The sequence below is a fragment of the Ambystoma mexicanum genome, chromosome 8 (assembly GCF_040938575.1).
Source record: "Ambystoma mexicanum isolate Mex_15411 chromosome 8, UKY_AmexF1_1, whole genome shotgun sequence".
NCBI classification, from domain to species: domain Eukaryota; kingdom Metazoa; phylum Chordata; class Amphibia; order Caudata; family Ambystomatidae; genus Ambystoma; species Ambystoma mexicanum.
In genome coordinates, this window is record NC_090929.1 from 693733880 (window position 1) to 693805968 (window position 72089).

Below are 72089 nucleotides of genomic sequence, written 5' to 3' on the forward strand. Positions count from 1 at the left end.
TGTGGATGTGTGTCCATGCATGAGAGGAGTCTGTGCTCACATATGGTGGGTACAGTACATTCACATCGCATCCTGTCATGTGTACACTCACCTCCATCAGAAGTGGTACCCACGCCGAGCTCCATGCTGCCTACTCCCTCTATTGACTCGACGGCAATCATGTTAGCGCACGTCTCCTCCCATTCCTTCATCCGGATTGGGGATCCATCTCCACCAGCACTGGCAATGCGGTGGTTCTCAGCCAGGATGCCCCTCACCCGCAGCCTGAGGTCGTCCCACCTCTTCCTGCATTCGCGCACAGTGCGCGTGCTGGTGCCCACTGCACTGACTTTGGCAGCGACCTCCTCCCAGATGGCTTTCTTCCTCAACAGGGTTGGCCGGCGCATGTCATTCGCGAAGACCACCTCAGCATTCTCCGCAAGGGTCTGTGTCAACATCACCAATTCCTCATTGGTGTATTTTTCTTTGCGCTGCCTGTCAGTTGATTTCTTGAGTGCCTTAGGCATGATGCAGGTGTCCACAATTGTTTGGCACGGCTCACGAATCAATACAGGTCCAGGGGGCAGAGGATGGCAATGGATTGTGTTTTTGAAGATGGCCGCCGGGCTCTTTCCCGTTCCGGCGCGATGACGCTATTTCCGGTTCCGCAATTTTACGGTCACCGCTAATAGCGGTGACCGCTAATGGCGGTCACCGCAATTTGCATGTAGCGTGAGGGCGGAGGTGCTATCTGCACTTTCGTCAAAGCCGGTAAGGGACTTTTTTGGGACTTTTGCGGCATGGCGGTAGGGTCATTACCGGCATGGCGCTATGCTCGTGTCCGCGTACTCGTAATGGTACGTAATTAGCGCCCTCTTACGAGGGCGGACACGTTAATAGCGCCATGCCGCTAATATGCGGTTTTTAGCGCACAACGTGTAATGAGGCCCCTAGTCTTGACCGCCGCGATCGCTACCTTGATTGGTCTGGCTCATCCAGAGGTTACCCTGTTCCAAGTAATTAGGTTGGCCTTCTGAACTTCTGCGCCACCAGGACAGAGTTCAGAAATCCGTCTTAACAGTACCCCAACCAGCAAATTTGTGTTTTGCCGGTCTGGAAAAATTGGCAGTGCCGGAATGACTGGAAAACTTACCAGCAATTTTTCCAGACCGGCAAACCTGTAAAGAACCCCATGTCATTAATTTCCCTTGGAAGAATGAGAAGCTGATTGGATCACCTGGGATTTATATGTCTGATCTTTAGGTTACACACAAATCTCTGCAATGGATGCATAAGTCTACTGAGCTATCCCACTGCTGAATAAAGCAGAACATTTTCAAAATTATTTCCTCTGTCTTTTTTTTTTACTGAGACTAAAAAACAAGGACAAGGCATGGTTGCCTTACTTTAGGTCGGAGTTCTGCTTACTGGGAAGGTACCTTAAAGCTTTGAAAATGTTTTTGATTTCACTTTAGTTAAGACAGGACTTATCTGAAGCAATGACTAATGTAAGGGAGGAAGGGTGTCCCAGGCCCCCCTTAATTCCTAACCACGCACACGATATGCTCATTCCGCGGTTGGCAGTGCACCTCTGGCCAAGGTGTGGGGCCACCCCTTGAATGACCCATAACTGTGCATGGCTTATGAGCCACGAAACTCCATTTTGTTAACTACCAACTCCATTTTCTAGTAGGCCGCGTGTAAATGCTAAATGCAGGCGGCACCTCTCCCCTTCATCCTCTGCGCCCAGCCAGCATGCCAACACCCCACCTCCTCCCCTCTGCCGTCTCCGCGGCTGTCCTGTTCTCATGGAAGCTTGGGCACGGAGAGTAACAAGCTAAACACTGTATTGCTCTTCTTCCTTTTACATCACTGTCCTGTGTGTGACCGGGCTAAAGCCTTGTCCTGGAAAAAACCATCCATCTCCACAAAGCCGCCTCCACACTAGCAGACCCCGTCTAAAGAAATAGAGACCACAAGCCTCCCCCTAACCCGTACATTTTTTTAATGTAACAGTTGCATGCCCCTCGCTAGTGTACCACTCCAGTTCACCCCCTATCACTAATCCCATGTGTTGCCATATATTCTTGTACTAACAAACTGTAAGAACACCCATAATACATCTAAGGAGATACTTGATAAATTTGATACTTAAATACTGCGTTAGATAAGACACCTCGACCCATGTACCCTTACTTTTATTGTTCAGGTCAAATGTCTAATAATCTATATATTGCATGTTGAGATCTATGAATTATGCTAAGATATGTGTGGCCAAAAGGGCAAATGTTAGATAGAGTTAATCACAGCGATGTGGACATCACCTGACCTCACACCCCTCCCAGAGGAGCCCAGCTGACCGGTGTGCTCCACGATGTTACATCTGAAGTCCACCAATCAAGGAGCATCATCTATATGTGCAACATGCTGACCAGTCCCCTTTGTCCAATCAACGTTACTGATCGTATCGCCTATAGCACACGTCATAGATTACATGTTTTTGTAATATAATGTTTATTCTTTCGTGGTGTGGGCAGAGCGCTCTCGGAGTAGCAGAGTCCTCTGCGTGCCCCATTTTAACTTTATATGAAGTCTTTTCTTTTACCTCACTTGCACTTGGTCCTGGTCTCATTCCCTACTGGGGTGTGTTCATTAGTGTCTTTCATTTGATTATTTTACTATAATTGTAGGGAATGCCAGCTTTCATTTGGTGACCCCGACGCAATAGCGTCCTTTCATTCCATTTGGTACGAGACGTCCCCCGGTCCCAGCGGCGAGATCCCGGACGTCCCCGTCAAGGCTGCCCACCTACGGCAACTGGTACCCTTAGAAGTGCGCACATTATGCACATTACGACAGAAGGTTCCACGGGTCCTGGGTTTGCAAATACCAAGCCGTACCACTCGCCGGAGCCGGGTGTAGCCATTGAGTTAGAGGGGGGAAACGGAAAGGGAGTCAGGTAAAGGGGTGTTGAGAATCTATGGTGGGAATAGAAACAGGGGACTTTTCTGTGAAGCAGGGAACTTTTCCTTATTGCTCTTTTCTTTTGCATATGGCCATTAGGATTTTATAAGAGGTTAAGAGGTGAACAGAGGTACGGGAAACTGGCTCAGCGAGGGGTAGAAGGCGGCGCTGCATAGTACTATCTCGACTAGTACGGGGATTAAATGGTGACAAAGTGAATAAAGTAGGAGTCTTGTGTAAAGAGGAGACTGAGTAGTTTCTAGACACGCTTTTATTTTTTCTTCTTCCTTTCTTGTTTCTTAGAGGGTGGTCCAGAAGGGGCCAGGGTAGGGGTGAGGTTGTGGGCGTAATAAGGGTAGAGGGGAATTAGGGGATAGCAGGTAGGCAGGGCCCATGTTTGATTTTCATGCATAACGTCTCGTTCAATGTTGCATGCTCCATGTTGTGTCTGTCTAATTGAGCGTTATATGTCATGTGGCCAATGTCCTGTTTAATTTTGGTTTGACAATGACAAAGTGTGGTAATTGAGAATTTAAGAAAAAGTATTTCGTAAACAACATTGCTGTAATTTTAGTGAGAAAAAAAAGGCTATTGTCCTTAAGAGATTGGTTGAAATTGGTGTTAGACTGTTCATACTCGCACGCACACTCCGTAGGCCACAAACAAGGTACAATGGGGGGAGAAACTCCACTTAGGCATATATGCAAGAGTTTACCAGGATAAAATGAAAAAATTAAAAAAGTACCACGAACAATGGCGCACAGAAATGAAAGGGGAAGATATGCCCCAGGTATGGCCTGAAGGTGGGTCATTTGATAAGTCAGTAGTAGACATGTAGAAACATACTTGATCATTAAATATAAAGGCAAACAGCTGCAGAGCAGAAGAGAAGTGTTAGATTTGTGGAGGCCATTTGAAGAAATACCTCCAGCCAAGAATAAGGGCCAAGGTATGTCTCCCCAGGAAGCAATTTAACAGCGAAGGAGGAGGGGAGAGTAAGGAAAAAATAACAGAGCCTACAAGACAATACCCAATGCTAACGAAACCTGCAGAGGGATATAGTGACCCCGTGTATGTATCAAAACAAAGTACACCCCGTGTCACCAGCAACAGCTCCAGCCCCACCACTGTATGATCCAAAAGGGTCATTCGGAGAGATGTGCACCCCTTCGCTAAATATAGAACAGCTAACACAGGACTTAGAAAAACGATTAACAATGACACACACTGAACTAGCACGGATCAGGGGGATATGTGAGCAAAGTACACCCTTACAGAGGGGCGAGCAGACGTCGTCTCCCCAGGAGCCCTGTACACCGGTAAACATAGTGGTTGATGACTGGAAGAAAGGGGAGATTCTATTGCGATTAAATGATGCCCCCGCCAAAATAATACAAGTAGATCAGGGAGAGAAACAGGTGAGTACGGGACAAGAGAGTGTCTCATCTGAGAGGGAGGAAGAATACTGGAGCAATCTGGATGAAGATGAGGAGGGGGATGGAGCAGGTGAGGAAACAGGTGAGGCGGCAGGCAGAGCGTCAATGCTCATAGGATCATCGCCTGGCGAGAAAGGGGAAGAGGAAGGGTGACACCAAGGAGACTAAGAAACAGAGTGGGGAAGGTGGCAGTAAAAGGGAAAAAAGGAGTAAAGGTGAGTATGGGAGAGGGAAGAGTAAGTTACAGATGCCATTGATACACAAGGGAGCGGGGAGACAGCATTACGTCCCTTGGGCACAAATGGATGAAGCAAATATGTTAAAAACATGACCTCCACTTTCAGGGGAGACAAGCAAGTGGATATACGCATTCGAGAAAAATACAGCTGGGGTCCCCCTAGCAATTAGTGATGTCAAAAGGTTGTTGGTTTCTGCAGTGGGCGATCAGACCAATAGGGTGTGGGCGAAGGCAGGCTTCCCCGGGGTAACGTTGGATTGTGACCACCATAATGGAGCATCATTCAACACTGTGAGTACCCGGGTATGGGACGCATTGAGGGGCACATTCCCAGACACTCCTGATTTGCAGTCAGTAATGCAGTGCACCATGGGGGAGGACGAAGATGCTTCAGCTTACATGTGCAGGACATGTGGAGAGCAGAGACAGGCACACGGCTTGGGATCAATTCACCTCCCTTTTTTACTTCATAATTAAGAGGGGCCTCCTAAAGGAAGTATAGAAGGCGCTCAATAAAATTGCAGGGATAGACGCCAAAGGCTGGCCAGAAATACACAGCATCATAGTGCACAATGTAGGAGTGTCAAAGAGAGGGAAAAGGAGATAGTACAGAAAACGTTGGCAGACGAGGTAAAATTAATTCAAACGAAATTGGTGAAGGTTGCAGCAGTAGCTGCTACCCTCCCCGCAGAGCGGCTGGGAGACGGGGAGGAGGGGCTAATAGCAATGCAGGCAAGAATGGCAGCAAACTGGGCAGCAAATGGACAGGAACAATGGGCTGGTGAGGAGCAGTATGGAGGGCCACAATGGCAAGGAAGAGCTGGAAGAGGAGGACAAGGTGGGTACAGAGGACAAATAGGGGGGTATGGAGGTCAGGGGCCCAGAGGAGGGGGGCAAGGAGTGTGCTGGAACTGTGGTAGATGGGGCCCCATGGCGCCTTACCAAAATGAACAACAGTATGGCCATCCCCACCCAGATAGCCCCTATGGCTTGCCTATGGGAGGATATAGATGAGAAGAACAAGCAGATCCCCAGTATGTATATGAACGCAGAGCACCCATACAAGGCACACAGCAGCACCAATCACCACAAAGTCACATGACCCCTGCATGCGGCAACCCATTCGCCACGACAGCAAATGGCGTCCCAGCACCATTCTGAGGGACAGCAGTAGTGGGAGACAATGTTTTCCACAATCATGAAACAATGAGACACCCAGCATAGGACAGCCCACAGAAAGCACTTGCGTGTCCAGTACTATCGAAGACCCTCTGTGCAGACGAGGAACCACTGGTGGGGGCAGAGATTGGAAACAAACAGTTAATCTTTATGGTGACTCAGGAGCGGAAAAATCGTGTCTAAAAGAAGGCCGGTTTCCGCTTTCGAATAGAAAAATGGAGAGGCAGGGATTTTCTGGGGTGGTGGTCGAGGTTCCATAGACTGAAAATGTGAACGTAACAGTAGGGGGAAAAACAGTTCGGGCGCCCCTGTTGTACTATGAAGATTCGACCATAAATTTGTTGGGGAGGGACCTCCTCAGCAAGCTCAACATGACCATCTCTTTTACTAAAAGAGGGATAGTGTGTTCAACACCAGGGATATGTGCCATGAGAGCCATGTTGCTAAACACACACAAGCCAATGAACTAACAGTTCACGGTATACCCATTGATGCAGACATGTTTGTGCAGGGGATGCAGGTGCTGGCGAGAGTAGTGCAAGAAATAACGTGTCAAGAGTGGAGAGTACCATCAGAATTTGTATTTCACCCTGTAGCCGCCCCAGAGTTTGTGCCTGGGTCAATAGTGTCTATAGATCTGGATGCAGTGCAAGTATCATCGCGACAAATCGTGGTAATTGGAATGGACATGCAGGGGTGTGAGTGGCGAACGGTGTTGTGCATAGACCCCAATGTAGCACTACGTGACTTATCAGATGAGAAGCTGTTCACTGACAATGACACTGATGGAGAAATAATAACGCAAGATAATGATTCAACACAGACAAGTGACGACACCCCTCATGGTCATTGTCAGTGCACCGCCAGCATTTTTCAACCAGGACATGAAACAAGTACCTTCCATACTGTGGACAACAGGGCCCCATGACGTAGGACTTCTGCAAGAGGTAATACCAGTTAAGATAAAGCTAAAACCAGGTGCAATACTACTTTTATTTATTTTTGCATTTTTAAAGTGCTCACACAGCCCGCGGGCATCGAGGCGCTGTTACAGGAATTGTTTGTTTTTTAGTCGCGTAATTGTTTTTTTTGTCTTAGTTGCGTATTTATAACGTGCATAAATAGCAAGAGGTTTCAAGCGCGGACCCGGGGATCGATGATACAGGATTTAAGGCCTCTTAATGATGTCATACAAAAAGAATTTCCGCTTGTCCCAAACCAGGCATCAACGCTGTGCAGCATCCCAAAGTCAGCGACATGTTTTACAGTGGTAGACTTGAAAAATGTGTTTTTCTCAGTACCACTGGACCCTGAGTCCCAATACCTAACAGCATTCACCCTGGGGGGAAAAAGGTATGAGCATTATAGATTGCCCCAGGGATACTGCGAAAGTCCAAGTATCTTTAACAGGATACTACATGAAGACCTTGGGAACATCGACACAAACGTACTATTATTCAGTATGTGGACGACCTGCTAATTTGTGGAGAGAAAGAGGAACAGTGTAGGACTGACTCGATAATATTACTTACATTGCTGCCCCACAAGGGATACAAAGTAGACAAACAAAAAATACAGGACTGTCTAACTGAAGTGTTGTACTTGGGTCAACTGATATCAAAAGATGGCAAGAGAATAATACCAGAAAGAGCAGCAGCAGTATGCGCAGTTAACAAACCAAGTACAGTGAAAGAAATGCAAGAATTCCTGGGCATGTGCAATTAATGCAGAGCCTGGATATTGTATTACGCAGCATACACGAAACCCCTATTGCATGCACTAAAAGAGACACAGAGAGAACACACAACACTAACATGGACCCCAGGAATGAGGACAGCCTTTGACACACTCAAGGACTTAATTTCAACAGCACCCGTTCTTGCAACCGCTGATTATGACCGTGAGTTCTACCTTTTCTCACACTGCGATGGAATGCTGATGGCAGCAGTACTGACACAAAAAACGTCACTAGGGCACAAGCATCTAGCATACTACAGTGGAACACTTGATGCAGTAAAGCAGGGGCACTTTGCATGCGAACAGGCCCTTGCAGCCGCCAAGTTCGCAATTGAGAAAAGCTCCACAATTGTAATGGGATGTTCAGTAACGTTGTTTGTTTAACATTTATTGTTTGCCATCCTTGAAAGATCAAAATCCACACTGACAACACAAAGAGCCACAGCATATGAGATTATCCTTTCTAGTCCAAACATACACATAGTGAGGTGCAAAACAGTAAACCCAGCAACGTTCCTCACAGAGGCATGTACCATAGAGGATATGCAAAGCCATGACTGTGCCACACACAAGGGGGAAGAAGATGACATGCCCAAAGCAAAAGAGAATTCCCTGGAGGAAGGAGAATTGTATTTTGTAGAGGGGTCAGCATCAATACACCGAGAAATAGGAGAAAAACACGTAGGAGCAGCAATAGTGAGACTGGAAGAAGGGGTATTTGAGATAACACTACAAAAGCGGTTGCCAGCACATTTTTCAGCACAAGCAGCAGAATTGGTGCCGTTAATTGAAGCATTACACACAGAAAAAGGGTGTGCAGTAACCATTTACACAGATTCAGCTTACATGACCACAACAGTAACTGGGGGAGGAGAGGGTTCAGGAGGGCAGATGGGTCCCCGGTACAACATGCCAAGCTTCTAAAAGAGCTGATGGAAGCATTAGCAGAACCCACAATGGTGACCTAGTTAAATGCCAGGCACACACAAACAACAATGACGTCATCTCATTGGGAAACGCGGCAGAGGACGCTGCAGCCAAAGAGGCATCATACTTAGAAAGAGAGGTGCAAGGGGAGTTTGTAGTAAAGGGAAGTGTGGAAGAAGAGAAAGAGGACAGCTACAACTCAATGCCAATTTCACAAATAATTGAGTTACAAAAGAGGGCCCCACCAGAGGAACAGGAACTATGGACTAAAAGAGGGTGCGCTCAGTCATCCACTGACCTCCTCTGGTGGCAAAATTGTACAGGAAAAATAGTAACGCCTGTGGAATTATTAGAGGTAGCATTTCAGCAACTACACTTCCCCACACACTTGGCAAAACAACACATAGCAGTAGACATACAGGAAAATTGGTTTGTGCCAGGGTTACAGGAACATGTGGCAAAATTGGTGGTAGAATGTACAACTTTTCTGATATACAACGTAGGAATGACTTTGAGAACATTGAGAGAAACACTGTCCGCCCCATTGGACCATTCCGTGAACTGCATATTGATTATACAGACATGGGAGAAAGGTGTAATGGAGCACGATATCTAATTGTGGTGGTCTGCCCCTTCTAGCGTTGGGTCGAAGCGGGACCCTGCACCCACCCGGATGCGAAATGCGTGTCAAAATTCTTCATGAGAGAAGTGTTTTCCCGGTGGGGGATTTGTGACATCATACGATCCAACAATGGAATGCATTTCGTCAATGACTTATTCAAAGCAGCGACTGCGCTGCTGGGGATAAAACACAAACTATGTTCGATTTATCACCAGCAAGCTAACGAGATTGTGGAAAAAATCAACGGCCTCCTTAACAGCAGATTGTCAAAATTATGCCACATGCTAAAGAAGAATTGGGTGTACTGCTTGCCGTTGGCCCAATTTGAATTGAGAAACCAGCCTAGCAAATATCACCACTTGTCACCCCACAAGATAGTGACAGGGAGGCGCATGCACACCCCAATATCACCCCTAAGAAGGTTTCAGATGCACATAGAACAGCCACAATATTGTTGAGGAGTTCCAAGACTACCTAAGGAAATTGATGAGAGCAGCAAGGATAATAGCAAAGCAAATAGCCCCAACCTTTACACGAGAAAGTGAAATTGACACAGTAACAACAGCAGGAGATAGCCGAAATGTACAATTAATGCCTGGGGAGACAGTACATGTGCGCAGCTTTGTGCAGCGATGGAATGCTCCAAGATTTCACAGGCCATACGAGGTAATTTACTGTACACCCACTGCGGTGAAGGTAAAAGGCCTGAAATACTGGATCCATCTATCAGACGTACGAAAAGCATATGACAGCATTGTAGTGGAAGGGAAGAGAAACATTTAGGAACAAACAATGCAGACGTAACTGAATAATGATGGCAAGAAATAATAAAGAGCCAGGCAAAAAAGAGAAATAAGATGAGAAGTGAACTACCATAAGTAGTAGGAAAATATGTACATAAGACAATGGAAAAAGCGTATATAAAAATGAATGGTGCTAGCAAAATGCGAAAATACATATGTGTGAGATTGCAGGAATTGACTTCCCCCTACGCTCTTACTCTTTCTTTCTCCCCCTCCCTCTCTCAGTGCCTTTCCTCTCACTAGTCTCTCCTTGTCCTTTTCACTTTCTATCTCATGATATGAACAAAACACAAATGAAATGTAGATAATTGCGTAAAAAGTACTGCTATGAAAATGATTGCAACAAAAAATTAAATGTACAGTGTGTGCTTAACCCAATTGTATCTCACTCTGTAGGTACAGACATGGCAGAAAGGAGGGCCCTCAATGCCAGCGATGCTACAGTAGATAGTGATAGGAGAAATATTAGTAGTACCAGGTTGTACTCCTTTGAGTGCGGCAGTTGTTTTTCTGCAATTTTGTTCTTTACACTATTGTTTGGTTTAGCTTTGTATTGGGCAAGTTCTTTCATATATATTGATATGAAAGAGGGGGGAGGAGTAAAGCTTATACAAGAAGGTTCCCACTTAGTATGGTACGGTTTTAAACTACTATGGGCCCATAATGTCCCTACAAACCTTACTCCTCTACACAAGAATAAAACTGTCAGAGCCCCACTGTTGAACTATTCCATAAGTGATTATTATGAGCATGAATTTAACATATTTGAGATAAATGACCCCAACCCCTATGCATTTCCATTTCCATATGGTGATCTCTATACAACCACACAAGCTATCTCAAGCAATGACTATGTAAATGATGAAGCACAAACCCCTGCCCCTGCATATGGTAAAAAGGGTGGACAGCAAAATGATGAGAGGGGAGCAGAGGCAATACCTGGAATATTCCCAATCCGATACCAGAAATTAGTAGAAATACAAAGTGGTCCAGGGGGGAGTAGGAGACGGAAAAGGGGGGCAGTACAGAAAATATATGACGAATATCACGGTTTGGTTTTAGATACAATAGAAGACCCACGGCACCCACACCAGTCCAACATATGGTATGCAGACATGAGCACAATGGCAAAGCAAGCTACCAACGAAAGCTGCTTTGTGTGCTCCTTGATACCCCATGCCTCAGGGATCCCTAAGGTGTTGTTGCCACAGAAAGCGCCTGTTGCAGATGCTCAGTGTCTAATTCATCTTGCACTATGTAGAATTAAAAGCACCTATCAAGCACAAACTGTTACCCTACAGATGCTGCAAAAAGAAAAACCTGCTTCAACAAGCCACAAGGAGTAATCTGCATTAAGGAACCTTTATTTGTGATCCAAGGGACAATGTTTTCTGACAACAAATGGCATGACGAGCAAGTAACGTGCAAGGCAGAGGCATTGCAAGGACTGTCAGATGAGAAGCTACAATGGATTAGAAGCACATGCGCTCCAGTCTGGTCTCAGCACATCACCAAACTAATGTGTGTAACAGCTCTCGAAAAACCAATCAAGGTGCAGCATGAAATATCTTATGAACTGTGCTTCCATGGAGAAGGGAAAGTGCCCTTAGGAACGAACAAGAAGTGTAGCAAAACTTTCATCATTCCAGACATGAAAAAAGGAACAGCAGCGTTAATGGACACTTAATTGGTATGTGGCAAACAGGCGGACTTGTACCTTCCGCAGTCATGGAGGGGCACCTCCGCTCTGGCAACGCTGCATTCAGCCCTGATGGTGATACCAGAAAGCCACATCCAAGGGGAAAGGGTGCCAGCAAAGATGTCCCAGGCACCCCCGTCAACAACCGAAGAACCCCCTGCATATGACATTTTATCCAAAGAGCAGCTACAAAGCACAGTATCCCGAAGGCGAAGATCATCAAACTATATTTCCGCAGAATCCTCTGAACCTGATAAGGAACAAGTTACTTACCTGTAACTGTTGTTCTCCAGCATGGGTCTGGCATGGATTCACATGCTCATGAATATTCCCCGTCGTCAGGCTGGGAATCCTCGGTAAAGAAAAAACCAGTATCAGTTTCGTTTCTGATCTGTCTTTCGTAGTAGCAACCAATCACTGATCTCTGCGTCATACTGACCACAGCCAATGACTGCCCTCTACCTAAGCCCCGCCTCTGGCAGCCATCTTCAGATTTGGTAGCACGTGAAGTGGCAGTATGACCAAGTGAAGAGCCGCAGAGGGGTAGGCGGGAGGGTTCGCATGTGAATCCATGCCAGACCCATGCTGGAGAATAACAGTTACAGGTAAGTAACTTGTTCCTTCTCCAGCATGGGGTCTGGCATGGATTCACATGCTCATGAATAAAGAATACATAGCAGTACACACATGCACAACCACGGGAGGTGGCAAAGGCTCAACATTAAGCATCACATCAAACCCAACATTAAGCAAATCTTACCTCCTCACCAGGCTCACCTTAGGCGAACAGGTTGCGCAGCACTGCTTGGCCGACCCTGGACTCCTCCCTGGAGTCCCGATCGACGCCGTAGAATTTCGTGAAGGTGTGCGTCGACCTCCACGTAGCAGCCCTGCAGATGTCCAGCAAGGGCACACCAGATAGGAATGCCGTGGTAGCTGCGATCGCTCTGGTGGAATGGGCTTTCGGACGGCCAGGCAGCGGTCGGTTTGCCAACCGATGACAGTACATGATACAGCCGGAGAGCCATCTGGAAATGGAAGCCTTCGAGAGAGCCTTCCCCTGATTGACAGGTCCAAAGTTCACAAAGAGTTGTGACGTCTTCCGAAAACACTTCGTGCGGTCCACGTAGAACTTCAGCGCTCTAGCCACATCCAGCGAGTGCAAAGTCCTTTCAGCCGGCGACGAAGGCGACGGGAAGGAAACAGGCAACACCAAGGGTTCGTTGAGGTGGAAGTCCGACGGCACCTTGGGCATGAAGGAGGGGTGCGTCCTGAGCACTACCCTCGAGTCGTGAAAAGTCAAGTACGGGGCCTGGCAGGAAAGGGCCTGGATTTCTCCCACCCGTCGTGCGGAGGTGATGGCCACAAGAAACGCTGTTTTCCACGACAAGAACTTCAACAGAGCCGAGTGCAGAGGCTCGAACGGAGGTCCCATGAGCTTGGTCAGCACCACGTTGAGCTCCCACGCCGGGGCCGGAGCCTTCACCTGCGGGAATGATCTGAACAGTCCCTTCATGAACTCTTTCACCAGACGATGAGACCACAAAGACGTCCGCCCCGTGGTTCTGGTGTATCGGGAGATCGCAGCAAGATGAATCTTGATGGACGCGTGCGCCAGTCCAGCCTTGGCCAGCGTCAGTAGGTACGGCAGTACTTGGGGAGCCGTAATCCATAGAGGGTTATTCTTCTGTGCGTGGCACCAGACAGAGAACCTCTTCCATTTGTGTCCATAGCATTTAAGAGTTGAGGACGCCCTGGCCTTTGCAAGAACCTCTCTGCAGTCGGCCGGTATGTCGTATCCTCCAAACTCTAACGCTGCAGGAGCCAGGCCTGCAAGTTCAGCGACTTTGGGTCGTGATGGAGGATGGCGCCTCCTTCCCTGGAGAGAAGATCCGCGTCCACTGGCAGCTTGATTGACGGGGACGCTGACAAGTCCAGAAGGTCCGGGAACCATATCTGCCTCGGCCACGCAGGTGCGACGAGGATCATCCTGCACCGTGACCTCTTGAGCTGGTTGATGAGCCGGATCAGCAATGGCAATAGAGGGAACGCGTATAGAAACAGGCCCTCCCAGGGGAACGAGAAAGCATCGCCCATGCTCCTCGGCTGGGGAAACCTGCTGGCGAACCTCCGGCACTTGGAGTTCGTCGCTGTCGCGAACAGATCGATCTGGGGTGTGCCCCACCGTCGGAAGAGGCGATCCACTAGATCCTGTCGTAGTTCCCACTCGTGGCACGAGCGCAGCTCCCTGCTGAGTGAGTCGGCGATGGTGTTTTTATCCCTGCCAGATGAAACGGCACCAGAAACATCCCTTGGGTGACGGCCCAATGCCACAGATCCTGCGCCTCCCTGGACAGGGCTGGGGACCTGGTTCCGCCCTGTTTCCTGATGTAGAACATGGTGGTGGTGTTGTCGGTGAAGATCCTCACCACCTTGCCCTTGAGGGACGGAAGGAAGGACCTGAGGGCCCAAAACACTGCACGGAGCTCCAGGACGTTGATATGGAGGGACTTCTCCGTCGGGAGCCAAAGGCCTCTCGCGTGCAGATTTTCGGTGTGCGCTCCCCACCCTTCCAGGGAGGCATCCGTGGTCACTGTCTCCTGGTGGCCGGGGGTCTGGAAGTCCATGCCCGCCGTCAGATGCACGCGGGAGCCCCACCACCGGATCGCTCGTCGGAAACTCTCGTCGAGTGTGATCCTCTCCTCGAAGCTGCCCGTCGTCTGGATCCAGCGCGCGTCCAGGAACTCCTGCAACGGGCGCATCCGGAGCCTTCACAGGGGGATGAGGTAAATGCAAGAAGACATCATTCCGAGGAGGGACTTGATGGACCTCACTCTTGCCGCGTCCGCAACCAGCATCCGCTGCACCTTGCCCAAAATGGCCCTCGTCCTTTCCTCCGACGGATAGGCCAGAAGCGACACTGTGTAGAGCTTCGCTCCCAGAAACAGTGCGTCTTGCGCGGGCACCAGGTGGGACTTGGTGTAGTTTATGGAGAATCCCAGGTCCGTGAGAAGTTGGACAGTCCTTGCTGTGGGCTCCACGGCAAGCTCCTTCGTCTTCGCTCGGATGAGCCAGTCGTCCAGGTAGGGGTAGACGTGGATCCCCTCTCGGCGCAGCTGCGCCGCCACCGGTGCGAGGCACTTGGTGAACACCCTGGGTGCCGACCTCAGTCCGAAGGGAAGGGCTCTAAACTGATAGTGACGCCCTTGGACCACGAACCTGAGAAACTTTCGGTGTCCCTTTAGGATGGGAATATGGAAGTAGGCATCCTCCAAATCCAACGACGACAGGAAATCGCCCTCCTCCAGCTGACCCAGGACGTGTTGGAGGGTGACCATCCGGAACTTCTGCGCCTTGATGAATTTGTTCAGTCGTCGTAGGTCCAGGATGGGACGCCATCCTCCCGTCTTCTTCTTCACGAGGAAGTATCTTGAGTAAACTCCGTAGCCCCGAAGCCTCTTTGGGACAAGCTCGATGGCGCCCTTCCTGAGCATCGCCTTTACCTCCAAGAGAAGTTGAGCAACGTGATGTTCTTTCCTGGCCACAGGGGGGGCGCGTGGGCACCTCTTTGGAAACTCGAGCGCGTGACCCTGGGCTAGGGCGTCCAGCACCCAATGGTCGGTGGAGATGGACTCCCACACGCTGACGAAGCTCGCCAGCCGGCCTCCCACCGGGGTGCTTCGGTGGGGGCCCGACCCCACGGCCGGTTCAGTCCTGCTTCGACGAGGCTTTGCCGCCTTGACCTCCTTGGCGACGACGGCGGGGTCCACCTGACTTGCCTCGTCCCCTGTACGCTTCCTGCGACGACGAACGGGCCGTTTGACGGTAGGTGGAAAATCCACCGCCGGAACCTTTGGAGGCACCCTGTTTGCCTCCGCCGCTCCGAAAGGGCGGCCGCCGTTGCTGGAGAACCCCAAGAGCCCGGGCCGTCTCCGTGTCTGCCTTGATGGCTTGAAGGGAAGCGTCCACTGTTTTCCCAAACAGGTTGTTTCCGTCGAACGGCATGTCCAAGACTCTGGTCTGCACGTCCTGACGGAAGTCAGTAGCCTTGAGCCATCCACGCCGCCTAAGGCACACGCCGTTGCCCAACTGGCGAAATCCAGTGTCAGCGATGTCCGTCGCAATCGTAATGGCGTGGTCCGACGCCACCTCTCCTTCCTGCAAGATCTCTAGGGCATCCGCCCTCTTGTCGTCCGGTAGGAAGTCCAGCAGGGGGGCCAGTTTGTACCACAACTCCCTGTCGTAGCGGGCTACGATAGCCAAGGCGTTGGCCGCCTTAATCGTCGTCGCCGCAGACGAGATGACCCTGCGTCCCATCGTATCCAATTTCTTTCCCTCGCCGTCCGGCGGGGAGGTCGACGTAGAGGCCGCGCCCCCCCCGCTTTCTTCCTGGCCGCCGCGGAGACGACCGAGTCCGGGGTCGGCTGTGCCCTAAGGCACAAGGGGGCCGCGTCCGGGACCCGGTACTTCTTCTCGTACCGATCCCTTCTAGCCGGCGTCGTGGATGGGTTCTTGAGGAGGGCGAGGCCCTCATCCCAAATATCATCCAGTAGAGGTACGGAGAGGACCGTCTTCCTCTTGGCCTCGCGTCGTTGATAAAGGAAACCTTCCTTCTTCTTCTCTTCCGGGCAGAGCTGGAAAAGCTCGGATGCCCTGGCGATCATGGAGTGAAACGATCCAATCTCGTCGGGCGGGGAAGCCCGGGTGGGAGGTGACGACGGCAGATCCTCGTCGTAAACCTCGTCGTCCGTACCCGTCGCGGCCGTGTCAGTCCCCGTATCATCCCCACGAGTCGTGGACGGGGAGGAGGGCTGAACAGGGCGCGATGGCTGAAAAGGAGGTGGAGGATGAATCCTTCTTCTCTTAGGGGGAGGTCTCCCAGAAGGGCCTTGCTCCGGGTCCCCCGTCGGGAGCGGTTCCTCCGCTGGTGGTAACGGCAGTCTCGTCCTTACGTCCCTCCCGACGGGCTGATCTTCTTCGATCAGCTCCTCCTCAGAGGTTGAGGCCGAATCCACGACGACCTCCTGCCCCCCCCTTTTTCTTCTCCGTCGGAGGTTTCACGGGGGTCCTGTCGATGGGCATAAAAGAGGACTCCCTCCGCGGTGGCAGGGAGACTCTGAGCCCCGAGGTCGCCACCACTGGTGTAGCCTCCACAGGCTGAGCCAGGGCCGCCGCGACTGTCTCGATAGAGGCCTTGGCCGGATGGATTAAGGCATTCACCACCTTAGGTGCGCTCACCGCCTTCTCCTTGGGGGGAGGGTCACTGCCTCGCTCTCCCTCCGATGGGGCCTTCGAGCTAGACCGGGGCCTCTCCAGGAGCTTCGCCGGGTGCTCGGCCTTCCTCTTACCCGAACCAGAGCGTTGGCTCGTGGTTGATGGTGCCGGGGAGGATGCGCCCTGCCTGGCGCCCGTAGAGCCCGACCGTTCGGCGCTCCCGGTGCCAGCGGACTCGCGGTGCTTGGCCTTGTGTTGGACCCCAGTCGCCGGGGCGACCTCAAAGGTCTTAGAAGACCGCTCGGATTTCTTCTTCTTCTTCTCGCCTGACGGGCTCTTCCCTTCCAGCCAGTTGGCGAGACGTTGATGGCGGTCCTTCATGGTCCGCTCCGACATATTGCCGCAAAACGCACAGTCCTTCTCCACGTGCGTCTTGTCCTCATGTAGGCAGTACAGACAAAAGGAGTGTTCGTCCTCCTTAAAGACATTCTGAAGCTGGCATCCAGGGCAGACCATGAACAGCTTTCCGGGCATCAAGCTTCCCTTCTCCTGGGCCATGTCCGAGATGGGCCTGAGAAACTTCTGGAGTCCTCCAAAAGCGTGGCTCGACGGAATCTTCACCCTTGAGGGGCGTAGACGAATCCGACACGGGTCCCCGTTGATCGGATGAAGAGACGGTGGAGCTTGAGGCTCTTTTGACCGAAAAATCGAAGTTTTTGAGAAAAAAAATGTGAAAAATAGCACTAACGCTCGAGAGCAATAGCACAAGGATCCCAACACTTGAACGTGCGGTAAAAATCTGAAGATGGCTGCCAGAGGCGGGGCTTAGGTAGAGGGCAGTCATTGGCTGTGGTCAGTATGACGCAGAGATCAGTGATTGGTTGCTACTACGAAAGACAGATCAGAAACGAAACTGATACTGGTTTTTTCTTTACCGAGGATTCCCAGCCTGACGACGGGGAATATTCATGAGCATGTGAATCCATGCCAGACCCCATGCTGGAGAAGTTGAAGTCGTTCACTTCAGCAGAAACATTTTTTGCGTCCCTCGTTCCAAGCATCCAAGCTCGAATAAATGCAAAATGGCTCCAGATAACGCGCTGGGCACTCATCCAGCTGGCCAACGACACAGAAGAAGGATTCAATGTCATGAAAGTGGAGCTGAGAGCCCTGAGGTTGATGATCATGTAGAACCGCTACATCCTCGACCTGCTAACTGCTATGGACAGCTGTGTTTGCCGAAAAATCAGGAGCGCATGTTGCACGTTCGTACCCTTTGCCAACGTGGATAACGGGACACTATTGCATGTGATAGCAGCAGTGCATAATCTCGGCGAAAGGATGAAGGAAGAAGGAGTGTAGTCCACACATGGTTCGACAACCTGTTCGTGTGGTTCCCATCATGGCTTGGAATAACCGTGAAGCTACTGATCCCAATCATCGTCTTTTTCTTGCTAGTTTTTTGTGTGTGCCAATTGGGACTCAGGTGCTGTGCAAAGTCTATTCCTAACAGTGCAATGATGATGGTGACAATGGTCAACACAGCAGCAGTAGTACAGATAACACACAAAGCCGAGGTCCAAACAGGAGAAGATTCAGAACCAAAATATAGAATGACTGCTGTATATAACACTGGGTACATTGTAGATCCGCTCTGGCACACCACAATCAAGGAACCCCGGGAGTTGGAAGGGTACGACGAAGTATGGGTAGATCCGGAAGGAGGCTGGGGGTGTATATATAGAGCCTTAGGGTGGTATGTCGGGCCTGGATGCCAAGAAAGGGAACCCCGGCTTGGGTGTCAGGCACGTCGGGCTTGACTACGCCCTTCTGGTCGTCACTGAATCTGAGATCCCCTTCCTCCTCACCTGTGTCTTCAGAAGATGTTGAGCATGGTTTTCCTTCACTTCTTCTACTCCAATGTTTTTTTGAATTTTTGAAAGAAGTAGGGCTGCCGTCGGATAGAAGCCACTCTTCCGCCTTTTCCAAATTGGCAGGCTGAGGACCCCTTCCCGAGAGTGCCAGTGAGAGGGAAAAAGCCTTCGGCTGAGAAAAACTCTCATATTGATGGATAGGTGTGGCAGGATGGGAGTAGTGAAATGTTGAAGTGTCCACAAGGAGGTACCAGTCTGGGAAGCTGGAAGACTGGTAAGTAGGCAGAAGAGAAATGTCCAGGTCTGCGCGTCGCCAAAGGAAGAGCGAACCTTAATGGTACTGGAGGTCTCAGAGTCTGAGGAAGCAGTGATATGCTGGGAAATCCACCGCTGGAAGACAGGTAGGATCAGGTGGTCAGGAGAGAGCACCGGACAGGGAAAAAGGAAAAAACAGACACAGAGAATAACAGCAGAGGAGCGAAGCAGCAGGTAAGTGACAGAATGCGAGTAAAGTAAAGCGGACAGTAGAGAAGGATAAGAGCGGGCAGGACCCCAGTGGACAGGAAAGTCAGAGAAAACAGTAAGAAGCACAAGCGGGACGAAACCCGGAAGTGGAGCGGAAGGAACCGTGACCGTAGGCACACGAAAACCCCGAGCCGCGAGTCATGGAAAAAAGGCACGGAAGGTGATGGATAGAAACAGAAAGAGCAAAGGTAGAAGGCTGAAAGTAGGTCAGAACGGAGGGTTAATTCAAGAGAAAGCACAAAGCACAGCGTGTAAACTCAGAAACCAAGCAAAGGGTTGCAACTCACTGCGGAAAACATGGGGCGTGGCTATAAATAAAACAAAACACCAGAGAGAGAAAAGACTAGACCCACAACCCAGAAACGCACTCGAAGAAGTTGCACATTCTAATGGCGCTGCAGCCTCCATGCACTCCACAAGTGCCATGGAGGAAGTGTGACATTAGGACGGAGCAGTAGCTGAAGAAGCCGAACTGAGTCGTTTGGGAGAGTTACAGTATTAGTTACTTAAGTGACGAAAGGGGGAACGTAAGGGAGGAAGGGTCTCCCTAGGCCCCCCTTCATTCCTAATCACGCACATGATATGCACATTCCAGGGTTGGCAGCGCACCTCTGGCCAAGGTGTGGGGCCACCCCTTGAATGACCCATAACTGTGCATGGCCTATGAGCCACAAGACTCCATTTTGTTAACTACCAACTCCATTTTCTAGTAGGCCATGTGTAAATGCTGAATTCAGGCCGGTACCTCTCCCCTTCATTATCCACGCACAGCCAGCATGCCAACCCCCCACCTCCTCCCCTCTGCCGTCTCCATGGCTGTCCTGTTCTCACAGAAGCTTGGGTGTGAAAAGTAACAAGCTAAACGCTGTATCGCTCTTCTTCCTTTTACATCACTGCCCTGTGTGTGACTGGGCCAAAGCCTGTTCCTGGAAAAAACCATCCATCTCAACAAAGCTGCCTCCACACTAGCAGACCCGGTCTAAAGAAATATAGACCACGAGCCCCCCACTATCCCTGCACTTTTTTGATGTAACAGTTGCATGCCCCTTGCTCGTGTACCACTCCAGTTCACCCCCTATCACTAATCCCATGTGTTGCCATATATTCTTCTTGTACTAACAAACTGTAAGAACACTCATAATACATCTAAGGAGATACTTGATAAATGTGATACTGAAATACTGCGTTAGATAAGACACCTGGTCCCTTGTACCCTTACTTTTATTGTTCAGGTCAAATGTCTAATAATCTATATATTGCATGTTAAGATCTATGTATTATGCTAAGATATGTGTGGCCAAAAGGGCAAATATTAGATAGAGTTAATAACAGCAACATGGACATTGCCTGACCTCACACCCCTCCCAGATGAGCCCAGCTGACCTGCATGCTCCACAATGTTACATCTGAAGTCGACCAATCAAGGAGCATCATCCACATGTGCAACATACTGACCAGTCCCCTTTGTCCAATCAACGTTACTGATTGTATCCCCTATAGCACACGTCATAGATGACGTGTTTTTGTAATATAATATTTACTCTTTCGTGTTGTGGGCAGAGTGCTCTCCGAGTAGCAGAGTCCTCTGCATGCCCCATTTTAACTATATATAAAGTCTTTTCTTTTACCTCACTTGCACTTGGTCCTGGTCTCATACCCTACTGGGGTCTGTCCATTAGTGTCTTTTATTTGGTTATTTTGCTATAATTGTGGGGAATGCCAGCTTTCACTAAATTGACTTAAATTAACAAATGTCTGCAGGAGAGAAAAGGCACTACCTGTGGGAGACCAGCCTTGACACTTGGCGGTCAAATCTATGGGATAAATTCCCAGGATTTGTTCTCTTAACTGCTGATTCCTGGAGATCATTTTGTTCATCCAGAATTTGGACCCACGTGGTATCAAAAGATGATTGTAGAAACTCACATCAGTGTGGTTGGTTCTTATGATGAAGAACTTTCAAGACAAAGGCAAGGTCCTGAAAAAGGGAAAAGGTGACAGCACATGATACAACAGGCAATGTGCCAACCAGATCCTAGGCACAGGTTCTCCTGGTCAGTTCTTTGTAGGTGATGATCGACTCCTGGAGTAGTACAACTGCAGTTGAGATCCAATAAATCCACAAGGTACACTTACATTTCTTTCAGGTTTTTGAACATTGAATTTTCTTGGCTGATACCACCAAAACGACAACATCCTGTACAATAGTACCATGGTGCCATCACATTTGGTGATAACTTCCAGCTTGCACAGTGTCCTCAGCACAGATGCAGTGACTTGGGATTCAAGTATCTCTTCTGCTAGTGCCCCCCAGAGGTGTCTCGAAGTTGGGGTAAAAAGTATTTTTTTCAGTCATGACAAAAGGAACTGGTGCACCAGAGCTGGTGAGATCAGCTATTTAGTCTCCAGCAACATGTTTTGTACCTTCTGCAGCATTATAACCTACCATGTATCCAGGTGATAAATCCTGGAGAAGTTAATGATGTTGGTGATAAACTGGTGCCTTTATAAATAGACACATTTTTTAGATTCTTTGATAAATTAAGGTTTGGGTTTCAACCAAATTTCAATCAGATGCTTATTCCACAGTTTCGCCCACAAGGATCTCCATCCTCATTTTGCTGTTTTGATTTTAGGCACGGCTAGAAATCGTTTAGACGTCAAGCAAAGATGCCTTTGTTGGGAATAATGGGAGAGTAACTCCTTTAGGTAGACTGGTACAGTCGTCAAGACACATTTATAGAGTATGCTGGATGTTTTAAATTGTAAAACTAACAGTTAGTCAAGATAGGTGCAGTGTGGCATTGTTCATTCTCTGAATATTTCTTCTGATTCTGGCCACTGTCTTTTGGGCTTTCAGGCAGGAATCTGTAGTTGCTTGGGAAGGGTAGGGTTTAAGGTGTGCAGTAATTCATCCTTGCATTAAATGCTACTCTTGCCAGTGCTTCTCAGCCATTTTCTTTAGTGATTGACTAAATCCTGGTAAAATGGTGGAACAATATAGATGAAAAGAAGAATAATTTGGCATGCTCACCAACTGAGTTTTCAAACACACTTACATTGCTGAAAGGTCGAACACAAATGTTATCCTGTTGGAAGAGACAGAATTTTGTAGAAGGAAACAAATATGTTTTTGATAAAGAGATCAGTTTAAAGAAACAAGCACCCAGAAAGTAAGTGAAACACATTATTAAATCTTCTGCAGATTGGGAGTTGAGAAATAAGCAAATAAGTTCCCTCAAGAATATGTTTAAGTTGTGGCTCATAAATCATAGATTGTTGAGCAATATTAGTGTTAATCAAGAACTACTGAAACATGTAATTGGGAGTAACACTGATTCTTTGTGGTGGAAGCTTAATCTCAAAAAAGAGAGTCATATTAATAAGCAGTCATCCTGTGTTCCTGAAAATGTTTGGGTTGATCATTTTTCCTCTAAATTTTGGAGTCAAAACAAGAGTCAATTTAGCTCTATTGACTTGTACCCTCAGGGTGTGTTAAGTTGCGGCTTCAACTTCGATAGAGATGAAATTGAGAATATCATTATGACATTGACAGATTCCAGAACCTGTGAGCCAGACGGTTTGATGAATAGTCTTCTGAAAAAGAATACAATTTTGTGGTTGGATATCTTATGTCGCCTTTATACTCAAGTGGTGAGCAGTGGTGTTTTTCACTCTCCCTGGCATCAAGCAATTGTGGCTCCTATTTTTAAAAGTGGTTCTAGGAACAGTCCGTTGAGTTAAAGACCCATCTCACTAATTGACGTCACCTCTATGATTCTGGCGAATATAATTTTAAAGGAAGTGATTAAGTAGGCTGACACAACTGAGAAATTCATTCCAGTACAGATGGTTTATAGAAAAGGAGTTAGCATTAGTCTTAGTGGATTCGCCCTGTTGTCTTGTATGGCGCAAGCGGGCATCAAAACAGGTAGAACCCTACATGTTCCAGTTTTAGATCTATCCTGCACTTTTGACAATGTGGACCGCACAATTATGTGGGGTAAATTGTAAAAATGAGGGATGCAGCAAGGTTTGTTAAAAATGCTTCAACTTTTCTTGACAATAATACTGTAAATGTAAAACTGAATGCGGAAGGTGACCTGTCGAGAAAGATTTTAATAACTGAAGGGGTAAGACAGTGCTGTGTATTAGCCCTTACACTTTTTAATCTATAAATACCAGATCTTTGAGAATGTTGTAATGATTGGAAAGGCTATGCGACTAAGTTGGTTCTTCTAAGAACCAGTTGTATAGCGTATGTGGATGATCTGATTATACTTGATTTTACACCGGCTCCTTAGATAGTGGGTTATCTTATGTGAGCATGAATAAACTCATTTTAAATCCTGTAAACTCAAAGATCTTAACAATTACCAATAAACTAGGTGGAAAAGTTACACTTGGCCAGTTAATAATACTAGAGTGCAGGAGGTTGATACTTTTTGTTACCTGGGCTTTTCATTTTTGCATAGAACACAGGAATGTCTTAAAATGAGATTGAATGAAAAAGTAAGAACCTGCATCTCAATGAGGAAGATGGTGAGGAGTGCATTTTGTGAATACTCACTTATTCCGTTGTTTGAGTTTTACAAAATGAAGGTGTCTCTGATTGTATTATATGGGATTAAACTACTAACTTTTACACAGGATGTTCTTAGATAAACTAGAGCAGTAATTTCTTAAGGAAGTGCTGTGTTTACCAAAATGTGCCTCAATCAGTGTGATCAGACTTGAATTGGGCCTCCAGTCTTGTCTTGGTGGTCCCAATATCGGTACAAATGTATTGCTGTCTTTGGGACAATTGGTTTAGGAAAAGATCCTGGCATTTTATATCATCTGAAGCAAACAAGGTTAATGAGTTTTGTTTAAATTGGAATTGATTGAAATGTTCAAAGTCATACAAATAGGCCTTACAGAACAGTATTCAAAGAAAGAACAGGTGAAGTAAAACATGTCTGTGTAAAACTTTTTCGCCTCCCAAAAAAGAAAGCCCATGCTTTATTCAGAAAATTTACTTTAAACTTTTTCTCCCCACCCTTCCAACACCCTCCCAAAACATTTTTTCTCCTCCTTAGGAGACTTTCTTGGTGCAAATTTTAACATATCCGATACATACACTTACATCGATTGTTAGACATAGGGTCCTCTGAGTCTATCATGTGTCTTTTCCATCGTAACAGGTTAGAGTGTTCGCCTCAAAGGAGTGGGTGTGACCTTTTAATTTCACTTCATAGTTCACTGGTTGATTCCCGGCATGTATTCACAAACAAAGTCTCCCCATAATTTATCACATTGGGGCGATTTTCCGTGCAGGGTGGCAGTGATTTTTTCCATAACACATATGTTTGATGCAACATGAATCCATTCTCCCTTGCTTGGTGTTTGTTCAGACTTCCATTTAATGACTAGGGTGTTGCGGACCGCTAGTAAGAGGCGGGCTGCTAGGCGCCTGATTTTCTTCCTTTCATCTTCGCGTTGCTCGGACCCGAAGAGAACTAAAAGGGATCTGCAGATCTTGGGACTCCATCGAGGTCTTTGATCCATCCCAGGACCTAATTCAAGTAAATTTTAACTCTGGGGCAGTCCCACCACATATGCCAATAGTCTGCTATTGCTCCACATTTACACCAACATAGTGGGCTCAGTGATTGAAACATTCTCGCGAGCCTGAGGGGGTCATATTGCCACCGGTGTAGAAGTTTGATCATGTGAAGCTTGTATTGGTTAGCTATAGAGACTTTAGGGGCAGCTCTGCACATCCTGGTCCACATGCTCGGGTCAATCTCCTATCCAAAATCCCTCTCCCATCTATTCTTCAAGTGTGACGTAGAGCCCTTTCCTGCCTCAACCAATTCCCTGTACATGGCGGATATTAAGCCCTTCATTTCAGTCCCTGAGTTCAGGAGCTTCTCAAAGGGGGTGAGTTCTCTATCCACCTTCCCTTTCCATTCTACCCTTGTCAGAACACCCTTAATTTGCAAAAAGTGAAATATGAAATACAGGGAGGGTGTTCAACCCGAGGTTCTCACCCAATTCAGAGATTATGAGAAAGGACTCATTCTTCCAAAGATCACCCGCTCTCTCCAGGCCTGTGTTGAACCAGGGTTGAAATCTATCTAAATTAGGGATATTCTCTCTAATTCTAGGGGCCCATAGATGACTCAGAGGGGGCGGCCATGAGGTTATACTCTTCATATCCCTTCTCTCCCTCCATATCTCCCAGATGTTTCCCAGGATTGGATGGTTTCTTAATCTCTGCATTAATTTGTTTCTTGCGACCCATAGCCACTCAGAGACCGTTGCCGGGGACAGATAGTGGTTGTCCATTGCAACCCAGTGAGGCTCTTCACAGTTTCGTAGGTGGGGAATCAAAATTCAAAGTTGGGCAGCTTTGTAATATTTCTTCAGGTCTGGGAGTCCTGTTCCCCCCTTATCTTTCGGTAGTGTTAAAGTGTCATAGGCCACTCTCGCCCTTTTACCCTCCCACAGGAACTTCACTACAGCTCTTTTAGCCTCATCAAAGAATGAGTCCGGTATTTGTATGGGGAGCATTTTGAAGGGGTAGAGGAAGCGGAGGAGACACACCATGTTTATTGCATTAAGTCTACCCATTCATGATATCGTAAGTTTCTTCCATTTATCTAGGTCTGCTTTGAACTTCAGGAGGAGGTGCGGGAAGTTGGCTTCATAAAGTTTGGTAATGTCTCTCGTAATCTGTATGCTGACGTATTTAAGCTTAACATTTTTCCGAGTAAGACCCAGAGGGGAGAATCTGTCTACATCTGCTTGTGTGGTTTTGTGCAGGGGAAATGAGATTGATTTGGCCTCATTCATTTTAAAGCCCGACAGGGTACCATATTCTTTGATCAGCTGGAGTACTCTGGGGAGATGGTATTTGAAATATGCAGGAGTAGGTCAAGGCAACTTTATACTCTGTGGCTCCCAGTTTGAGTCTCTCGACCTGGGGGTCGTCTCTCAGTTTCTGGGCTAGGGGTTCCACTGAGATAGCAAATAAAATGGCTGAGAGACATCCCTGTCGTGTTCCTCTACCTAATTCGAACCAGCGGGGGTATTCACCGTTGACAAAGACTGAGGCCTTAGGAGATGTGTATACTGCTTGGATCCCCCCCTGAATTTCGGGCCTATTCCCACTTTGCGGAGGACTGCCTTCTGAAAGCTCCACTCCACCCTGTCGAAGGCTTTCTCAGGGTCAACCGAGAGGAGAGCAGGGTCATTCTTCATGTTTTGAGATTCGTAAATTAAGTGTAGGGTCTTCCTCATAGTGTCAGCTCCTTGTCTGCCCAGTATGAAGCCGACTTGATCAGTATGTATTAGACGCGGCATATAGGTCTCTAGTCGGGCTGCAAGGATTCTAGTATATATTTTTGCATCTATGTTCAGTAGGGATATTGGGCGATACGAACCGCATTGCTTGGGGTCCCGACCCTCTTTGAGGATAACCGAGACCAGGGCTCAGACAAAGGAGTCTGGGGCTCTACCGGTGTCTAGAATCTCATTAAATAATTGCACTATGAAAGGGAGGAGAGAGGAGAGAAAGTTTTTATGGACTCCAGCAGAGAAGCCATCTTCACCGGGGGATTTGCCTAATGACAGTCTTTTGACCGCATTCTCGGCCTCCTCTTCTGTTATCGGGCCCTCTAGTGCCTGACTTTCATCATATGAGATCTGCAGAATTAGACAAGTATCGATCAGTTTCGGGCTCCCCGAGGTTGGTTTCAGATCTATACAGGGCCTCATAAAATGTGGCGAAGGCCTCAGGGATGTCTGCATTGGTTGCGGCATGAGAGGTGACCTGGTGTTGTATTTCCAGTACCTTCCGCTTTGTCCGTTGGGCGCGTAACCTGGCAGCCAGCAGAGAGTCCGCCTTATGACTTTCTCATAGAACTTCTGCCTTAGGAGCTGCAGTTTATGGGCTATTGTCCCGTGTTCGAGAAGGCCGAGTTCTTCCCTCTTTTTCTTTGCCTACACAATCCTATCTGCTTTTCCAGTTTCCTCTTTCCTCGCTTCCTTATCTAGGTGACAGATCTCCATCCTGAGTTTATTTTCAATCAGATGCCTTTCCCTTTTCTTGCTAGCCCCCTCTCTAATCAAAATCCCCCGCCAGTTTGCTTTTCCCGCTTCCCACACTATCAGCTTAGAGACTTCCTGGTGTTATCCGCCTTGATATATTCTGCGATTTCTGTCTCCATCTCAGCTTTGAAAACTGCATCCTTCCATAGTGTCTCATTGCACCTCCAACAGCCCCCTTTCCTGAGCAATGTTTCCCATTCTATATCAGCTGTGACCATATCGTGATCTGACCAGGTAATTGGTACGATATCGGACCTTTTAGTAGCATTAAGCATTTTGTCCGTTAAATATATGTAGTCAATCCTAGTAAAGGTATTGTGCAGGGCTGAATAGAAGGTGAACCCTTGCTCTTCTGGGTGGAGTTGTCGCCATGCATCTTTCAGGCCATATATATCAAACAAATTTGCTACTTCACTACGCCCTCCTCCTAAGAGATCCCCCGTATCCCTCTTTCCTGCTTTTCTATCCAAATTGGGGTCCACCCTCATATTGAAAACCGCTCCCAAGATGACCTGTCCAGTTGCTTCTAGCATAATTTTAGGGACTGTATTGCTAGGAATCGTGTTTGTCCAGTATTGGGGGCATATTGGATTGCAAGTGTGAGGTTTACCATTCCAACACTGCCAACAAGTAAAGCCCGCCCTTCAACATCTCCCCATGTTTTGGTAGCCGCAAAGCCCAGTCTCTTCCGAATGAGTATCCCCACTCCCCCCTTCCTCAGAGGTCCGGAGCTCCAGAATTCTGTCACTGTTCGTGCCCCCTGGAGTTTCCGTTCCTCCCCTTTGGCATATTTAATTTCCTGCAGGAAGAGAATATCCAGTTTTCCCCTGCGGAATTCATGATTTACTAAGGATCTCTTTGTCTGTGAGTTAAGGCCTTAGACATTTAATGTTCCCACCCTGAGGAGGTCTACTACCTGTCGGTCTGTATCACCTCCCATTAGACTTTGTGCATTTTGGGAGGACCCATCAGCTTTGTTTGTCTCATTATAGATGTATGTATGAACCATGTGTGCACCCTCGCGAGTCTCAGCGAGGAATTTCTTCACAACCCCCCCTTCTCCCCTCCCCCTTCCCCTTCCTTCTCCCTCCCACCTCCATCCTCCATTCCTAGTTAGTGGTGTCCGATCTGGATCGGACGTAAATGTCGATCCAACGTCAGACCACCAGTGGGAACCATTACCTCACAGTCCATATTTAAAGAACATTCTCAATAACAGTTGAGCCTCCTTCCCGTCCCCCCTTCCCTAGGACATAATCTTAACTCTGTAAAAGGATACATGGTGTCTCATGTAACTTTGCGGCCCATTATCAGTGGATTGTTCACTCTCCTCATAAGGAGGAGCACTCTGCTGGCGTGTCCACTTTCTTCATTCAAATCTCAAGCAGCTCGAGTCAGCCAGCTCATGATGGTCTGCCCGTCCCTGTATCTCAATGACCTATGTGTCGAATTTGTTTCAGCCGGTCGTTTTCTTCATTTATCGCTGTCGGCGTTACGTTGCCTCGTCTATATTTCCTCGATCACTTGACTTTTTTCTTCGTGGTCCTTGGAGTTCCCAGCGCCTCCCATTCTGTCCTGCTTCTTTATGTTCTCCTCCGTCTGGACGTGTTCCCAAAAGTTCAGCGGTACATTCACGAATCTCCCTTTCCGATTTCACTTGTATTTTCCTGCTGCCATGTTCGAAAGAGAGGGAGAAGGGGTAGCCCCATCTATATCGAGTCCCTTGCTCCTTAAGCCATTTCGTCAGAGGACCGCACATACGCCTCAAGGCCACAGTCAGTGACGATAAGTTCTGAAAAATGGTAATCTGGGCTCCACCCAGCGTGAGCAGGCCTCCAGTCCTGGCTTTCTCGAGGATTCTAGCCTTGTCCTGGTACCTGTGGAATCTGGCAAGGACTGATCTTGGCTCGCCGGTCGGTCCTCCGGCCCTATCTATTCTTTCTGCTTTGGGCTCATCGATGTCTTTGGCCCTCATTACGACCCTGGCGGTAAGTGAAAAACGATGCTGGTAAAGGATTACCGGCATCGCTTACCGCTAGGTCCTATTATGATCCGAGTAAGTGCAATTAGCGGCACCGTAGTTAACGGTGCCGCTAACAGCACCAAGGGCGCGGGCACGCGACCCCCCCATGCCGGAAATAGCGGCATGGCACAAATTGGAGAACATGACGAGTCGAGCGGACATGCTCTTGACGCCCTTGCGAAGGCCGTAAAGTACCTTACCGCCATGCTGCTAATACCGCCATCGCGGACCAACCGTAAATGGCCATGTGCAGTGTTCCCAGCTGTCACAGGTGCACACAATCAGCACAGGTGGAGGCAATACAGACTGGACAAGTACAAAAGGAGCACACCCCACCCCTTCCCACACCCAGTCACACTCTACAATGATTCCAATACGACTAGCAATGTTGGGGCTGGAGGACCTGATTGCAATGGAAGCGCTACAGCAACAACAACTACTACAACAACAGGTAGCACAGAGGAGACACAGGAGGAGAAGGAGGGCAAGGCAGGGCCAGCAAGCCCCACCAGCACAACCAGTGCAACCATGCAGGCAGCCCCTAATCCCACGCATCATAGCCAGTCCATTCAACCTCACCGCTGAGCAGATCCACACCGTTTGGACCGGGACACCATCACCACCATCGTGGACATGATACACGACAACATCGTCAGCATGATTGAAACACCCACCGCCTTCCCCCCACAACTGAAGGTAGTGTCCGTGCTCCACTTCCTGGCCATAGGCACCTACCAGCACACAGTGGGGCACTTTTTAATGGCATTTCACAACCATTATTCTCACATACACTGAACCAAGTGCTCAATGCCCTCCTCAAGCACACAGACGACTACATTTCCTTACCACGGTCTGCCCAGGAGATCGCAAATACCAAAGTGGGTTTCCATGCACTGGCCGGCATACCTGGTTGCATTGGTGCCATCGACTACATCCATGTGGAATTGGTGGTCCCACATGCCATGGAGGTAGCGTACTGCAACCGTAAGCAATACCACTCAATCAACGTACAAATGGTATGTGACTCAAACAGGATCATCACACATTGTTGTGCCCGATACCCCGGATCAACCCATGAATCAATGGTCCTGCGGAACTACACAATAACACACTACATGGAGCGACATGCAGGGCCGAGATCCTGGCTACTTGGTGAGTCTCATGTCATGGCCATGGAATTGTGAAGTGGATAGGTGATTGACGTACCAATGCATACTTTACCTGGCTGACAGGGGGGGGGGAAGATGCATACTTTACCTGGCTGACAGGGGGGGTGCATACTTCATCTGGCTGATGGGGGGGGGGATGCATACTTTACCTGGCTGACAGGGGGGGGGAAGGATGCATACTTCATCTGGCTGACAGGGGGGGGATGCATACTTTACCTGGCTGACGGGGGGGCGAGGGTGCATACTTCATCTGGCTGACAGGGGTGGGGAAGGATGCATACTACATCTGGCTCACAGAGGGGGGATGCATACTTCATCTGGCTGCGAGTAGCAGAGGTAATGGAGCCAGCTCATACCCTAAAGCAGTGCAGACTTTAGCTGACACCTGACCACATAATGCCAGATGTAGGCAGTCCTACCACGTGAATGAAGATGTGTCCCAACCATGACCCAACCAAATGCATGTGCACTGTACAAAATCAGACAGCATCCAGCTCAAAGGAATGCACCTACATGAAATGACTTCAGCCAATACACAGCACCAAACACCATCAACTGAAAGGCCAGTCCACCATAACTGCGCACAAAGGATCCACATGACGGACATGCACATCAAAACACCAATACATGGACATAGAGGCCCAAATGAATTGCATGACAACATTTTTAGTGCTCAGTAAGGTCATCATGAGGCTGACAGCAATGGTGCCATGATGAGAGCATTGATAACACATGGACATCGGCCAGATCACCAAAACAACCGCTATGTACTAACAGTGAATGGGCACTCATAAGGTACTGGACTCCCCTGCATACAGTGGTTGAAGGCATGCAGAACAGTCCATAAGAGGAATACACATATAGCGGTCACATCGTGTGACTGCATTCGTGCATGGAAATGGGGTTCAAAGGAAGAGATGAATGCATGCCATGGTGTTACGTCATGATTTGAAATCTGATGTCATGATTGACACACACACATTGTTGCCCACATACAGGTGATGCAGGCTGTCCGGAACCCACAGAACCGGCACGAGGAGGACTTTAATCGTGCACGTACCCGTAGCCGTGTGGTGATTGAGCAGACATTTGGCCTCTTGAAGGCACGGTTTTGCTGCCTCAGCAGGTCTGGTGGGGCACTCCTGTACCGCCATGAGAAGGTGGCAAAGATCGTCATGGCATGTGTAATGCTATACAATATGTACATCAGACGGAATGTGCCCCTGCCCCCTGACGCTGAACTGCAACCACCTGACGATGAGGATGAGGGTGGGGATGGGGCAGCACCTCAGTGCGGAAGCAATGCACAGGAAGGACGTGCCATGCGTCAGACTCTAATTAACCAATGCTTCTAGCACACATGGACGGTGGGTGTCACATGGAGATGGCACTTGGAGCACTGCGTGGGTCTGGGACATGCACACTGTGGACCGTTCACAAATAAAGCACACGTGCACAATGATCAATGTCCACACATGTGATTTGTGCATAACCATAAACTGTATTGATTAGGTGATTTGACTGAACACACCCCCTCTCCCCTCCCCACTCAACTCCCCAACACACCCCACTCCCCCTCAACTTCCCAACACACCCCATACCCCCACCCCCCTCAACTCCCCAACACACCCCATCCTCCCTCCCCCCTCAACTCCCCAACACACCCCATCCGCCCTCCCCCCTCAACTCCCCAACACACCCCATCCTCCCTCCCCCCCCAAAACTTCCCACAAAAGTGTGTGGATGCCTGTGGTCTAGTGCATCATGTGGGATTGTCCCACTGGGCGGACTCTATTGCCCCCCCCCCCAATCTCCCTGCACCCGGGGCACCCCTGCCTGTACTCCGCAGGTTCCTGGCCGATCTGCGGACGGGGCTGGATGGGGCAGAACTGGCAGCCGAGGAGGTACTTGACCCCTCACAAGGACACATGTCCCTCAAAACCTGAACAAGGTCTGAGAGCATGTGCCGCACCGCGGCTAATTCTGTACATATGTCCTTGGATGTGGATACTATTGCTGCCTTCACTGTCTCTGCACATTGTTGCATTTCGACCCTAGCAATCCCACATTCGGCCACATGCTGGTTCATTAGTGAGGACAGTTGTTGTTGGCGCTGGATTATTTGTTCCATTGACTTCTGGTTTCTCTGGGCTGACGATAATGCCAGTTGTAACGCTCACCTGATTCTCGCAGAGGCGCCGGTCTTGACTGGGCGACTACCGTATCTTCAAAGGTGATGTGTAGCACCCGGTTGGCTCTTTGGGCTGGACCTCTGTGCACTGTATGCCTGACGTGTAGAGTAAGATGTCTGCAGATAGAAAATATGGGGTTAATGAACTGGGGTTATTGGGGTGTCCCTATCTCTTTCCTCTTCTCCTCTCCTGTAGACCCCAAAGGTTAACGCTCTCACCTTAGGTAAGTGAATGCCGAGCTCTCCATCTGCCTCGGGGCAGGGTGCTGTAGCCAGTTTCTTCACTGGATAGGTAGCGCAGGCCTCTTGACTTCAGAGGACTGCTGTCCGTCGTTTACTGCACGAACGGTAAGTTTCGAGTCATTCAAATGTCTTTTTAAAGTCTTTAGTAATGATGTCTCTTGTTTTGCAGGGTTCCGGCGATGGCGGATGACGGGCTGAAGTGAGTTGAAGATGGAGCCCGTGTGATGAATAGAAGCGCCTGGAAGCACGTGAGTAAGCGCTTGTTGCCTGCTTCACGATGCGCTCTAACTGTCTTTTTATTTTGCAGGTACGAGTTCGGAGCGGCTGCAGGGTGCCGGAATACCCACTGGATTAGATGTGGAAAGGAGTAATGGCACGTGAGTATTAAAGTTCCCCAATGTCTTTAAACGCACCTTGTTTTGTCTTTCAGATGTGGATGCAGCGCCGAAGGCCTCCGGAGCGTGCGAAGAGTTGGTAAGCTTTTGTCTTTCAGATGCCGGAATGCAGTATGAAGACCTCCGGAGCGCACGAAGAGTAGGTAAGCCTTTGCCTTTCCGATGCCGGAATGCTAACCTGTTCTTTCTTGTCTTTATAGGTGTTGCTGAAGACTGGATTCAGGATGGTAAGCCTTTGCCTTTCAGATGCCGGAATGCTAACCTGTTCTTTCTTGTCTTTATAGGTGTTGCTGAAGACTGGATTCAGGATGGTAAGCCTTTTTCCTTAGGCCCAGGACTGGATGCAGAAGACACGATGAGCGTCCTGCTGCAGAGGGTGCAGAATAACACAAAGCAAGATTCATCCACCGGGTGTGGTTTAAATAGCCTCCTGTAGTGCTTAGGTGTCTCCTTCCACAGCCACGCCTAAGTAAGAAAAGAGTTCCTGGTAAGAAAAGAGTTCCTGCCTTCCAGAAGAGTTCCAGTGTTCTAAATCTAGGGAGTGGCTCCAGCCCCACACAACAGGAAAAGTAGTTCCAAACAGAAGAGGATCAGAGGCTCAACTGGCAGGCAAGTAAGCAGCATGGTCTGCTGCAGGTAAGTCCACCCAAGCATTATGAGCCCGGCGCTTCCAGCGCTGGGACTGGGCATATTTATGAGCCTGGTGCCACTGGTGCCAGGACTGGGTCCAAAAGGTCCCAATTGGGACTGGTTGGCACTCGGAACCTGGGTTATGGATCTGCTTCCAAGGGAGTTGGGAAAACCCTGACCTTTTGGAAGCAGAGATCATGACAGTACCCCCCCTCAAGGCCCCTCCCAAACCGGGCTTCTCCGGGGGTTTTGGCTTGTCAGGAAATGTTCGGTGAAATCTTTTGATTAGGCGAGGAGCGTGGACATATTCAGCAGGTTCCCAGGATCTCTCTTGGGGGCCGTAGCCTTTCCAGTCAATTAGGTAGAATAGTTTAGATTTGGAGATCTTGGAGTCCAGAATACTTTTGACTTCAAACTCGAGTTCTCCATCCACTAGGATAGGTTTTGGAGATTTGGTTAGTCGGGTTTGAGGTTGCACGGGTTTTAATAGAGAGACGTGGAAGACCGGATGTATCTTCATGTGCGGGGGCAAGTCCAACTTGACCGCTACTGGGTTTACTATGGTAGTGATGGAATAGGGACCAAGGTATCTTGGGTTGAATGTGCGTGGCCCTTTTAGAGATAGATATTTGGTGGATAACCAGACTTGATCCCCTACTTGATAGTGAGGGGCTTCCTTCCGATGTTGATCTGCTCCTTTCTTGTATTGTTCTTTAGCCCTTTGAAGGTGAGAAACAGCTTCCTTAAAGGCTTGGGTGATTGTAGAATGCAGGTAGTCTACTGCTGGTGTTTCAAGATCTTGGAGGGGATCCAACTCCGAGGTTCGAGGGTGACTGCCGTACAAAAGAAAAAACGGGGTTTTCCCAGTTCCCGAGTGGACAGAGTTATTGTAGGCATACTCGGCTATCCAAAGGATATCTTTCCAAGTTTTTTCAGTTTGTTGCAGCATGCAGCGTAAATACTGTTCCAGAGTTTGATTGGTCCTCTCGGTTTGTCCGTCGGTCTGAGGGTGGTGACTGGTCGATAGTCTCACATCAATTTGAGCCGACCGACAGCAACTTCGCCAAAAATGAGAAATAAATTGACTACCTCGATCCGAAATTAGAACCGAAGGAAAACCGTGCAGTCGGACAATGTTTTCGAGAAATTCTCGGGCCAGAGTTGCTGCTGTTGGCAAGCCTTTGAGCGGAATGAAATGCGCCATCTTGGAGAATAAGTCCACGATTACTAGAATCGTATTGTATCCGGAGCATGGAGGTAGATCGGTGATGAAGTCCATAGAAAGCGTATGCCAAGGGCGAGGTGGGATGTCAATAGGGCGTAAGAGGCCTGCTGGTCTTTCCTTTTGACTCTTGTTTTGGGCGCATACTCCACAGGACATTATAAAGTCTCTGATATCTTTTTTCCAAGACGGCCACCAGAAGTAGCGCTTGATCTTTTCTGAGGTCTTGGCTATACCGGGATGACCTTCCATTAAAGAGTCGTGATAACAAGAGATTACTTTTTTCTGTAAATCTGTGCTGGGTAGGTATAATCGTTCTTGGAAATACAATAAGTTGTCCTTTACTGCAAAGTCCTTTCCCTGCAGATGCCAATTCTGTATATCTGCTGGAGTTACAAGTTGCCTGGCTTTATCCTTAACTTCCTCTATGGATTCTGTGGCGATTACACCCAGAATTCTTTGTTCGGGAATGATTGGTACAGGTTTAGGGTTGATCAAGTGTTCTTCCACTCCCATCCGAGAAAGGGCATCGGCTTTACCGTTCTTTGTACCTGGTCGATAGGTAATTATGAAGTCAAACTCGGCAAAGAATAATGCCCAACGGAGTTGTCTAGAGGATTGGGCTTTTGCGGTTTTCAAATATTGCAGGTTTCGGTGATCCGTAATCACAGTAACGATGTGTCGGGCCCCCAGCAGATAATGCCGCCAAGCCTTAAAGGCAGACTTGATAGCCAGAAGTTCCTTGTCAGTAATCGTGTAATTGACTTCAGGAGGCGAGAATTTGCGGGACCAAAATGCCACGGGATGCAACTGATTGGTTACCGGGTCCTTTTGTGATAGAACTGCCCCCATGGCAAGGCTTGAAGCATCAGTTTCCACGATGTAGGGGAGTTCGGGGCGAGGGTGTTTTAAGATTGGTGCAGAGATAAATTTAGTCTTCAAATCCTGGAAAGCTTGTTCCGCCTCGGTAGACCATTCAAAACGTTTGTTTTTCTTTAACAAGGCAGTGATGGGCTGGACTATTCGAGAGAACTCGGGGATAAACCTGCGGTAAAAGTTAGCGAAGCCTAACATGCTTTGCACACCTTTTACGGAGGATGGTGATGGCCATTTGAGAACTGCATCGACCTTCTTTGAATCCATACGCACCCCGCCAGGTGATAATATGAATCCCAAGAATTCAACTTCAGTCACGTTGAAAACACATTTTTCCAACTTAGCGAAAAGTTTGTGTTGACGCAATCTTTCGAGGACCATTTTCACGTGTTTCCGATGTTCAGATTCCGATGAAGAATAAACGAGGATGTCGTCAATGTAAACAACAACACATACATCTATGAGCTCTCTGAGGACATCGTTCATAAAATATTGAAAGGCGGCCGGGGCGTTGCAAAGTCCGAAGGGCATGACCTGATATTCAAATAGCCCATACTTGGTGCGGAAGGCCGTCTTCCATTCATCGCCCTCTTTTACTCGTACCAAGTGGTAAGCTCCTCTAAGATCCAGCTTTGTATATATGCATGCTTTTCTGACTTGGTCCAGGAGTTCAGGGATCAAAGGTAACGGATATCTATTCTTAACGGTGATCTGGTTCAGGGAGCGATAATCGATACAAGTTCTAAGGTCTCCTTCCTTTTTTGGAACGAAGAACAAAGCTGAAGAAGCAGGGGACTTGGAAGGACGAATAAACCCATTTGCCAGGTATTGATCCAGGTATTGTCGAAGGTGAAGGTTCTCAGGCTCGGTGAGGGCATAAATTCTACTACAAGGAGGAGTAGATCCAGGTATCAGGTCTATCTGGCAGTCATAAGACCTATGAGGAGGTAGAGAGTTAGCCTGATCCTTCCGGAAAACATCTTGGTATTCTAGGTATTCGGGAGGTAACTGGGGAGTCTCTGAAGAAATTGCGGCCAGTGCAACACCAGGTGGAGGGTGACAAGTAGAGACACATTCTTGAAACTGGACCGTTCTTGCTCGCCAATCGATCAGAGGATTGTGTTTCTCTAACCAAGGTATTCCTAGAATAATCTGAAACTGAGGGGCCCTGATCACATCGAACACGATCTTCTCATGGTGTCCATCTTGACTTACTAGCGTCACTTCTTGAGTGGTATGCGTTACTGGCCCGGAGGCTATCTCCGTACCATCCACCGTAGTAATGACGTCCTTTACAGCCTTGGGACAAAGAGTTAGATTCATCCTCAAAACCATTTCATGATCCACATAATTGCCGATGGCACCGCTGTCGACGTAAGCTTCAATTGCATGTAATCGATCCGGATTATCAGGGCTAATGAGGACCATAGGTATCACGAAATGCGAGGTCACGGAACTGGTTTTTACGCTCGGCAAGAGGACCTCTATTCTTGTCGGGCGAGGTCGTTTCCCTGCTCAGAGTTTGTAACTTTGGTAACTGCAGCTCCTACTGCCTTCTTGGCAGGTTTCACCGGACAGTCTCGAAGAAAGTGCCCTGTGTTTCCGCAATATAGGCATAATTGCAACTGTTTCCTCCTTTCCCGCTCCCGTTGTGTTAGAGGATCTTTCAGACCCCCTATTTGCATGGATTCCCCGGAGTCTACTCCTTTGGAAGGAGTTGGTGGTTTGGAAAATACTCGAGCATCAAACTTGGAACGATCGGCCTTCCTGTTCTGCAGCCTGTGATCTATTTGAACGACCAAGTCAATGTAATCCGAACAGTCTTGTGGGGGATTCACTACTTGGGCTAAAACGTCTTTGAGCTCTCCACGTAGACCTCTCTAAAACAGCGTAATCCTTTTGTCCTCAGGCCATTGAGTTTCCACTATTAGTCTATTGAAAGATGCAATATAAGCCAAAAGGTCTTGATTACCCTGTCGCAACGAAAGAAGCTCATTGTCCAAGGCCTGTCCCTGTGAATGTCTTGCGAACAGTTTTTCCATACTAAGCTGAAAGGCTTGAAAATCATGAAGAACCGGATCATCTTGATGAACTAGAGGGATCGACCAGTCTGCCGCATTGCCACTAAGGTACGAAAGTACAAAAGCTACTTTAGCTTGATCAGTTGGAAAGGCTGCTGGCCGGCATAAGAAGTGCAACCGGCACTGATTGATAAATACTGCAAACCTCTTTGGGTCACCAGAAAATCGCTCGGGCGGAGCCAGAGGTACATTCCCAGGTAGGTTGATCTGCACTGGATTCATAGAGGATGTTGAAGGAAGATTTGCCCCTGATGCGGGTAACGGGGTCTGTCCGGCTTGTGACTGTAGCACTTGTCTAGCAAGATTGTCTGTTCTCTCCTTGGAAATAATTAGTTCCCTTCTTAGAGCATTCGTTTCCTGACGAGTTGCATGCACTTCTGCCCTTAGTTCCCCAAGTAACCGGGCTAGGGGGTCAGTATCCGAGGTTTCCATAGCGCCTGGGCGAGAGTTTTGCGGTAGGCTTTGCGTTCTGTAACGCTCACCTGATTCTCGCAGAGGCGCCGGTCTTGACTGGGCGACTACCGTATCTTCAAAGGTGATGTGTAGCACCCGGTTGGCTCTTTGGGCTGGACCTCTGTGCACTGTATGCCTGACGTGTAGAGTAAGATGTCTGCAGATAGAAAATATGGGGTTAATGAACTGGGGTTATTGGGGTGTCCCTATCTCTTTCCTCTTCTCCTCTCCTGTAGACCCCAAAGGTTAACGCTCTCACCTTAGGTAAGTGAATGCCGAGCTCTCCATCTGCCTCGGGGCAGGGTGCTGTAGCCAGTTACTTCACTGGATAGGTAGCGCAGGCCTCTTGACTTCAGAGGACTGCTGTCCGTCGTTTACTGCACGAACGGTAAGTTTCGAGTCATTCAAATGTCTTTTTAAAGTCTTTAGTAATGATGTCTCTTGTTTTGCAGGGTTCCGGCGATGGCGGATGACGGGCTGAAGTGAGTTGAAGATGGAGCCCGTGTGATGAATAGAAGCGCCTGGAAGCACGTGAGTAAGCGCTTGTTGCCTGCTTCACGATGCGCTCTAACTGTCTTTTTATTTTGCAGGTACGAGTTCGGAGCGGCTGCAGGGTGCCGGAATACCCACTGGATTAGATGTGGAAAGGAGTAATGGCACGTGAGTATTAAAGTTCCCCAATGTCTTTAAACGCACCTTGTTTTGTCTTTCAGATGCGGATGCAGCGCCGAAGGCCTCCGGAGCGTGCGAAGAGTTGGTAAGCTTTTGTCTTTCAGATGCCGGAATGCAGTATGAAGACCTCCGGAGCGCACGAAGAGTAGGTAAGCCTTTGCCTTTCCGATGCCGGAATGCTAACCTGTTCTTTCTTGTCTTTATAGGTGTTGCTGAAGACTGGATTCAGGATGGTAAGCCTTTGCCTTTCAGATGCCGGAATGCTAACCTGTTCTTTCTTGTCTTTATAGGTGTTGCTGAAGACTGGATTCAGGATGGTAAGCCTTTTTCCTTAGGCCCAGGACTGGATGCAGAAGACACGATGAGCGTCCTGCTGCAGAGGGTGCAGAATAACGCAAAGCAAGATTCATCCACCGGGTGTGGTTTAAATAGCCTCCTGTAGTGCTTAGGTGTCTCCTTCCACAGCCACGCCTAAGTAAGAAAAGAGTTCCTGGTAAGAAAAGAGTTCCTGCCTTCCAGAAGAGTTCCAGTGTTCTAAATCTAGGGAGTGGCTCCAGCCCCACCCAACAGGAAAAGTAGTTCCAAACAGAAGAGGATCAGAGGCTCAACTGGCAGGCAAGTAAGCAGCATGGTCTGCTGCAGGTAAGTCCACCCAAGCATTATGAGCCCGGCGCTTCCAGCGCTGGGACTGGGCATATTTATGAGCCTGGTGCCACTGGTGCCAGGACTGGGTCCAAAAGGTCCCAATTGGGACTGGTTGGCACTCGGAACCTGGGTTATGGATCTGCTTCCAAGGGAGTTGGGAAAACCCTGACCTTTTGGAAGCAGAGATCATGACACCAGTGGCGTGTCGAATGTGCTGCTCCCCTCCTGCACATTTTCAACTGGGGATGGAGTGGCTGGCCAAGAGTTATCAGGGGATTGCCCCTGTATGCCTTCATCATGCTGGCTGCATGGGGACAGGTAGGGGGAATGAAGGTGGCCAGTGGGGGACCTACAACTACATCTGCATTTCCTGCATCATCGTCCGAGCCACCTGCGGTGGCAGCTGTCTCGCCTATTGTGCTGCTTCCGGCAGACCCAGTGCTTTCAGTGGGCAACACTTGCTGGGTGTGTGATGCTGGTGCTACCATGGTGCTTGGCCTGGTGCACATCTGTGCCCTGGCCTGTGTTGTGGTAGTTGATTTTGGCTGCAGAGGGATTTTGGTTTTTCCAGCAGAGGTGGAGGGTTGTTGTGTGGGGACATCGGGCCTGGCCTTCTTTGCAGGTGTGGTGGCAGTGTCTTCCTCGTCACTGTCCGAATGAGAGACTGTGGTGGAGCAAAGGGGTGAAAGGGCTAGTGATGCCTCTGTGGACATTGAGCAGGCATTGTGATGGCTGCATTCATTTTGATTGGTACATGTTGCACATTGGAGGCAGTGGGCCCCATTACGACCCAGGCGCTAATGGGTTAACGGCGCCGTAAAAGGCTCCGGCGCCGTTAACCTATTAGCGCCTAATTACGAGGTCCTTTTGCGGGACCCGACCTTAACGGCTGGTTCTACCAGCCGTTAAAGTAGGGACCTGCAAAGGGACCTTGGTGGTAAGTACGGTGCTGCAATTTGCGGCAACATACTTAGCACCTTCCCCATTCCCATTGAGCCCTATGGGGCAAAAATGGGAATGGGGAAGGGCCATGGTGGCATGGGGAATTACCGCCCCGCCAACCTCGGAAAGGGGTGGTAATTCCCCATTCCGCCATGGCGGACACCGGCATGGACCATGGTGCTAACAGCACCATGGTCCTCCGCCTGGGTCGTAATGAGGCCCAGTGACATACTTTTAGGTGGTAGAAGCATGGAGGCATGTGGGTGGCTACGGAAAGGGTGTGCATACTGCATGTGTACAAGGTGGAGGTCAGAACTGCCTGTAGGCAGTATTATGCAGATGTGTTGTGTTAACCCTGTCAGGCATCATTGCAATTCCCATCAATCTGGACTTCAGTGACTTTGGCATGGCTGAATTAGAGGCACCTAGCTGCGTCACATGAAGTCGGGGCTCCTCTCTCCATGTCTCCGACCCCCTCGATGCTTTCGGTGCCAATGAGTGCGGCACATGTCTCCTCCCACGGCTGCATTTTTATTGGTGACGCTGCTCCTTCACCAGTTTCCATGGCCAGGTTTCTGTTGGCAGAAAGAATACTCCTTACGCGGAGGTCATCCCACCTCTTCCTGCACTGTCGTGCATTGCGGGGTGTAGTGCCAACTGCACTGACCCTCTGTGCGACCATGGCCCACATGGCCTTCTTACAGGCTATTGCTGGTCTTGTCATCTCGGTTGAGAACACCACGTCGGCATGTTCCTGTAGTGTGTCTGCCAACATGTTAAGCTCCTCCTTAGAGAAGCGCTCCTGCCGCAGCCGCTCTCCACTTTTTTTCACAACTTTTGGCATTGTGAGGATGTATTAATGTAGATGAAGCTTTGCAGAGGTTGTGGGAGTCAGGTGTCCACTGGTTGAGGCGGGTGGCAATGGATTGTGTTTTTGAAGATGGCCGCCGTGCTCTTTCCCGTTCCTGTGCGTTGACGCAACTTCCGGATCCACTTATTTGCGGTCTCCGCTAATGGCGGTGATCGTTGATATCGATGGCTGAGGTAGCGGACGTGCTATTTGCACGGCATACGATGCCGGTAAGTGGCGTTTTTGGTACTTTTCCGCCATGGTGGTTGATATATTACCGGCATGGCGCAATACTCGTGCCCGAGAGGTCGTAATGTGCTGCTTTGAGCGGTATCTGGCCAGCACGGACACGTTAATTGCACCATGCCGGTAATGTCCGCAAATACCGCCAGGGTCGTAATGAGGGCCTTTGTCTACTACCAATATATTGATGATGTCATGAATCGTTTTCCTGAGGTCTCCTTCCGTTTTGCCTTCGTGTTCAGGAATGCCAAAAAGCGTACATTATTTCTTCTCTATTGATTTTCCAAATCGTCCATTTTTAGTCGGAATTCCTCCTCCCTTTGCTCTATCTCTCTTATTCGTAAGTTCATTTGAGTCTCAAGGGTGTCTATGGAGGCTTGATTGTTTTCCACACCCTCCAGTCTCTCTTCAATCTTGTCCATTCGCTGTGTCACCTTATCTATTTTTTCACCTATGTTGGTTCCCATGGTCTTTATCTCATTCAGGAGGGCAGCAATGTCTCCCTTTGTTGCCGCTGCTTCGGTCTCGGAGGTATCCATGATCACTTTATTTGTACTGCCTGCAGCTGATGATGATGTGGAGTAGGCGTATTTGGCTAATTTTAACTTAACGTCCATATAGTGTCTGCTGCAGTGGAGGAGGCACTCGCCCGATGCCGGGGGCCCAACCCTCTGTGTCAGTGCCAATGCCAGTGACCTCAGAGTGATTCCAGGCGTGTTTAATTGTTAGAAGTGTCAGTGTAGGCAGAAGGCCAGTCAGCAATATATGAGCCTCTCTAATTCGGTTTGTGCGGCCTCCACACCTCAGATAGTGCAAGATTACACTTTTATTCGCCTCTGCCGTAGCCCTCCGCCATGTGTTCTCTGTCTGTTGGAATTCCAGAGGGTCCTTTTTCGGAGATGTGATCTCCTGACACCCTGCATAGCAGGGGTCTCTGGATTAGACCATCCGTTTTCGCCTGCCTCTAAAATTAGGCGGTGTGTCAAGCACTTAGTTGTGGACCATGGGGCTTGCGAGAGCAGTCCTGTGCTTTCATTCCATGTTCAAATTACCAGTCCGTAGCTGTTGCAGTCTTTGGCAGGGTGTTTGTGGGTGGTCCCACCTGCCAACGCTCAGCCTCCAATCTGATTATTGGTAGTCACTATAAGGTGAGCCAGTTCTGGATCAGCCAGGCGGTGTTGAAATCAGGTGGTGTGCAGGTCTAGTCAATCACAGTTTGTTTGTGGAGGTGAGCCAAGACCATCTGTATTCCGGGACACGTTATTCAGCTAGTTCAGTGTAATGCTCTGGGAGTAGAGTTCATCCTTCCCCAAGTGTACGCAATTCTGGGCCAGCTTTAAAAGTACGCCGCCCCTTTGTATTCCTAGTACAGGGTTCCTAATGCCACGGTGCGGGTCCGTCCACAGTTGGAGGTGTGGATCTCCTTTGCACCGGTGGCCTCGTTGAGCGGCACGGTAAGGTGCACTTTCTATGTGCCAGGGGTCTGCGGGGTTAACAGTGTGTGGTTTTGGGTATTATAATATGGATTTCTATTTAAGATCGTGGGCTGTGGAGGGTTTTTCACCCTTTAGTTCAAGCGGCCTCTTCAATCCACGTGTCACCTTCGACCAATTGTATTTAGGGTCTCTGTGGGGTATTATTTCTCCAGGTATCAGTGTTTTATGAGAGCAGGCAGGGGTTGGCAGCGATCACTTACTGTTTGCGCTTTGGCTCGCCATCCTGCTGTTGTTGGCCGTGCTGCACCCGCTGCTCCGCTTGATCCTTAGGCTCCTCAACTCTTCCGGTTCATCGCATGGTCAATGGGCAGCACGTAGTGCTGTAAGACCAGGGTCCCTGGGCCTCCCGGGGGCTCCTCTTTCCGCAGACGGAGGTGGTGGCAGATGAGCGTCCGCTGTTTTCAGGATACAGAGGGGCACCGGCACCAAAAACCTCGGGTCAATCGACTGTTTGTACAGTGTGAGAGGGGCAGCACTGGATCAAGAGCCGTACCGGGGCCCTGCTCCGGAGTGGATGAGAGTGCACCGCTCTCTGTTGCCTTGAACCCGTTCTCATCAGCCACAGAGTTGCTTCTCTCCACGCACGTCGATGTAGGGTGAGGTGCAGGGCCAGTTTTCTGGGGGTCAGTGAGAGAATTTCTACTTTCAGCTGCGAGCCTCCATGGTTCTCCGCTGTTCGTATTATGTTGGAGTCCTGGTTTCGATTTTGCACGGGGGCAGCTCCATACGTCGTTTAGTTACATGACGAGTTTTGCAGTTTCCCGTGGCCGATTCCTTCCGGGTTTTCTTCCGTGTGGCAGGGAGGCCTTCCTACAACACTGGGTCACTTTTCACCCATTGGGGAGGTCTGGAAGCGGGGGCTCATGCCTCTTCTCGGACCTAAAGGATAGAGCTCACACAGAGGAAAGGCTCATCCATGCACCCCCTGGTGGCCAGTCTCAAATACCTTTTTAAGGGATTTAGAACAAAGCTGTGTTGATTTTATGAAACTAATTGATGTCACTGAAATTGTGTCTCAGGAGATTTTAAAGAGTGTGATTAAAAAATGGGATAGGATTTGGACATAGCAGATTTGCATAGGTTGAAAAGATATAAAAGCCAAAGTCTATTATATCTACCACGTATTGAAAAGAGATTATACTTGATGACATTTCCATCTTCCCGGGCACGACTATGGTATTTGAAATTTAGGCTTAACTGTCTACCACGTATTAGGCCCTCAATTGTGCATTCTGAAAGAGTTAAGGATTTGTAGACTCTGTGGGATGCAATGCATAGAGTCACTATGTCATTTGGTAATAGATTGTACTTAAAAGCAATTTTTGACGATTCATCTAGTGAGATTGAGCAAGGTGACGTTTTATTGAGTACTGTTCTATAATGTACATTGTTTATTATCAAGTTGATTTTATCTGTGTTAATATTTTATTCCTTTTATATGTTGTGCAATGTATTATGCGTACCAAAAATGCAACAATAAAAATTAAAATAAAGCCTGTTATTCATTTCGAGAATTAGCTGCCATTTTGGTGACCTCCACTTAACCTTATTTTCCCTCGAGATATTTGTGTAAATAATTACCCTGGAAGAATGAAACTATTGCAGTGTTGGGTTCAGAAGTCCTGTGTTGTTAAATCATGCATACTCTGTGCGCAGCCAATATGTCAAATCTTTCAGGCCTTGGGTCAATATCTCTGCATTGCTGCCTTTCAGAGCCAGACAGTTCTTGTTCGTCATTTTGTAAAAGCAAAAGGAAATATTGAGGCTGAGTACCACAAAAGGAAATACACCAAACGCGGGTTTACAAAGATACACAGATCTTTATTCAAAGTAACTGAACAGTTTTTAAAGGAACAAAGTAACAGATAGCTATCTGGCCCTCAGTACATCACAGCGAATACTAGCCCGTTCGATGTGAGAAGTGAGTGGGACTGTACATCAGAATATTCGCTCTTTTATACAGTTTTGTGACATGATGTTCAGCCCCTCTGTACGTTAATAAATCCCAATCTAGGGTTCGTGCCGAGTTCACCTCTGACTCGCCCAGCTATATGCATATGGATCACCTTCAGTTTACATGTTCAACAAATCACAATAGCAACAGTATATTCTCGGATCTAACATAAGCCTTAGTATATATTTTAATACAATGCAGTTCAACAAGTGTTCACGTTTAGTATTTACACAACATTGTGCTTAATGTATGCTCGCGGATCAGTTACGTTGGCACAGGTAATCCTCGATCTATAGGTCAACGAAGGACAAGGTCTCATTGCATGACCCTAACATTTGGCCTACAGGCAGTTTAGGCATTAACTTGCATACAGAGGTCAAGGCGGCCATGTTACAAACAGAAGAAAACTGTCCACCATTTTAGAACACAGGGTGACTTTGGAGCGAGAATCAAAATGGCGGATGAACCTAAAATGGTGGCTTAATCGATCGAAGGTCAGAACCTTGCACTGCGGATTTCTTCGCAGATCGACTGGGCTTAAGCCAATATATACAATAACGGAGGCACGATTTGATTTTCCGTTCAACAAACCCTCCTTTTGGGCTAAGCCAAGTACTATACTACCTCTAGTCACTTCACGAGTAACTCCACGTCTCAATGTCCATACATCCTGAATCACTATCGGAGATATCAATTGCCATAAAATCAGTTACTAAAATTTCTTTCAGCACATATTCGTTGGAGTTCTTATCTGGAGCGTATACCTTGTGTCCTAGTGAACCCATCGCATGTGCACAACATCCTTCTAGCATTGAACACACACCAGGGAGACATTGTATACAGCAACAAAGAAACAACAGGATTCCCAAAATAATCAGCAAGACCGAAAGTAGTTTCCATCCCCAAGATCACAAGAAGTCCCAGAACCAAGCGCTAAGATCCCAGTTTCCCTCGGGAACATGCACTTCTGAACTTAGGACATGCAGATTCTGTATTGCCCTGAAGATAGTTGGGGAGGAATCTGGCATGAAAACACAGCAAGCGGACCACACTAATTTACATATCCCACCACGTTCAGCCAGGATGACATCTAGTGCCATCCGGTTCTGAAGTGCTGCTAACCTTACTGCTTTCTGTTCTAGAGTCATATTATAGAGTATGTCAGTGGTCCGGTTGATGGTCCTCTCCAGTACTCTCGCAAGTCTCCTGATATCTTCAGAGTTCATTATTTGTCCCCAAAATGGCACAAAGGATTTAGCTACATCTCCCAGAACTTGTGCTGAAGTGTCACCATTCTCGTCCCGCCGCGGATGAGCCTTTGAAATCTCTACAATACTTGCAATGAATACCCCGGGTAACAGGATGCCTAAATAACAAGTTCCCTGCCAATCCCTGGGTAACCATGGAAATGCTACATTACCGCAACCAAAGTAGACAGGTTCACCTACATACAAAGGTCTGTCCTCACCAGTCAAATTCGCAACATTGGCACAACCTTTGAAATCACCCATTAGCTGAGTACCATTCCTTTGTATGCAGAAAGAAACTGAATCAGCGCTATGGTTAACAGTGTAAGAAGGAGGAATGGCATCCTTATTGCCTATAGGAGCCATTTTAAAAGAGATCAAAGATTGAAAAGGACGGAACAGTCTATCAAACGGCCTAATAGAAGCAACATTAAGCTTACTCCTATTTGCAAAAAGCGAGCATCCCAGGGGCGTCAGAACACGTTTTTCGAACTCGTTCAAGTTAGTCCCATCGAAGTTCCCAGAGATGCTATCATTACATCGGCCAAAGAATAGTGCTATAAGAGAAGCATAACATGCAGTTGTCAAAGGTAGAGGATGAATATACCAACCTAGCCCCTTATCCCCATGTTGCTGTAAATGTGAGCAGACCCAGCAATTAGATTTGTTAAAAATGGCATGTGTAGCATTCATGATGAGTAAAAGTGTGTTGTGATAATTCTGTCTGTGCCGAGAGTCTCTAGCAGATAGAGTATGCAGATGCACGAAGGGAGTAGAAACAGTAGGTACATTTTCAGAAGGCAACAAATTCTCAAACGGCTTTACTTCTTCTAAATACCAGAAACCTAAAACAATGACTATTGCGAAACCTATTAACATTATCACAAGACAGCAATACGTTTTCGGGGCCCACACAGTGGATTGTCCATTCTCACAGCTGGTGACACGTTCTCTTATCAGTTCTGTGCGAGCGGAAGCGGTTGCAGGCATTGTAGTCTTCAAACGAAAGCACCAGTGTTATTTGCTGGCAACATCCAGGCCGGGCGTTTTCTTAGTCCTTCCACAAACCCTAGCCAACAGAATCCCCTTCTGTGCAAATGATCGAGCCAAAAGAGACAAGCCCTTTGATGATTTCCCCCGATAGCACAGCCGAACCGTGCAGTAAGTCTATTTCCTCGGACGCAGATCGTACCTTGTGCTTCCTGGTACTGCATGATCTGTGAACAACGTGTTGTCACTTCCCTTTGGAAGCAACAAATCCAAAGCAGGATCGGATGCAAGATCCGGGACAAATTCAAAAGACTTAACTGTTGGAGAATGTGGAGACGAAGTGGCTGTTTCCCCAGGCCTCACGGGCTAAGGGAGAGTCTCCGACACACTCTCGATGTTATTTACGGCTTCGAAATCGTTGGTTGCAGTACTGGTAAGGTGTTCTGTATCTTCTGTAGCGTGGAGCACTGGGTGTGGAATCCTCTTGGTGTGCATCGCGTGGATCCAGTGTTTCCGGCATGCTACCCGCACCGCAGTCTGTGTGACCAGCAAAACTTGGAAGGGGCCCCGCCAACGTGGTGCGAGGCAAGAAGATCGCTCAAATGATTTCACGAGGACCCACTCCCCCGGTGGTATGCTGTGACCGGCACCCCCGTACCGTACAGGTAAAGCCTCTCGCACTTGATGATAAATCAAATACAGATTTTTAGTTAACTGGCCACAGTAATCAGAGAGAAGTACATTTTCAACATCTCGTAAAGAGCGAGACTTCGGAACATTCTAAATATTAGCTGGCCTCCCCATAACCACCTCAAAGGGGGAGAACCTAGTCTTAGTGTGAGGAGTTGTTCGCATAGATAATAACACGATCGGTAAGGCGTCCGGCCATTTTAGTTTGGTGCCGGCACACGTCTTAGCGAGCTTGTTCTTGATGATGTCGTTGTGTCTTTCTACTAGTCCAGCACTCTGAGCGTATCTAGCCGAATGGAACCGTTTATCGATCTGTAATACTGCGAATATCTGCAGAATTACAGCAGCGATAAAATGTGGACCATTGTCCGACCAGATGATTCTCGGTAACCCAAACCTTGGAAAATATTCCTTTAACATAGTCTTTACCATGGTCATAGCTGTGGCATCTTTGATAGGATAAGCCTCAGCCCATTTGCTGAAAGCACAGATTACTACTAGTACATATTTAAAACTGTTACAACGCTCCATCTCAATAAAATCAAAATGAATAACCTCAAAGGGAACAGAAGGTGGACCAAAACTATCCCTTGGAGTTGATGTGCCCTTTCCCACATTATGCTGCAATAAAATCATGCATCCCTGAACAAAGCGTTCAGCTATTTTAGGGATTTTGTCATTTACCCATACTTTTTGCAACATTTCAGTAATTTTACGAGAACATGTGTGTGGGACCATGAGCCATAACAACCATCATCATAATATATGCGTCAGGCAGTAACCACTTCCCTTCAACCTTGTCCACCCAACACCCATCATCATCCAGTTTCCCCAAGCCCTCAGCCCATTTCTTAGACTCTTCTAATGTGGCATCAGCTTGGATATCCCTTACGGAATCAATACTCTCATCCAAAGTATAGGCATTTGTGGCTTCCCTTGAAGTATAGATTTCTGAAGAGAGATCAGTGGCAGTCTATTTGGCTATCTGGTCAGCAAAAGCGTTCCCTTTTCCTACATGATCTACAATTTTCTGATGCACTGCACATTTTATGATAGCTAGCTGAGTAGGGAGTGCAAGTGCTGAGAGTGGCCGCACTATCACGGAGCCATGTTGGATTTTAGTGCCATGTGAGGTCAAGAAACCTCTTTCTGCCCAAAGTCTACCGAAGTTGTGAACCATCCCAAAGGCGTACTGACTGTCAGTATATATGTTTACTGTAAGCCCTTCGGAAAGTTCACAAGCTCGGGTCAATGCTATAATCTCTGCATCCTGCGCAGAGTTATGCGTGATTCTCTTGGTTTCCAAAATCATGCTCAACGTAGTGATTGCATAAGCAGCTGTGGATGTACCATCTGGGAGTTTGAAGCAGGTGCCATTGCAAAACAGCTCCCTTTGTGGATTGTTCAAAGGAGTATCTTTCAGATCAATTCTACCCTTTGTCTCTTGTTTAGTAGTATAAAGCCAGTCATGTGACTCTTCGTCACTGCAAGCAGTACCTTGCGGGAAAGGTAAAAGTTCATCTGGATTAAGAACACAACACCTCTTAATCTGTATGTGCGGTGCAAACAAGATCAATTCATATCTCGTTAATCGTGCGGAGGTGAGGTGTTGCGTTTGAGTTCTGTTCAGTAGAACATCTGCAGAGTGAGGTACCATCAGGGTTAAAGCATGGCCTAGGACCATTCCCTCCCTCTGTTTTACAGATGCAGCAGCAGCAGCGACAGCTCGCAAACATCTTGGCAAAGCGCATGCTACAGGATCAAGGGCAGAAGAAAAGTAGCCGCACAGCCTATTCTTCCCTCCATGTTCCCGCGTTAATACAGCCAAAGCACATCCATCACATTCATGCACATATAACACAAAGGCCTTTTCGCAGTTTGGTGTGCCCAAAACTGGTGCTGAGCACAATGCCGTCTTAAGCAGATCAAATGCATGCTGGTATACCAAGTTCCACGGTAATGGCGAAGAAATGCCCTTCTTCATCAAGGCCAACATTGGTTTAATCCCTAGTGAGAAGTTGGGGATCCACTGCCAACAGTAAGAAGCCATTCCTATCAAGGCTCTAACTTCCTTCTGCGTATTTGGGACAGACATGCTAGAAATAAGTTTTATCCATTCAGGCGTCAACCTTCTTCTCTCCTTTGACAGGAGATAGCCTAAATAGGCGACCTCCTGATAACAGTATTGAATTTTTTTAAGCGACGCTCTATGTCCATGTTTAGCCAAGTGAATAAGCAACAACACAGTGCCCTCCTTACAAGCGCTCTCTGAGTCAGCAGCTAAAAGCAAGTCATCAACATATTGAAACAGTGTACAAGTAGAGGGCAACTCAAGAGTATCTAGCTGCTCTTTCAAAGCCCTAGTATAAATGCTTGGACTTTCTGTGTAACCTTGCTGTGCACGGGTGAAGGTAAACGAACGTCCCCCTAAGGTGAACGCGAACAGGTATCTACTGTCTTTGCGTATAGGAATACTAAAGAAAGCGTTCTTTAGATCCACAACACTAAAATGAGTGGCTGAAGCCGGGATCATAGTTAATATTGTTGTCACGTCAGGCACAATTGGAAATTGTGGAGCAACGATCTTGTTGAAGCACGTAAATCAATTATGAAACGAAAAGGAATTGCATTATCGCCTTTTTTTGTACACGGGTAAAATCGGACTATTGCACAAACTACCTGCAATTTCCTCAATCACCCCTCGATGCACAAAATCGATGCATTTCAAAGCTTGCTCACCATCGACCAAAACCTTATACTGTGGAATACGTGGCAGCTTTACTCCATGTTTCAAGACAATTTTAACAGGTTCGATTTGCAAAACACTGACATCATTGTCGTCTATTGCCCACAAATACTCCGGAACATCACTGAATTCTGGCGGCAAAGGTCTGGTCAAGAATTGAGAGACAGAAAGTTGCTGTGGTGAAATCGGCAAACGCACTCCATCAGAAGAACAATGAATTCCCACATTTAATTCCTTCAACAGATTCAACCCCAACAAATTCTCCCCACAATTCATAGTCAAAAGGAATGGACGGTGGTCCGTAAATGGACCCAAAGTAATAGTTACTGGCGAAGAAACCAGACAGGCAACTGGTGTGCCAGAAAACCCTACAGAAGCATTGGTTTGCCCTGACAGTGGAATGTTTGGAACCCGTGAATGATCAATGGAACACTTCTGTGCCCCTGTATCTATCAAGAATAGATGTTTCCTATTTCCCACTAACATCTCAATGTAGGGACCTTTCTGATTAACGGAAATAGGCGTTGGTTCCAAACCCTGCTTCGGGCAATCCTAACGAAACAGAATGTCGTCAAAAGGAAGTTCTTCAAAGAGGTAAGCAGCAGAAGGATGATCAACAATGTTTCTATTATACACACTCGATGCCTGATTGTCCTGCGAAAAAGGTTGCTGTGAATCCTGTGAAAACTGACCTCTACCAGGACCCCCTACACCTGGGCGACCTCTGGATCGTCTACCCATATTTCCAAATGTGTTATTTGACCTCTGCTGGAGGATCGGGCATTGTGCACGCCAATGACCCTCTTGTCTACAATAAGCACACTGGTTAATGTTTACAGGACCCAAGGGCGCATTTCCTTGTGGAATGTACAGACCTCTAAATTGCGAATTACCCCCTCTAGGGCCTCTAACAATTTGCTGTAATAATACTTTGGTCTTTAAGTCTCCTTTTCTCTTCTCGACTCTTTCTTTTTCATTATTGACACGATTCTCGTAGTATTGAGCCATGTGCAATACTTCTGACTGAGACTTCGCTTGCCAAGCACTCTCAGAGGACATCATTTGCGACTGGTTGTCAGGCACAAATTTGTCCACGAATAATCTTTTCCCAGATTCTGTGCCCAAATCTTGTCCACTGAAATCTGAAAATACCTGTTCGAACCGATTGAAGAACTCGGTAGCACCCTTAGACTTCCCTTGGACAAAGGCAGTAAGCTTGTCCCAAATAATTCTCTTCTCGGGAATTATAGTTTTCAATTTCGTAACTATCCTATCAGGCAAATTTAGTATTACCTGAGGCGGTCTTTCGCCAGCTGGCCTTTCTCCATCGAGTCTAATCATGTTAGTCCATGTATCTCCTAACCCTGGTACATCATCTACAGTTCTAATCTGTTTCCACAAGTCGACAGGCAAGAGTACGGGAAATAACAAATTGATGTCACTTAAGGTGAATACCGATGATTGCAAAACAGACTCTATTTCTTTGTAGAACCCTGTTGGATTCTTCCGAATGTCGGGAATAGATTGTTTAATGGTGTTCACTTCCTGTCTTGAGAACAGGACGTGAACAAACTGACACATAATGTGCAGGAATTTCTCAAGCAACTGTACCTGCTACAGCATCAGCGGGAATCTTCACTTTTGGGACAAATGTCGGAGGAACCTCTCTCATAAGCAACTGAGAAGTAGGCAACTCCGACCGCTTACTAAGCAACAGAGCCAAATCGAGCACTAAAGCAGCCGAAGAAGTGTCAAACAAAAAAGCTCTCTTATAAATACTCAATAACTCTGCGGGACAACAAACCTGTCTTTTTACACACTCATCCTGTAGATACTCTACCATTACCTGTATCACTTTCCTCTGCATTTCTGGCGTATACTGACTATACATGTCATATACTTCAACGGGAGTTATCGACGTGTCTGAGATCCATCTAATCGCATCTTTCGCGCAAATTCGCGTTTCCTCAGTTATCGATTTACGACAAGGAAGGAACCGTTTCTGCACGAACATAACATCCAAACTATTACCATCTTCATCATCATACCGTAACCTTTCCAACTCCCTTCTATACTCAAGAATCTTCCCAACATGCTCTTGTACCATTTCCGCATTATCTCTAGAAAACGCTAAAGTATTCAGATCCCTCAACCCTTGTGGGAGATCTGTTTTATTTAGCCTGTTCCACATTACACATAAATGAATTCCTAATCCTTCAATAAAAACGTTTTTCTCAGGAAGATTGTCTATATTAGAAAGTGTGGCGAAAACATTAGCTTGTTCACCCTTCTCCATGCAATGCTTAGCCCACGCAGTTAACTCACATTTCTTCTCTGGAGAGACAGTATTACGAGTAACAACCCTCAATCCCGCTCCCTGATTTACTACAAGCGCTGTCAAACCACTTGGAAGAGGGAGAGTAGGCAAATTTTGAACATCAAGGAATGGAGGTATTATTTATTGTTTGTTTGTTTATTTTATTTATAGCGCGCACATGACCCGGAGGTAATCGGGCGCTAGAGGATGGTAATGGTTGCAGGCATATTATAGACATATAGGTACATGAATACAGTATAAACCATAATTATATATAAATAAAATATTATTACTGGCACAGCAGGCAAAGGTGGAGGAACAGGAGGAGGAGCAACGACAAGAGGAGGAACAACAACTGGAGGAAGAGGAACAGTAGGAGGAACATAGGAGGAACGATAGGTGGACCAGGAGGAATTATGGGAGGAGGAATAACAGCAGGGGGAGGCAAAGCAGCAGGGAGAGGAACATACGGAGGTGGCGCAGTGGCACCAGGCCTTCGTTCATTTAACAATTTATCGATAAGTTAATCCGAAACATGAAAGTCTTTAGAAGGACAGATTTTCTGGAAACCATGTGAAAAAGCCCTATGCACATTCCTAACTGACACAGACTGTTTATTTTGGTCATACAACAACGCTTTTTCGGCGTTTGTCATATGACGGCGTGCATGCCTTTCTCTACTTTTAAGCTGCTGCAAAGCTTCTTTCTTCCAATTCTGTAATACGTCAAATGCTGCAGGTCTAGCCTTTTTCTTCAATAATATAGATTCTAAGTATTCAATACGAGGGATTTCATAACTACCATTGATTGGCCACTGAAGTTCGGAAGCATGTCTAGTTTGTCTGTGCCAAATATCATTAAATACTATACTACCAATGCCGTGCTTACAGTACATAGTACACGCCGGCGACCCCTCCATTGGTGCCTGTTGGCCAAATTCCGAAGATTGTCTTTCCTTGCGGAATAATGCCCTGAAGCAGGCAGACAATTTCCCAGGCATATCAGATTCCTGGTGTTACCTGGTCAATAATTATACTTGCAAGAACAATATGCCAAAACAAATTATCAGGATACTTAAGAATCGGGTCACGACTCACCTGATCAATCCTAAGGAGGTCCGATTGGATTTCAAAATTTTCTAACAAAGGTTACCTCGTGTTTAGTGATTTCGGCAAATCTGCCCGCCTCGATATATGGACCCTCGTCAAGATGCCGACTCCACCACCTGCTCACTGTCCGGGGATCGGGTCGTGCAGCGCTGTTGAGGTGTCGCTTTTCATCCAAGAAAGGGGCTCCCTTTTACACTGTCCGATCCCGGTCCGATAGCCGTGTCAACCTTCAACGAGCTGGCATCAATCTTGAGGGTCCCTGTTGGGGCGCCATCTGCAAAAGCAAAATGAAATATCGAGGCTGAGTACCACAAAAGGAAATACACCAAACGCGGGTTTACAAAGATACACCGATCTTTATTCAAAGTAACTGAACAGTTTTCAAAGGAACAAAGTAACAGATAGATATCTGGCCCTCAGTACATCACAGCGAATACCAGCCCGTTCGGTGTGAGAAGTGAGTGGGACTGTACATCAGAATATTCGCTCTTTTATACAGTTTTGTAACATGATGTTCAGCCCCTCTGTACGTTAATAATTCCCCATCTAGGGTTCATGCCGAGTTCACCTCTGACTCGCCCAGCTATATGCATATAGATCACCTTCAGTTTACATGTACAACAAATCACAATAGCAACAGTATATTCTCAGATCTAACATAAGCCTTAGTACATATTTTAATACAATGCAGTTCAACAAGTGTTCACGTTTAGTATTTACACAACATTGTGCATAATATATGCTTGCGGATCAGTTAGGTTGCCACAGGTAATCCTCGATCTACAGGTCAATGAAGGACAAGGTCTTATTACATGACCCTAACATTTGGCCTATGGGCATTTTAGGCATTAACTTGCATACAGAGGTCAAGACGGCCATGTTACAAACAGAAGAACACTGTCCACCATTTTAGAACACAGGGTGACTTTGGAGCGAGAATCAAAATGGCGGATGAACCTAAAATGGTGGCTTAATCGATCTAAGGACAGAACCTTGCAACGCGGATTTCTTCGCAGAGCGACTGGGCTTAGGCCAATATATATATAAGAAAGGAGGCACAATATGATTTTCCGTTCAACAGTTTATTTGTTTGTATTGTAATGCTCTCCTACAGTTTTATCATCATCTGCATTATTAGGGAATAGTAAACAAATCCTCTGAGTCTTCTGCATAATTATGCAATATTATCAAGACTCATAGAGGTTATACAAACATTTGGGGGTGAGTGGGGCAGCACAAGGCAATGTAGAATTTGCCATTAGGATTGCTTCAAAGATGTCCATGCACACACTCTGATACTCGATCCTGCGGAACTGTTAAATATTTTCCTCATATGAATATCTAAACATCTCCAGTAATGTGACATGCTTGATCGTACTATTTTCAATCATCATGTGTTGGACAGCTTGTATCCCATTTCATGCTATAAAGTTTAAATTGGATACTACATTTTGTATAATTTCAGATGGAGGATGTTTGTAGTCAAATGCTAAATGCTAAATTGTTCAATTTAATTGCACTCTTAGTTATGAATAAGATACCTCTCAATCAGTTTGATATCTTTTTCAATGGAATTCTTGCCTTGATTGCATTGATCTCTGTCGAGGGTAGAATTTCAAGTCTAAAGGACTGATGGAACTCTCTCTAAATGCAGACACCCTGCCATTTCACTGCACACACAGTTAAGATAAGTGTCATAAGAGTATTATTGTAGCCTAACATTCCAATTTCCATTACTTCTCAAGAAAGATGGCGACTAGCAATGCAATCTGGGTGAAATGGCTTGAATGCCGGGTTTTGATGGTATTGGTTTAAAGTGACAGTTGCAGTATCTTACTCTAAATCTGTCAAGACAGCCACTGGTCAGGCTCCAATATTTATACTGGAACATTTGGAGAGATAGTATATAAACTGAATCCCTTCATGCCCACAAAAAGGGCTAATTTACAGTAATTCTTGTCTTTAAGTGGACACGTTTCCTTTTATCCTGCTGGGGGCATTTTTATCAGATAGCTATGATATGATATGATATGATATGGCATTTGTAACGCGCCTATACACAAGTGTTTCAAGGCGCGACGAGGCAGGGAGGGGGGGAACAAGGGGAAGACAGACAACAATCCTACTAGGCCAGGTGTCATTCAGATTGCGCAAGTGCATGGGTGGAGGGAATGGGAAAAGTGCAAGGGGAAAGGGAGGGGGGGAAAGTGCAGTACAGGGTAAGTAGAACAGCAAATAAATACTAGGGCCAGCTGGTGGCAAGTGCAAAGTAAGTGCAGACAAGTGATGGAAAGGGGGGCTGTAGGGATACAGAGACAGTCCCGCAGTGCGGGGGTTGCCAGGGAGGCATTGCAAGTGGAGAGTGGCTGGGCCAAGAACCGAGATGGATGAGAGTGGCCCAGTTGCTGATTCAGTGCAGTTTCAGTCAAGAATTTAGCAGGGGAGAGGGGGAGAGAAAGCAGAAGCAAAGAGGAAGGTTTTGAGGTGCTTCCAGAACCGGAGATGGTTTTCCTCAAGTTTCAGGGAGGCAGGAAGGCTGTTCCAGAGGGAGGCCCCTGCCGCGGAGAGAGATCTACCCCTAACTCGTTGCTTGGAGAAGCGGCTGACCCTAAGGGAGTTGGAGACAGATAAGCGAAGAGCTCGAGAAGGAAGATATTTAGGAAGAAAGAGTTGAAGGTATTTAGGCCCCAGGACCCTGAAAGAAAGTTTCCAATTCGTATACAAGTTTACAAAGTATTGTCTTGCAATTTAGATCTTAAAAATTCAGATACCATTTAGAGTTTAATAAGCAAATACGTTTAATTTGAATTTGCATTTCACATGTACAATCGAAAAGGATTTACATGAGCTTCCTCTAAAGGGGCCAGGCACAGCAAGCATCATTCATCTGTGTTAAAATGTCATGGATACTTATAACGGTAGATTTGTATTCAAACTAAGCATATCAAGAACCTGCTAAAACTATAGAAACCATGATCCTCTGGTTGGTGAAACATGTTGATGCAGAAATTAAAACCTTTCTGGGAACAGCATATTGTAAATGGGTATTCTAGATTGACCCTCACCAGACATTTGATCACACGCTTAGGGGGAAGGGGAGAGGAGAAAATAATATGAGCGTTATTGATTGGCTCCAAAAGAGATAAGGCTAAAACTGCTTGAATGTGCCAATGCTTTCAATATACTGTGAGAAACCTGAGGGTATTTGCCCAGTCAAACCTCGAGAGTCCCTCATTCAGGTGGACAGGACACGGCCATCACTATTAGATTCATTTCCTAGGGGTGGACCAGTGGGAGGATGACCCGAGTAGGGGAATTTGGGGTTGTGCTCAGAGGAATGCCCCAGATGAGACACTGTACTATCATGAGAAGGATAAGAAGGTGTACACAATCCCTGAAGCTTTCATAACCTATCCCCACTCCTCATTTCTTCCAGCCATTAAATCTCCCTTATCCGAATGTAAAACCAACCACCCACTTACATCTAATAAATATCCTAGGAACACAAGCTCCATCAGGATCAAACCATGCCTCTCTCAGAGTCATTGTCTTCCCACTTTCTGTTTGACTACTCACAGTCATTCCCTGTCCCCTGTCCGTTCCCTCTGACTTGTAACATTGGCACTCTCAACCGGTGCAGATATAATACTACCAGCCCCACAATTCCCCTTGTTTGTTTTGTGATCCCCATTATTCCCGTATGTCCCACAATCCATATCAATCTTGTCCTTCTGAGTGTCACTTTCATAATGCCCAATCGAAAATGACCAGTGATTACAATTTCCACAAACTTTCCAAAACCCACCCTTCCGAAATTACCTTTTCCCCATCATATCCTGTAAGACACTCTCACACTTCAACCCTTTTCCTTTCCGACACAAACACTGTCTTTCCGCATGACAGGCAAAGGACTAATGTTAACCCTGTATCCTTGACATTTCCCAACTCTAGGATCAGGCAAAGCCAGGCAATTGACAGGAACCACACACACCTTACGGCCCTTCCCTTTCCCCACAAGGATAGCAGAAGGAGCAAGGTGGTCGGTCAAAATCTCGAAAAAAAATCTCGAATGACAATAAGGTCGAAAAAAAATCTCGAAAAAAAAGTTGAATTACTCTTTTTTTAATTATATATTTATTTTGGGGTCCGGGATTAAAAAAAATGGGTAAAAACAAAAAAAAACAAAAAAGGGGGGTTGGGGAGGAACCCCCCCATTTTGAATAAAAAATGGCATTAAAAAAAATGCGACTTTTTTTTCCGACCTTTTTTTCGAGATTTTATTTTTCGATTTTATCACTATAAACCTGTTGATACAGCTACTACGCGGCAGTTCAAGAGAAGGAGAAAGGTGGCAGGAAGCGAGAGGGTGGTGAAGAGAGAAGTGACCTTGCCCTTTTCGTGCCAGGCCCACAGAACCTTCCTGGAGGAGAACCTAAGTGTCATGATCACTGCTTCCAAGGAGTCAGGATCAGTCCAACGTCCTTGGAAGCAGGCCCCTAACCCTGATCCTAGGCACCAGCCGGTCCCCACAGGGACCTTTTGGACCTTGTCCTGGCGCCGGTGGCACCAGGCTCATCAGAAGCCTTGGTCCCGGCACTGGAAGCGCCGGGCTCATCATAGGTGTGAAGATGCTTGGGTGGACTTACCTGCGGCAGACCATGCTGCTGACTTGCCAGACTCTTAAAAGTCCTCGGTGAACTGGGACTACTTTTCTTACCTGGGTGGGGCAGCTCCACTCCACTGGAACTCTTCTGGAAGCAGGAACTCTTTTCTTGCCTAGGCGGGGCCATGGAAGGAGACGCCTCATCACTCCAAGGCTATTTAAACCACACCCGATTGATGAAACGTGCTTCGCGTTATTCTGCATCTGCAGCAGAACGCTCACCGAGTCTGCTCCAGCTTTTCTTCTTTGGATCCTGAACCTGCAAGAATTATACTCACCATTCCGGTACCCGAGCAACATCAGCACCTGCAAAAGATCAGAAACAACAGGTTAGCAGAACGAACTTTCACACGCAGTGTTTGCTTACCTGATCCCTCGGCAGCGGCCGTGTCTCACGCTGCACCTTCGCCTGCAAAGACAAACAGCATTATTTTACTTACCGGCACGCCGTGCATTCCGGATTCTTCACCCTGCATCTGCACAAAGACAAACAGCATTATTTTACTTACCGGCACGCCGTGCATTCCGGATTCTTCACGCTGCATCTGCACAAAGATAAACAGCATTATTCTACTTACCGGCACGCTGTGCATTTCGGATTCTTCACGCTGCATCTCCACCTGCATAGACAGCAGCAGTGTTACACTCACCGGCACGTGACGATTTCCGGATTTCTTCTTTCTGCATCGTCGCCTGCAAAGACAAAGAAAGAGACAGTAAGAGCGCTTGCCATACTTACAGACTAAAGGTGTCCAGAAACTTACCGGTCGTGCAGACAACGACGGTACTCATCCTCTGAAGTCAAGAGGCTAACGTTTCACCAGTGAAGGAACTGGCAACGGCACCCTGCACTAGACGCAGATGGAGAGCCCAGCATTCACCTATCTAAGGTGAGCAAGTTGACCTGGGAGGGGGGTTCAACAGACAAGCTGGGAGGAGAGAGATAGGGACATTCGACCACCCAGACCTTTAATCCCCATATTATTTCACCTGCAGAAACCTCACCCTTCGAGTTCGACACACAGTGCGGAGAGGTTCGACCCCAGAAGCCAACCGAATCCTGCACATCACGTTTCGTGTTACGGACACCTTCCTGCCAAGACCCGCGCCTCCGTGGGAATCAGGTGAGCGTTACAGAACGCGAAGCCCACCACTTAACTCCTACCCAGGCGCAATGGAAACTTCAGATACCGATCAACTAGCCCAGTTGCTTGGGGAATTAAGAGCAGAAGTACATGCAGCTCGCCAGGAAACAAGCTCCCTAAGAAGAGAACTGATAATTTCTAAGGAGCGAACCGAGGACCTTGCTAGGCAGTTGTTACAAACTCAGGCAGGACAGACACCTTTGCCCGTTCCAGGATAATTCAGGACACTTTCTTCGGGACTGTCCCGTGAAACCAGCTAAGAAGACTGTAGGAGCCGCTGATACCTGTACCACAAGTCCTGAGCAGGGAAACGACCTCGCCCGACAAGAGTAGAGGTCCTCTTGCCGAGCGTTAAGATCTGTCCCGTGACCTCGCATTTTGTGATACCCATGGTCCTCATTAGTCCTGAACGTCCGGATCGTTTGCATGCAATTGAAGCTTACATTGACAGCGGAGCAATCGGTAACTATGTGGACCGTGAAATGGTATCAAGGATGAATCTACCCCTTGTCCCTAAGGCAGTAAAAGACGTCATCACTACTGTGGATGGCACGGAGATAGCCTCCGGACCAGTAACGCATGCCACCCAAGAAGTGACGCTGTTGAGTCATAACGGACATCGGGAGAGAATAGTGTTCGATGTAATCAAGGCCCCTCAGTTCCAGATGATTCTGGGAATCCCTTGGTTAGAGAAGCACAACCCTCAGATTGATTGGCGAGCAAAAACGGTTCAGTTTCCAGAGTGTTCTACCACTTGTTATCCTCGACCTGATGTTTCACTGGCGACGATCTCTTCTGAGGAGATTCTCAAATTGCCTCCCGAATACCAGGAGTTCCAAGACGTCTTCCAGAAGGATCAAGTTAACACCCTACCTCCTCATAGGTCTTACGACTGTCAAATAGATCTGATACCTGGAACAACCCCTCCTTGCAGCAGGATCTATGCCCTCACCGAGCCAGAGAACGTTCACCTCAGACAGTACCTGGACCAATACCTAGCTAACGGGTTCATCCGTCCTTCAAAATCTCCAGCTTCATCGGCTTTGTTCTTCGTTCCGAAAAAGGAAGGAGACCTTAGGACCTGCATAGATTACCGCTCCCTGAATCAGATCACTATTAAAAACAGATACCCGTTACCTTTGATCCCTGAACTCCTGGACCAAGTCAAAGATGCCTGTATATACACAAAGCTGGATCGCAGAGGAGCCTACCACTTGGTACGGATCAAGGAGGGCGATGAATGGAAAACGGCCTTCCGCACCAAGTACGGGCTATTCGAATATCAAGTGATGCCCTTTGGACTGTGTAATGCTCCTGCTGCTTTCCAATATTTTATGAACGATGTCCTCAGAGAACTCATTGACGTATGTGTAGTTGTCTACATTGACGACATCCTCGTCTATTCATCATCTGAAGAAGAACATCAGAGACATGTTAAAAAGGTTCTCGAGAGATTGCGTCAACATAGTCTTTTTGCTAAGCTTGAGAAATGCGTCTTCAACGCAACGGAAGTCGAGTTCCTGGGATTCATACTGTCACCTAACGGAGTCCATATGGATTCAAAGAAAGTTGATGCAATTATCAAGTGGCCATCACCAACCTCTGTAAAAGGAGTTCAAAGCATGTTAGGATTCGCTAACTTTTACCGCAGATTCATTCCTGAATTTTCCCGGATAGTCCAGCCCATCACCGCTCTGTTGAAAAAGAACAAGCGTTTTGAGTGGTCTTCTGAAGCGGAACAAGCTTTTCAAGACTTAAAAGCTAAATTCATCTCTGCACCTGTTTTAAAACACCCTCGCCCAGAACTACCTTACATCATGGAAACAGATGCTTCTAGTCTTGCTATGGGTGCAGTGTTATCACAAAGAGATTCGGTCACAAACCAACTACATCCGGTTGCCTTTTGGTCCCGCAAGTTTTCGCCTCCTGAGATCAACTATTCAATTACAGACAAGGAACTTTTGGCCATCAGATCGGCCTTTAAAGCTTGGCGGCATTATCTTCTAGGAGCCAGACACACAGTCACCGTAATGACTGACCACCGCAATTTACAATACCTAAAGACAGCCAAAGCTCAGTCTTCCAGACAACTTCGTTGGGCTCTGTTTCTAGCAGAATTTGACTTTATAATTACTTATCGACCAGGCAGTAAGAACGGAAAAGCGGATGCCCTCTCCCGGATGGGAGTAGATGAACATTTGATCAATCCAGATCCAATACCCATAATCCCAGAACAAAGGATTTTGGGTTTGGTCAGCACTCAATCTTTTGAAGACATCAAGACCACGGTGAAATCGCTCCTAACTCCGACCGATTTGCAGGACTGGCAATTAAAGGGAAAAGATTTCTCAGTAGATCAAGACCTACCATATTTCCGAGGACGATTGCACTTGCCCTGTGAGAAACTACAAAAACAAGTAATCTCCGGTTATCATGACTCTCTAATGGAGGGGCACCCTGGTATTACCAAAACCATGGAAAAGATTAAAAGACATTTCTGGTGGCCATCGTGGAAAAGGGATATTAGAGACTTTGTAATCTCCTGCGGTGTGTGTGCCCAGAATAAAAGTCAAAAGCAAAGACCAGCCGGCCTATTACAGCCACTTGACATCCCTCCATGTCCATGGCATACCCTGTCCATGGATTTTATCACGGACCTACCTCCATGCTTGGGATATACTACCATCTTAGTAGTCGTGGATCTATTCTCGAAAATGGCTCACTTCATACCCTTGAAGGGTCTGCCTTCAGCCTCAGTATTGGCCCAGGAATTCTTGGCAAACATTGTTCGCTTACACGGTTTTCCTTCGGTTTTAGTCTCCGATAGGGGAAGTCAATTCATCTCCCACTTCTGGCGCAGTTGCTGTCGTCTAGCCCAAGTTGATGTAAGACTTTCGACCAGTCACCATCCCCAAACTGACGGACAAACCGAAAGGACAAACCAGACACTAGAACAATATCTACGCTGCATGCTCCAACAAACAGAAAACCCCTGGAAGGACATTCTTTGGATCGCTGAATACGCGTATAACAATTCGACTCATTCTGGAACCGGGAAGACTCCTTTTTTCTTGTTATATGGACACCATCCTAGAACCTCCAACCTGGACCCTCCCCAAGAAATTGAAGCACCTGCTGTGGATCACTTGCATTCGGAGATCACCTGTGCTTTTAAGGAAGCCACTGCCCACCTGCAAAGAGCTAAAGCTCAATTCAAAAAGGCAGCCGATCGGCAATGTAAAGAGGCCCCTCACTACGCTGTTGGAGATCAAGTCTGGTTATCCACTAAGCACCTGCCTTTAAAAGGACCCCGCACTTTCATCCCGAGATACCTGGGGCCCTACCTCATATCTGCCATAATTAATCCGGTGGCTGCCAAATTGGAATTGCCTACGCATATGAAAATACATCCAGTATTCCATGTCTCCTTATTAAAACCAGTACAACCAGAAACCCGATTGACTGAACTCCCGGAACCCGTTTTGGTAGACGGAGAACTCGAATTTGAAGTGAAGAACATCCTAGACTCCAAAATTTCCAGGTCTAAATTATACTATCTGGTTGATTGGAAAGGATACGGTCCCCAGGAAAGGTCTTGGGAACCCTCAGAACACGTCCACGCACCTCGTCTGGTCAAGAGATTCCATCTGAATCACCCCGACAAGCCAAAGCCCCCGGAGAAGACACACTTAGGAGGGGCCTTGAGGGGGGATACTGTCATGATCACTGCTTCCAAGGAGTCAGGATCAGTCCAACGTCCTTGGAAGCAGGCCCCTAACCCTGATCCTAGGCACCAGCCGGTCCCCACAGGGACCTTTTGGACCTTGTCCTGGCGCCGGTGGCACCAGGCTCATCAGAAGCCTTGGTCCCGGCACTGGAAGCGCCGGGCTCATCATAGGTGTGAAGATGCTTGGGTGGACTTACCTGCGGCAGACCATGCTGCTGACTTGCCAGACTCTTAAAAGTCCTCGGTGAACTGGGACTACTTTTCTTACCTGGGTGGGGCAGCTCCACTCCACTGGAACTCTTCTGGAAGCAGGAACTCTTTTCTTGCCTAGGCGGGGCCGTGGAAGGAGACGCCTCATCACTCCAAGGCTATTTAAACCACACCCGATTGATGAAACGTGCTTCGCGTTATTCTGCATCTGCAGCAGAACGCTCACCGAGTCTGCTCCAGCTTTTCTTCTTTGGATCCTGAACCTGCAAGAATTATACTCACCATTCCGGTACCCGAGCAACATCAGCACCTGCAAAAGATCAGAAACAACAGGTTAGCAGAACGAACTTTCACACGCAGTGTTTGCTTACCTGATCCCTCGGCAGCGGCCGTGTCTCACGCTGCACCTTCGCCTGCAAAGACAAACAGCATTATTTTACTTACCGGCACGCCGTGCATTCCGGATTCTTCACCCTGCATCTGCACAAAGACAAACAGCATTATTTTACTTACCGGCACGCCGTGCATTCCGGATTCTTCACGCTGCATCTGCACAAAGATAAACAGCATTATTCTACTTACCGGCACGCTGTGCATTTCGGATTCTTCACGCTGCATCTCCACCTGCATAGACAGCAGCAGTGTTACACTCACCGGCACGTGACGATTTCCGGATTTCTTCTTTCTGCATCGTCGCCTGCAAAGACAAAGAAAGAGACAGTAAGAGCGCTTGCCATACTTACAGACTAAAGGTGTCCAGAAACTTACCGGTCGTGCAGACAACGACGGTACTCATCCTCTGAAGTCAAGAGGCTAACGTTTCACCAGTGAAGGAACTGGCAACGGCACCCTGCACTAGACGCAGATGGAGAGCCCAGCATTCACCTATCTAAGGTGAGCAAGTTGACCTGGGAGGGGGGTTCAACAGACAAGCTGGGAGGAGAGAGATAGGGACATTCGACCACCCAGACCTTTAATCCCCATATTATTTCACCTGCAGAAACCTCACCCTTCGAGTTCGACACACAGTGCGGAGAGGTTCGACCCCAGAAGCCAACCGAATCCTGCACATCACGTTTCGTGTTACGGACACCTTCCTGCCAAGACCCGCGCCTCCGTGGGAATCAGGTGAGCGTTACAGAACGCGAAGCCCACCACTTAACTCCTACCCAGGCGCAATGGAAACTTCAGATACCGATCAACTAGCCCAGTTGCTTGGGGAATTAAGAGCAGAAGTACATGCAGCTCGCCAGGAAACAAGCTCCCTAAGAAGAGAACTGATAATTTCTAAGGAGCGAACCGAGGACCTTGCTAGGCAGTTGTTACAAACTCAGGCAGGACAGACACCTTTGCCCGTTCCAGGAGGGAGTTATCCTTCTGCATCAGCTTCAAACCCAGTGCAAATCAATCTGCCCGGTAATGTGCCCTTGGCTCCGCCCGAACGCTTTGCTGGTGATCCAAAGAAATTCGCAGTGTTCATCAACCAGTGCCGCCTGCATTTCTTGTGTCGACCAGCTGCATTCCCAACGGACCAGGCCAAGGTAGCTTTCGTGCTTTCCTATCTCAGTGGCAGTGCTGCAGATTGGTCGATCCCTTTAGTCACCCAGGATGATCCGGTTTTACACGATTTTCAAGCCTTCCAGTCCAGCATGGAGAAACTGTTCGCAAGACATGCACAAGGGCAGGCCTTGGACAATGAACTTCTCTCATTACGACAGGGTAACCAAGACCTCTTGGCTTATATAGCCTCTTTCAACAGACTCATAGTGGAAACACAATGGCCCAAGGACAAGAGAATAACGCTTTTTTACAGAGGACTGCGTGGAGAGCTCAAGGATGTGCTAGCGCAGGTTGTGAATCCTCCACAAGAATGTTCAGACTATATTGACTTGGTTGTCCAACTAGACCATAGACTACAGAACAGGAAGGCAGATCGTTCCAGATTTGATACCCGAGTGTTTACCAAACCACAGACCTCGAATAAGGGAGCTGATACTGTGGAACCCATGCAAATAGGGGGCATGAGAGGACCTTTAACCCAGAAAGAGCGGGAAAGAATAAGGCAGCTGCAATTATGCCTCTATTGCGGTAATTCAGGACACTTTCTTCGGGACTGTCCCGTGAAACCAGCTAAGAAGACTGTAGGAGCCGCTGATACCTGTACCACAAGTCCTGAGCAGGGAAACGACCTCGCCCGACAAGAGTAGAGGTCCTCTTGCCGAGCGTTAAGATCTGTCCCGTGACCTTGCATTTTGTGATACCCATGGTCCTCATTAGTCCTGAACGTCCGGATCGTTTGCATGCAATTGAAGCTTACATTGACAGCGGAGCAATCGGTAACTATGTGGACCGTGAAATGGTATCAAGGATGAATCTACCCCTTGTCCCTAAGGCAGTAAAAGACGTCATCACTACTGTGGATGGCACGGAGATAGCCTCCGGACCAGTAACGCATGCCACCCAAGAAGTGACGCTGTTGAGTCATAACGGACATCGGGAGAGAATAGTGTTCGATGTAATCAAGGCCCCTCAGTTCCAGATGATTCTGGGAATCCCTTGGTTAGAGAAGCACAACCCTCAGATTGATTGGCGAGCAAAAACGGTTCAGTTTCCAGAGTGTTCTACCACTTGTTATCCTCGACCTGATGTTTCACTGGCGACGATCTCTTCTGAGGAGATTCTCAAATTGCCTCCCGAATACCAGGAGTTCCAAGACGTCTTCCAGAAGGATCAAGTTAACACCCTACCTCCTCATAGGTCTTACGACTGTCAAATAGATCTGATACCTGGAACAACCCCTCCTTGCAGCAGGATCTATGCCCTCACCGAGCCAGAGAACGTTCACCTCAGACAGTACCTGGACCAATACCTAGCTAACGGGTTCATCCGTCCTTCAAAATCTCCAGCTTCATCGGCTTTGTTCTTCGTTCCGAAAAAGGAAGGAGACCTTAGGACCTGCATAGATTACCGCTCCCTGAATCAGATCACTATTAAAAACAGATACCCGTTACCTTTGATCCCTGAACTCCTGGACCAAGTCAAAGATGCCTGTATATACACAAAGCTGGATCGCAGAGGAGCCTACCACTTGGTACGGATCAAGGAGGGCGATGAATGGAAAACGGCCTTCCGCACCAAGTACGGGCTATTCGAATATCAAGTGATGCCCTTTGGACTGTGTAATGCTCCTGCTGCTTTCCAATATTTTATGAACGATGTCCTCAGAGAACTCATTGACGTATGTGTAGTTGTCTACATTGACGACATCCTCGTCTATTCATCATCTGAAGAAGAACATCAGAGACATGTTAAAAAGGTTCTCGAGAGATTGCGTCAACATAGTCTTTTTGCTAAGCTTGAGAAATGCGTCTTCAACGCAACGGAAGTCGAGTTCCTGGGATTCATACTGTCACCTAACGGAGTCCATATGGATTCAAAGAAAGTTGATGCAATTATCAAGTGGCCATCACCAACCTCTGTAAAAGGAGTTCAAAGCATGTTAGGATTCGCTAACTTTTACCGCAGATTCATTCCTGAATTTTCCCGGATAGTCCAGCCCATCACCGCTCTGTTGAAAAAGAACAAGCGTTTTGAGTGGTCTTCTGAAGCGGAACAAGCTTTTCAAGACTTAAAAGCTAAATTCATCTCTGCACCTGTTTTAAAACACCCTCGCCCAGAACTACCTTACATCATGGAAACAGATGCTTCTAGTCTTGCTATGGGTGCAGTGTTATCACAAAGAGATTCGGTCACAAACCAACTACATCCGGTTGCCTTTTGGTCCCGCAAGTTTTCGCCTCCTGAGATCAACTATTGAATTACAGACTAGGAACTTTTGGCCATCAGATCGGCCTTTAAAGCTTGGCGGCATTATCTTCTAGGAGCCAGACACACAGTCACCGTAATGACTGACCACCGCAATTTACAATACCTAAAGACAGCCAAAGCTCAGTCTTCCAGACAACTTCGTTGGGCTCTGTTTCTAGCAGAATTTGACTTTATAATTACTTATCGACCAGGCAGTAAGAACGGAAAAGCGGATGCCCTCTCCCGGATGGGAGTAGATGAACATTTGATCAATCCAGATCCAATACCCATAATCCCAGAACAAAGGATTTTGGGTTTGGTCAGCACTCAATCTTTTGAAGACATCAAGACCACGGTGAAATCGCTCCTAACTCCGACCGATTTGCAGGACTGGCAATTAAAGGGAAAAGATTTCTCAGTAGATCAAGACCTACCATATTTCCGAGGACGATTGCACTTGCCCTGTGAGAAACTACAAAAACAAGTAATCTCCGGTTATCATGACTCTCTAATGGAGGGGCACCCTGGTATTACCAAAACCATGGAAAAGATTAAAAGACATTTCTGGTGGCCATCGTGGAAAAGGGATATTAGAGACTTTGTAATCTCCTGCGGTGTGTGTGCCCAGAATAAAAGTCAAAAGCAAAGACCAGCCGGCCTATTACAGCCACTTGACATCCCTCCATGTCCATGGCATACCCTGTCCATGGATTTTATCACGGACCTACCTCCATGCTTGGGATATACTACCATCTTAGTAGTCGTGGATCTATTCTCGAAAATGGCTCACTTCATACCCTTGAAGGGTCTGCCTTCAGCCTCAGTATTGGCCCAGGAATTCTTGGCAAACATTGTTCGCTTACACGGTTTTCCTTCGGTTTTAGTCTCCGATAGGGGAAGTCAATTCATCTCCCACTTCTGGCGCAGTTGCTGTCGTCTAGCCCAAGTTGATGTAAGACTTTCGACCAGTCACCATCCCCAAACTGACGGACAAACCGAAAGGACAAACCAGACACTAGAACAATATCTACGCTGCATGCTCCAACAAACAGAAAACCCCTGGAAGGACATTCTTTGGATCGCTGAATACGCGTATAACAATTCGACTCATTCTGGAACCGGGAAGACTCCTTTTTTCTTGTTATATGGACACCATCCTAGAACCTCCAACCTGGACCCTCCCCAAGAAATTGAAGCACCTGCTGTGGATCACTTGCATTCGGAGATCACCTGTGCTTTTAAGGAAGCCACTGCCCACCTGCAAAGAGCTAAAGCTCAATTCAAAAAGGCAGCCGATCGGCAATGTAAAGAGGCCCCTCACTACGCTGTTGGAGATCAAGTCTGGTTATCCACTAAGCACCTGCCTTTAAAAGGACCCCGCACTTTCATCCCGAGATACCTGGGGCCCTACCTCATATCTGCCATAATTAATCCGGTGGCTGCCAAATTGGAATTGCCTACGCATATGAAAATACATCCAGTATTCCATGTCTCCTTATTAAAACCAGTACAACCAGAAACCCGATTGACTGAACTCCCGGAACCCGTTTTGGTAGACGGAGAACTCGAATTTGAAGTGAAGAACATCCTAGACTCCAAAATTTCCAGGTCTAAATTATACTATCTGGTTGATTGGAAAGGATACGGTCCCCAGGAAAGGTCTTGGGAACCCTCAGAACACGTCCACGCACCTCGTCTGGTCAAGAGATTCCATCTGAATCACCCCGACAAGCCAAAGCCCCCGGAGAAGACACACTTAGGAGGGGCCTTGAGGGGGGATACTGTCATGATCACTGCTTCCAAGGAGTCAGGATCAGTCCAACGTCCTTGGAAGCAGGCCCCTAACCCTGATCCTAGGCACCAGCCGGTCCCCACAGGGACCTTTTGGACCTTGTCCTGGCGCCGGTGGCACCAGGCTCATCAGAAGCCTTGGTCCCGGCACTGGAAGCGCCGGGCTCATCATAGGTGTGAAGATGCTTGGGTGGACTTACCTGCGGCAGACCATGCTGCTGACTTGCCAGACTCTTAAAAGTCCTCGGTGAACTGGGACTACTTTTCTTACCTGGGTGGGGCAGCTCCACTCCACTGGAACTCTTCTGGAAGCAGGAACTCTTTTCTTGCCTAGGCGGGGCCGTGGAAGGAGACGCCTCATCACTCCAAGGCTATTTAAACCACACCCGATTGATGAAACGTGCTTCGCGTTATTCTGCATCTGCAGCAGAACGCTCACCGAGTCTGCTCCAGCTTTTCTTCTTTGGATCCTGAACCTGCAAGAATTATACTCACCATTCCGGTACCCGAGCAACATCAGCACCTGCAAAAGATCAGAAACAACAGGTTAGCAGAACGAACTTTCACACGCAGTGTTTGCTTACCTGATCCCTCGGCAGCGGCCGTGTCTCACGCTGCACCTTCGCCTGCAAAGACAAACAGCATTATTTTACTTACCGGCACGCCGTGCATTCCGGATTCTTCACCCTGCATCTGCACAAAGACAAACAGCATTATTTTACTTACCGGCACGCCGTGCATTCCGGATTCTTCACGCTGCATCTGCACAAAGATAAACAGCATTATTCTACTTACCGGCACGCTGTGCATTTCGGATTCTTCACGCTGCATCTCCACCTGCATAGACAGCAGCAGTGTTACACTCACCGGCACGTGGCGATTTCCGGATTTCTTCTTTCTGCATCGTCGCCTGCAAAGACAAAGAAAGAGAAAGTAAGAGCGCTTGCCATACTTACAGACTAAAGGTGTCCAGAAACTTACCGGTCGTGCAGACAACGACGGTACTCATCCTCTGAAGTCAAGAGGCTAACGTTTCACCAGTGAAGGAACTGGCAACGGCACCCTGCACTAGACGCAGATGGAGAGCCCAGCATTCACCTATCTAAGGTGAGCAAGTTGACCTGGGAGGGGGGTTCAACAGACAAGCTGGGAGGAGAGAGATAGGGACATTCGACCACCCAGACCTTTAATCCCCATATTATTTCACCTGCAGAAACCTCACCCTTCGAGTTCGACACACAGTGCGGAGAGGTTCGACCCCAGAAGCCAACCGAATCCTGCACATCACGTTTCGTGTTACGGACACCTTCCTGCCAAGACCCGCGCCTCTGTGGGAATCAGGTGAGCGTTACAGAACGCGAAGCCCACCACTTAACTCCTACCCAGGCGCAATGGAAACTTCAGATACCGATCAACTAGCCCAGTTGCTTGGGGAATTAAGAGCAGAAGTACATGCAGCTCGCCAGGAAACAAGCTCCCTAAGAAGAGAACTGATAATTTCTAAGGAGCGAACCGAGGACCTTGCTAGGCAGTTGTTACAAACTCAGGCAGGACAGACACCTTTGCCCGTTCCAGGAGGGAGTTATCCTTCTGCATCAGCTTCAAACCCAGTGCAAATCAATCTGCCCGGTAATGTGCCCTTGGCTCCGCCCGAACGCTTTGCTGGTGATCCAAAGAAATTCGCAGTGTTCATCAACCAGTGCCGCCTGCATTTCTTGTGTCGACCAGCTGCATTCCCAACGGACCAGGCCAAGGTAGCTTTCGTGCTTTCCTATCTCAGTGGCAGTGCTGCAGATTGGTCGATCCCTTTAGTCACCCAGGATGATCCGGTTTTACACGATTTTCAAGCCTTCCAGTCCAGCATGGAGAAACTGTTCGCAAGACATGCACAAGGGCAGGCCTTGGACAATGAACTTCTCTCATTAGGACAGGGTAACCAAGACCTCTTGGCTTATATAGCCTCTTTCAACAGACTCATAGTGGAAACACAATGGCCCAAGGACAAGAGAATAACGCTTTTTTACAGAGGACTGCGTGGAGAGCTCAAGGATGTGCTAGCGCAGGTTGTGAATCCTCCACAAGAATGTTCAGACTATATTGACTTGGTTGTCCAACTAGACCATAGACTACAGAACAGGAAGGCAGATCGTTCCAGATTTGATACCCGAGTGTTTACCAAACCACAGACCTCGAATAAGGGAGCTGATACTGTGTAACCCATGCAAATAGGGGGCATGAGAGGACCTTTAACCCAGAAAGAGCGGGAAAGAA